This window comes from Lacerta agilis, chromosome 14, assembly GCF_009819535.1.
Source record: "Lacerta agilis isolate rLacAgi1 chromosome 14, rLacAgi1.pri, whole genome shotgun sequence".
Taxonomy (NCBI): domain Eukaryota; kingdom Metazoa; phylum Chordata; class Lepidosauria; order Squamata; family Lacertidae; genus Lacerta; species Lacerta agilis.
Genome location: NC_046325.1, coordinates 11279906 through 11349634, shown reverse-complemented (window position 1 = coordinate 11349634; position 69729 = coordinate 11279906). Strand labels below are relative to the sequence as shown.

Sequence of the window (69729 nt, the reverse complement as noted above, 5' to 3'; positions counted from 1 at the left end):
GTTTAAAGTGGTTTGCTATTGCTTTAAATGTGTACTTCAGTGGTATAATACTGCTTTAAATGATGGGTCCTGAGACTGAAGAGGAAGAAGCTGACAGCCAAGTCCATCTACTTAGTTGGTTGTAGGTAAGAAAGAAAGCAGGTGAGGGCTAGCTGAAAGCAGACTAAGGTTGGTAGGTCAATGCCCCATTCAGTCTGATGGACCAGCCATAACTGCTCAGCATGTCATTGGACTCTAGCTCCCATCATCCCCAGTCAGTATGGTCAACTGTGAAGGGAAATGGGAGCTGTTGTCCAAGAACATCTGGAGACCACCAGGTTGGGGGAGCCTGGTCTACTGTTTCAAGACCAGTCAACCAGCAGAGAATTCCAAGGGCCGAATAGCAAGGCCTTGGGGCCACATTCAGTCCCCAAGCCTGAGGCTTTCCACCCCTGTTTTAGTTAAATTCAAAGTAAATCCCTCAAGTCTGCACCTTCTCCTCTCTAGCGGATCCAGTTTTTAGAAGCTGCTTCATGTTGGTGATTTCCGATTCGTGTAGGGCTTGCAATCCTTCCAGTGTGAGGGTGTGTGTGAGTGTTTGTTGCAGGAGGCAACCCTGAGAGGATGGAGCGGGGCAACCACACCACGATGGTGAAGGAGTTTGTGCTGCTGGGTCTCTCTCAGAGAAGGGAGGTCCAGCTCTTTCTCTTTGTCCTCTTCCTCTTCTTTGACACCCTCATCTTGCCTGTGAACATCCTCATCATTGTAACCATCTTGAGCAACCCCCGCCTCAACTCCCCCATGTTCTTCTTCCTGGGCAACCTAGCCTTCCTAGACCTCTGCTACTGCTCGGTCACCCCGCCCAAGATGTTGTCTGACCTGTACTCGCAGCGGAAAGCCATCTCATATTGGGGCTGCATGTCCCAGATCTTCTTCCTCCACTGGCTGGGGGCTGCTGAATTCCTCCTCCTCATCGGCATGGCCTTTGACCGGTACGTGGCCATCTGCCACCCTCTGCGTTATGGCAACGTGGTGAGCAAAGCTGTCTGCTGGGGGCTGGTTGCAACCGTGTGGCTCCTTGGCTTGATGCATTCCCTCATCCAGTTCATTCCCATCATCCAGCTCCCCTTCTGCGGCCCAAACAAGCTGGACAACTTCTTCTGCGACATCAACCAGATCATCAAGCTGGCCTGCACTGACACGTACAACCTGGAGTTTGTCATGTTCTTCAACAGCGGCTTGGCCACTTTGATATGTTTCATTCTCCTCCTCATCTCCTATGGGGCCCTTCTGTCCAAGGTGAGGTCCAGCTCCACCAAAGGGAAGGGCAAGACAGCCTCCACGTGCGTCACCCACATCATCATCGTCTTCATCATGTTCGCTCCCGCAGTCTACATGTACTGCCGCCCCTTCCAGGCCTTTGCTCTCGACAAGTTGGTCGCCATCTTCCACACCGTGGTCTTCCCCTTAATGAACCCCATGATCTACACCCTGAGGAACAACGAAATCAAAGTTGCCATATGGAAGATGGTCACCAAAACCAAGGTCTGGGGTGGGAAGTGACACCGCAGGAGAAAGGCATGGTTTGCCACCTGTATTAACTCTCTACCTTTCGTTGTCTTGTCAGGGCCAGTCATGTGCATGTTCTGTCAGAAGTTTAGGGATGGGGAAGGAACTCGATTCAGTTCACATTGAAAAGTGAATCTACCGGGGAACCTTCTATCATATGTGGTGGAATTGTAGAACAATAAAGGAATTCTGGGAAATGATATACTGTATAATGAACTTTTAAAAAATGTTTAGAATAAATTTTGTTTAAAAAACAGAAGCCTTTTTGTTAGAAATTGTAGGTGCAGAGATACCGAAGGAATTAAAAAAGACTGTTTATGTACAGCTGCAAAGATGCTGCTTGCCCAGGGTTGGAAAGATGATAAGATACCTACGAAAGCGGACTGGCAGATGAAAATACTAGACTATGAAAAGATGGCAAGACTGACCAGGAAAATCAGAAATTAGGAGGATTGAAACTTCAATAGAGAATAGAACGAATATAGACTGTATCTAAAAGAACACTGTAAACACTTGAACTCTTTGACAGGCTTTAAATAACTCTTGCAATGTCACAAAGACTTCGGATATAATGAAGGACTGTAATTTGGATAAGTTTATCATATGCAGTTGACAAGGGTATTTAAAGAACCCACGGAGAGGAGAAGGAAGTCCTAAGGTTCAGAAGGATCTTGTTCTAATTTTAATACCTGCAAGAATTTTATTTGTGTGAATGAACTTGTAAAAGCAAATAAAACTTTATGAAAAAATAAAAGTAAATAAAAGTGAACCTGCCGGATTTACATCTTCTGAAGCAATATGGTAACCGGAACACAGCCATCCTTTGAAATTCACACTTCTCTGAACTTTTGCAGTGCAGTTCTCCGACAGACCAGGGTTTGCAAAAATGCATACACCAGGGTGAATGATGCCTACGAATGAGTACACTAGTGAAAACGGCATACAAAAAATTCATTATGTTAGGGAAAGTTGCTTGCAAAAATGTGTTCTTTAGTCAAAACTACATAGGGAAGTGTGTTTATTATGAGAAATTAGCACCAAAATGCTGGTGAATTTTCATGAGGATCCCCCCCACACACACACACCCAAACACAAACACACACTGATCTGCAGAACTGGCACATTTACAGGTACCCCTTAATACTCATTCTGCATTTGTAAGACATCAATCATTCAGTGTGGCACCACCTACACTGTGGAACTCCCTGCCTGTTGACAACAAGCAGGTGCCTTCACTGTACTCTGTTCAGTCCCTGTTAAAAACACTGTTGTTTAGACAAGCCTACCCAGACATGTAGTTTTAATCCATTTTTGTTTACTGCTTATTTTGCCTTTTGAATGCTCTAAAGGGTTGTTTTTACTGATATTTCTATTGTTTTTATTCTCTTTCTAAGCGGCTTTGAGGGGTTTTATTTACAACCAAGCCGTCTGTGGATTTTATGAAACAAATATAATATTGGGAGGGGGGTTGTTCTTGTCCCAGTTTCATTGTGCTTTAGCACAACAGTGCCCTCCAGTGGTTACACTGTAGAAGCATCACAGAACAACTAATAAAGCAGAATTATTGTGGAAGGACAGCCTTCTATTACTTGTGCAATATTATTGCATCAATGACATGGTGCAAAACACACCCCAGGGAGTGGAGTGGGGAGATAGCAGACAGGAGGAGCTCCAGTAGCACCTGGGAGTTTGGGAAAGAGGGCAGGACATAACTGCCAGTCCCTAGCATTTCCCCTTTGTTGCTGCCAGCATCTTTTTGGAGGAATAACAAGCATCATGCTGCAGGTAGGGGCTGGAGCTCAGGTATAAAGCCCAGAGCCCTGCAGTCAGGGGCAGGGGCAAATTACCAGCAAGAGAGCAGCTGTTGATGGGGACTAGGAATGAGAGAGGCCTGAGGTTCAGTTAGCATTTAAAAGCAGGCTTATCTAATTCACATGATGAGCTCAGAAATGTATATATTAGGTTAGGGGTCAGCAAACTTTTTCAGCAGGGGGCCAGTCCACTGTCCCTCAGACCTTGTGGGGGGCCGGACTATATTTTGAAGAAAAATAAATGAATGAATTCCTATGCCCCACAAATAACCCAGAAACGCATTTTAAATAAAAGCACACATTCTATTTATGTAAAAATACGCTGATTCCCGAACCGTCTGTGGGCCGGATTTGGAAGGTGATTGGGCCGGATCCGGCCCCCAATCCTTAGTTTTCCTTTAAAATGTGCTTTAAAATGCCTGTGTGGATGAAAATAGCATACCAAAATGCATTAGATCATGAAGAAAGTGTATGTATGTTTGAGAAAATTGCATTAAAAATGGGTATTTTCAGGGGGGGGGAATTGCACCTAGATGCTTAGTTCATTTTTATGAGGATATTTTTTTTATTAAAAAATTATTAATTTTTATTTTAAAAATATTTTAAAAAACATGGCAAACTGATGTGGAAATGAGGAGAAATGAACTTAATATGGAAAAAATGAGAAACTGAAATTGATAGATTTGCCTGCCCTTAATGGAGCAAACAGCCTTCTCAATCTTCCTTCCAAGCAGGCAAAAATCATTTTTGGGAGTCCAAGGACACGTAACAGCTAGGAAGAAACATTCAGGGTGCAAAGTTGAGGGGAGCAGTGAGGCGTTTGTCCTGGGGAGAGTTCTGAGGGCCAGATGGAGAGGGCTGGAGGGCCATATTCAGTGCTCATGCCTCAGGTTCCTCATCTCTGGTTCAAAATGTTTGAAGGAAGGAGAGATTCCAACAAAGGAAGATTGGCTTTTGAAAATGATGGAGGATGCAGAACTGGCAAGATTAACAGCAAAGATTGGAGACCAAAATGATGAAAAGTTCCTTGAGGACTGGAGACTTTTAATTGAGACTTTTTACTATAGCAAGATGAAAACACGAGCACGACTTGGAATATTAACGGAGTTAATTATAAAGATCAATAGGTTAACATGGATATTGGATATTATATGTGAAATTTACAGCATTTAAGGGTAAATATAAAAACCATGGAAGGGGGGACGGGAAGTCAATGGATAAAGTAATTTATGGTCCATGCTGAAATCTGCAAAGTTTTTTTGTCAGTAATCAATAAATAATAATTTTTATTTTAAAAAATGTCACCAAATACTGAGCAAGAATATATTTGTATTTAACAATCCAGTCCTAAGGACTATTAAAGACAGACAGAAACTTGCTTTCAAGTCCACTTGCTCTACTGGGACTCATGTTCTGTAGATTTCTGAGCAGAAACCTTAGCAGAAAAAAAGAAAAGAAATGGAGAAGACAGTGGTGTTGCTGGGGATAAGGAGGCTGTGAAACAGGAATTTATCGAAAATGACTGAGGTTGCCAAATTTCTGCTTTGAAGCAAAACGGAAGCCAACAGAAAGACTTCAGGATTCAAAACAGACTCGACACAAATTGATCTTGATCTCTGCAATATTTCAAAGGCGCAGGGATCGATTCGCAGTTGGTATAAAAAGATACACTTTAGCAACCATTATGGTAACAACAGCAACAGTAGCGAAGGAAATGGGGGGGGATGTAAGCAGCAATGGCATATTATGGACACCAGAGGGCAGCAAAATTCTGATTTCGGGACATTAACATTGCATGCTGAATGTTCAGAAAACTTTCCTGGTTCACAAACACAAACACACACAAACACGTGCACACAAACACACACACAACTCCACCATGGGAATAGCCAGGATTTTTGTTGGGGAGGGGCAGGACATTTGTTAGGGGGCAGAACCAAAATAATTGGTCAGTTAGTTAAGTATTTCTATTGTGCTACTTCATTTAGGGGTGGCAACTGCCCCCCGCTGCCTACGTCCATGAGCTACCTCTCCCTATTTAGGCATTTACATGCATGTTTATTTTATTCAAGCTACTAATGTTGTTATTTATCTATATATAAGTTAGCGAGGAGTGCCTGGCACTGCCCAAGTATTTTTAGAAATAAAAAATATATATCGTGTATTATTATTTTTTTACGGATAGTGTAATTTGTGTGTCACCAAAAACTGGGCGACATCACACCAGAGTCACATTTTGGTCTGCCATCTTGATTCAAAATGGTGCCTGTCTTCCAAACATCAAGGAAGACCCCACCCCACCCCAATGTTGGGAACCAATGGCAACGATATCTCGAGAGGTGGCTAAACTGGTGCCAAAAAAGGGGGCAAAGTCATGCCAAAGTTATATATTTTCCCCCTGCCACCTTGAATCAAAATAACACCCGGTGTCCAAACACCGATGGAGAACTCTAACAAAAGCACTGTGGTGCCAAAGTTGGCAACAAGATCTCAAGAGGCAGCTGGACCTATGCCAGAAAACAGAAAACAGGCAAAGTCATGGCAAAGTTTTGTTTCGATCTGACATCCTGCTTCAAAATGGTGGAACCCGAGGAACTCTTGTGCCGAGTTTAGTGACAATATCTTGAGACAAAACGGGCAAACCATTTCCCAACATATATAATGCAATTTTAAGGCCTTTTGTGGAAATAGGCTGTTGGAAGAGACTACAGAAGCTTTGATGCAGTTTGAAATGTGCTGCACTCGAACAGCATATTTCAAATATCCGAAGTGCTTCATATACCGTACTTAATTCTAAGCCATCATCAAATATATAAAAGGATGTCATATAGAGGAGGGAGAAAGGTTGTTTTCTGCTGCTCCAGAGAAGCAGACACGGGGCGATGGATTCAAACTACAAGAAAGAAGATTCCACCTAAACATTAGGAAGAACTTCCTGACAGTAAGAGCTGTTTGGCAGTGGAATTTGCTACCAAGGAGTGTGGTGGAGTCTCCTTCTTTGGAGGTCTTTAAGCAGAGGCTTGACAGCCATCTGTCAGGAATGCTTTGATGGTGTTTCCTGCTTGGCAGGGGTTGGACTGGATGGCTCTTGTGGTCTCTTCCAACTCTATGATTCTATGATTCTAGAACACCTCTCTAAAACTGACTGGCATTATGAGCCACTGTATTGCATTCTGGTGTTCCCAGTGAGAGCTCTCCTCTCCTGGGAGGAAAAAGATCATTTTCGCTAGCCACCTAAGATTTTCAAGCGTTTGTCTGCATGCCAATGACAAATATCTGCAGGGCTGTCACAAGGAAGATGGGGCAAGCTTTTTTCCTCCTCCATCGGTGGGTAGGGCCTTAGCCAACAGCTTCAAGTTCCAAGAAAGGAGATTCCGACTAAACATCAGGAAGAACTTTCTGACAGTAAGAGCCGTTCGACAGTGGAGCAGACCCCCTCGGGAGGTTGTGGACCCTCCATCCTTGGAGGTTTTTAAGCAGAGGTTGGATGGCTGTCTGTTACAGATGCTTCAGTTGAGATTCCTGCATTGCGGGGGGCGGGGTTTGGACTAGATGACCCTCGGGGTCCCTTCCAACTCTACAATTCTATGATGTTGTGATTCTAGAACTCCTAAACAGCAGAAGTATATGGGGAAAGATGTGAGTGCAATTCCTGAAGATCTTCTGGTGCGTGATATTAGAAAAATCTGCAATATTGCTACATTTAAGTGCATCATCGGCCTCACCCAGATATATTAAAATCGGTGCTTTTTTTCTTTAAAAAAAAATGTTTAGGTGTACTCTCATTTTGACTCAAGAAAATCACCATTTTATAGTTCAAATCGGGAAAAAATACTGTAAATGGACAAAAATAGAGTGGTACCTCTAGTTATGAACTTAATTCATTCCGGAGGTCCATTCTTAACCTGAAACTGAAACTACTTTCAGTAATGGGGCCTCTTGCTGCCACTGCACCGCCAGCACACGGTTTCCGTTCTCATCCTGGGGCAAATTTCTCAACTCGAGGTAACTCTTCCAGGTTAGTGGAGTTTGTAACCTGAAGTGTTTGTAACCTGAGGCGTTTGTAACTCGAGGTACCATTGTACAAAGATTCACAGAATGTCTAGGGGTATGCATACCCCTGCGTACCCCCCAGAAAAAAGCACTGTGTGAAATCATAGAATTGTAGCATTGGAAAGGACCCAAATGGTCATCTAGTCCAACCCCCCAGCAATTTCATTCCTGGTGAAACTATAAATTTGTGGAACAAGACTCAACTTTCTGGCTCAGTCCAGAGGCCCATCAATTCCGCCATGCTACTTCCAACAGTACCCAGGCAGGTGTCTTTAGAAAACTCACGTGTCCTCAGCAACAAACATTCTAAAGGTACACTGCTTCTGAACATGGAGGGACAACTTTGTTATAATGGTTAATAATAATTGGGAGTCCACACCCCTTCCTCGAAGCCACTCGTGGTTGGTGGTGCCAGTTAGGGCTGGTAGGGCAGAAGGAAGGGAGACCAGCAGTATGTAGATGAACCCCACACCAATGGCAGGGAGAGCCACCTCCAGTCCTGATTGGTTGTAAGGATGAAGGCAGCGCAACAGGGGCTGGGGGCTGAGGTTGGTGGGGCAGTCTGCCACTCACCTCTATGGGGAAACTTCCGCCACTCGAAGCACCCAAAGCATTTCTGGGTGGCTGTCAGAACTGCCTGGGCCTTGAAAGATGTACAGTAGATAGATTCGTGCCAAATGCACAGGACGGATATTCTTCCAAGGTTCCCTGGCTCCAGCCTCCGCCCGAGGGCAGCCAAGGTGATCCCTCTGCTGTAACCCAAGCCTCTGGGGTGATCGTGCTCACCTCAGCCCCGGGCTGCAAGCAGTCCCCAGGCCCAGCACTCTGTTTATCAGAGTACCCAGCAAAGCCAAAGATAGATGTGGTGAGGGTCAAAGAAGGACAGGTGCACAGGAAAACCAGGAGAGTGGATTTCTCCCAGGCGGGCCCAGGATTCTTCTGAGGCCCAGAGCCAGGAATAAATATGACACTGCTGCTGACATCTTCTCTTGTGGCTGGTTATACTCTCAGATGCCTTCCAGAGAGAGAGAGAGGCTGCATAGCACACTATGCAGTTAAAGCACACACACACACACCCAGCTAAGAATCCTGGGAACTGTAGTTTGTTAATCCACAAGTCATGAGAGTTGGAAGGGGTTCCCCAAAGGTCATCTAGCGCAGTGTTTTTCAACCACTGTTCCGTGGCACACTAGTGTGCCGCGAGATGTTGCCTGGTGTGCCGTGGGAAAAATTGAAAAATTCAAGAGAATTACTTTATATATAGTCAATATAGGCACAGAGTTAATTTTTTTAACATTTTCTAATGGTGGTGTGCCTCGTGATTTTTTTCATGAAACAAGTGTGCCTTTGCCCAAAAAAGGTTGAAAAACACTGATCTAGCGCAACCCACTGCAATGCTGGAATCACAACTAAAGAATCCTTATCCATCCAAATGTGGTGCAATGAATAAGGGTGGGTTGTTCTTGGTTTTTTTGGTATGAGGGAACCCATGCACCAGTGCCCACTCCCATCCTTATCTATTTGCTCTTCCTCCAAAGAGATTAGGGTTTCCTCCCATCGCATTCCATCTTCACAACAACCCTGAGAGGTCGGTTTGGTTGGGGGGCGAGTAACCAGCCTAGGACGATAGCTGAGGGGGAGATGTCAGCTCGAATCCAAAGGTGCTTCCAGACTGTCGCCATTTTCAAGTGTGATTCAGGTTGCGCAGTTAAAGCCTATTACCTCAGTTTCCCCACTGGCAATATATGTATCCACCACAGTGAATCTTACTGGGATAAACCGGCTGACGTGAAGGGTTGAAGATAAGGATGACTTCTACCTTAGTCCTGGGTATCACCCAGCAGGAAAAACCGGTCGGGCGGGTCAGTAGGAGCCAAAGTCCAACTGTGGAGTCATTTTCCTGCCCTGCCATTCCTCCGCCCTTGGTGCTTGTTTCCAAGCCCGAGACTTAGGCTTGGAACCTGTCGAGAACCCCAATAACAAACAGATCCTCTGAGCATGCACAGAGAGCCCTTGCTTTTATGCTAAGCGCGCCACGTTTCCAGGATTTCCCCCTTGCGTTTTGAGATTCTCTGTATAGCATCTGCTTAGAAAGCTGCTTTTCCTGTTTGAGGGAAGACATCTGACATATTGAGGCTATTAGCCGGACAATAGTTTTTAAATTACCGGCAATTTATGTCTGTGGGATGGTGCGTTGCACGTGCCGTACATTGCTTTAAAAAAAACAAAAAATAGGATACGCTTAATTATGTCCCTTGAGCCTCTGGCGACAGAGTATTATGGAAGCTGAGTTGAAGGAAGGAGCTTTTATTTATGATACTAAACCCTGTGACTAGGCAAGGGATGCGGCTTCAGTGAGGAATACGGCTATTTACCTCTCCGAAGTACCACACAGCACAGTTTCTACCATGTTTCTGTGGCAAGGGGGGGGGGGAATCCGGCCTCAACATTTGGCAGCCACCAAGATGACGAAGGCTGTAGAAGACCATTCCGGCAAGGTATCACATACAGGGGTCCATAGGCGCTTGTGGCCAGGGGCGTAGCAAGGTAAATTGGTACCTGGGGGCAAAAAAAAATTTGTCAACCCCCCCCCCCAGGTATGGGAAGGTCAGGTGGTACCCGGTGCAGAAAATTTCTTGTCAACCCCCCATTGATTCCCCGCCCCCCGCAAAAATGGTTTTACGTTATTTCATATTTTCTTACAAAGGAATAATAACAAGTAATAATAATTTTTAAAAAACCTTTTATTTATATCCCACCCTCCCCAGCCAAAGTCGGGTTCAGGGTGGCTAACATCAGATACATAACATTGGTATAAAATCAAACAATAATTAAATTACCTCCTAAAAACATCTCAAAATCAAATTAAAGTCTAATTAGATGGCTTTCCACAGGGTTAGGGTTGGGAACAACAGTAAGTGTTCTCTGAACTGAAATTTCAGCCTTCATGACATAGGAAAACAGCCAAGTGAACAGCTATTTTGGTGGAGGAGGGTCAAGATATTAACCGATGTGCATGAAATTTCATATATAGCTATATAATCCCTAGTATAGTAAGATAAGACCTTCGGAGCAGGCATTTTCAAAAAAATTTTTTTTAAAAAATTCACTTTTTTCCAAAAAAAAATGTTCCATGATAATTTGTCACCCCCTCCATTATGGAACACGGGGCGGTCCACCCCCTCGCCCCCCCCTTGTTACACCCCTGCTTGTGGCATACGCTGTTAAAAGCATTGCAAAGTCACCATATCTCACTAGTAGCTTGGCCTGTTGCTCAAGATTCAACAAGTACTAAATAACTCCTCTGCAGCGCCACAAATCCAACTCAATGGTGTAACGTTGGAAAATGTCCATCACTTCTTCTACCTGGGTGGTTATCTTTCCAAAAGGGCAGCCACTGATGCTGAAATCCAGCATCGCCTGAGCTCTGTGAGTGCGGCTTTCTCCCGATTGAAGTGCAGAGTGTTTGAAGTGCAGGGAAACCCAAATGCTTGTTTACAAGGTTATTGTACTACCAACCTTACTGTATGCTTGTGAAACGTGGACCACTTATAAACGCCATCTCCAACTCCTCGAAAGATTCCATCAACGGTGTCTCTGAAAAAAAAAATTACACATCACTTGGGAAGACAGGGTAACTTGAGAAAAGTGCTAAGAGGAAGCCACGCTTGGCAAATCCACACCGTGATCAACTCCCGCCCAGAAACCAATGTCCCCACTGTGGAAGGACGTATGGGTCCAGAATTGGCCTCCACAGTCACTTACGGACTCATTGTTAAAACCGTGTTTATGGAAGACAATCTTACTCAGCTATGAGTGATCGCGGAAGAAGAAGAAGAAGAAGAAGAAGAAGAAGAAGAAGAAGAAGAAGAAGAAGAAGAAGAGATGCTTTCACAGGATCATAGCATGGGAAGCCAACCTCAAAGGTCCTCTAGTCCAGCCCCCCCCCCCAGTGCAGGAAATCTGCTGCTCCAGCACCCATGATCTGTAGCTGCTGTTTCTTTGTTGGACAGCATCCGTACTATACATTGAAAGCACATTGCTCCCCCCACAAAAAGAGTCCTAGGAACTACTGTTGGAGCTACAGTTCCCAGCACCTTTAACATACTACAATTCCCAGGAGAATTTTGGTGGTGGTGCACTCAATGTGCTTTCAAAGTTTGGTGTGGGTGGTGTTGACAATACTGAGCCGGTCTGACTCGGAGTACGGCAGCTTCCTCTAGGGATCTTCTGGAAGCTCTTTCTTAGGTTTAATTGAAACCTCCTTTATTGAAATTTGAACTCCACCCCCATTGTCCAGCCCAGACACTGGGATCCAGCTCCAAGGACCTTCTGGTGGTTCCCTCATTGTGAGGTTACAGGGAAACCAGGCAGAGGGCCTTCTCGGTGGTGGCACCCGGCCTGTGGAACACCCTCCCATCAGGTGTCAAGGAAATAAACAACTATCTGACTTTTAGAAGACAAATGAAGGCAGCCCTGGTTAGGGAAGTTTTTAATGTTTGATATTTAACTGTGGTTTCAAAATTGTTGGAAGCTGCCCAGCAAAGAAGCCAACTCCTAGGGGCTGTAGGGACTTCAACCTCCACAATAAAATATTTGAAGGGGCCAGACCCCGCAAAGTTGTTTCAAATGGTGTGTGTGCACTGCATCATGTGATCAATTATGTGGGGTGGGGCTTACCTTGGGCCCCCACAATATTTTATTCAAGTTGGCACCCCTTCTGCTGGGAAATCCTGTCAGATGGGTGGCATAGAATTATTATTATTATTATTATTATTATTATGCTTCTTCAGAGCCACAGAAAACACTTTTCCTCCATCATCTATCTGGCAGCCCTTCGGATATTTGAAGGCAGCTATCGAATTGTTTCTAAATCAGTGTTCCCTCAACCTCTAGTCATTTATGTTGTTGGACTACAACTCCCATTCTCCCTGACCATTGGGCAAATCTGCCATGGGTGATGGGATTTGTGGTTCAACAGCATCTTGGGACCCAGAGTTGAACAACGCTGCACTAATTCATCTCTTCGTCAGGCTGAACATACCCAACTCACAATTTGACACTTAAGGTCCTTTGCCATTTCTGAACACGTTCCAGTTTGCTAACATCCTTCATAAATGACGCATCCAGACGCAGTGAGAGGTCTGACCAAAGCAGGATAGAGCAGACCCATTACTTCTTGTGGGCCCCGATACTTCCGCTGATGCATCCTAGAACTGCATTGGCCTCTCTCTCTCTTTTTTGCAAATGCATCGCACAGCTGAGTCACGTTGCTTGAGCTTGTGGTCTGCTAAAACTCCTCAGGTCCTGTCCACATGCACGGCTGCCAAGTCAGATTTCACCAGTCCTGTACTCTGTGCCTCCAGTTCTTCCTGCCTAAATGCAGAAATTCATATTTATCTCTGCTGAAATTCAGGGTGTGGGGGGGGAGGGGAAGGGGCGTTTCACTCTTGTCCCAGCTCCTCATGCTGTCTGGGTTATCTCAAATCCGATTTCTGTCATGGGAACCCAGGAGCATATATAACAGGGGCGTTTACGTGGCAATTAATGAGCCTGAGTTACTCGTGTCCATTTATTTTAATGGGTCTGTTCTGAGTATGAGTATGCTGGAAACATAATGACTGATCTCCAGGGTTTCAGGCAGGAAATATTTCTCAGCCATACCTGGAAACAGACCTGGCAAAGCACGGGCTCTGTCACTGACTTACAGTCATTTTCCTATTATTATTATTATTATTATTATTATTATTATTCCATCCCAGTTTGGTGGCACCTGCAGGCTTGATGAATTTCCCCTCTAATCCTCTGCCCAAGTCATTTCAGCCCCTGCTAATAGCATTCCTAAAAGCCTACACAGATGCTTAGAAAGTTAGAACAATTTCAATCCTTTTTTGTATTTTAATTTTTGTACGATTCAAAATAGGGTTGTACATTTTTCTTGATTTTTACTGTTTTGAGGGGTTTTTTTTTTGCAGTGTATAAATTTTATGAAATAATTAAATTCCGGGGTTCTATTTCAGGTGTCCCATAATCTGGTAGCAGGTGATATGAAAGACAAATGGGACCTTAGGCCCCATCTGTACTACACATTTAAAGCAGTATCGTCCCACTTTAATCAGTCATGGCTTCTTCCCCCAAAGCATCTTGGGAGCTGTAGTTTGCTGAGGGTGCTGAGAGTTGTTAGGGGGTCCTCTATTCCCCTCACAGAGCTACAATTCCTCAACAATCAATCTCTCATTCCAGAGAACGCTCCAATTCAATTGGTGCTTGCCAAGTTTGCTATGACAGAAGAAGTAACAGTACAAGGGAGGGTGTTCCAGATCCTAAGAGTGTCCCTATCTTCCAGGGACATCCCTGATTTAGAGAAGCAGTCCCGGTTTCTGATTTGATCCCAGAATCTCACACTTTTCCTTAGGATGTTTCTATTTTCACTGGAGAAATATTTGAGGGTAGGAAGTTATCCAACCCCCCAAGCTGTCTGAACGCAATCCTGTATAAGAGGAAGAAGAGTTTGGATTTGATATCCCGCTTTATCACTACCCGAAGGAGTCTCAAAGCGGCTAACATTCTCCTTTCCCTGCTTCCCCCACAACAAACACTCTGTGAGGTGAGTGGGGCTGAGAGACTTCAAAGAAGTGTGACTAGCCCAAGGTCACCCAGCAGCTGCATGTGGAGGAGCGGAGACGCGAACCCGGTTCACCAGATTACGAGTCTACTGCTCTTAACCACTATACCACACTGGGAAGGGTTTTATGTTTAATGTTTTATTGTGTTTTTATATATGTTGGAAGCTGCCCAGAGTGGCTGGGGCAACCCAGTAAGGTGTGTGGGGTATAAATATTGCAAAATTATCATCATGGAATGGGGCATCACTATTTTCATCAGAGACATACAGTGGTACCTCTAGTTACGAACCTAATTCATTCTGCAGGTCCGTTCTTAACCTGAAACTGTTCTTAACCTGAGGTACTTTAGCTAATGGGGCCTCCCACTGCTGCCGCACCGCTGCTGCGTGATTTCTGTTCTCATCCTGAAGCTAAGTTCTTAACCCGAGGTACTATTTCTGGGTTAGCGGAGTCTGCAACCTGAAGCGTCTGTAACCCGAGGTACTATTTCTGGGTTAGCGGAGTCTGCAACCTGAAGCGTCTGTAACCCGAGGTACCACTGCAGCTGGTCAAAGGAGCCATGGACTCAATAAGGTTGAAAACCTCTGGCTTAGACTGAACAGTGTTACATTTTTGTTTGGTCCTTGTTACTGGCTGTTTTGCTTTGCTTTTTAAAGGCTTATTTATTAGCGCTTCCTCCAGGAACCTCAAAGTGGTTTCCCATCAGCCTCTGGCACTTACCAGCCTGTGGATCCTCTAAGTGTTAACGCATCAACGGCAACGCATCCCCTCAGCGGGCCCTTTTTACTGTTTTATTGATTGTACTACGCTCTCAGATCTGCAGGAGCAATGCATTATTATGGTGCCTTATGGCCTGGTGCCTGGGACTATATATTTCTCAGATCGTCATATGGAAGATGTGATCTACATATGCAGCAGAGTCTGCATGTGAGGCCTGCTGGATCAGGCCCAAGGCCCATCTAGTCCGGCATCTTGTTCTCACAGTGGCCAACCAGATGCCTTTGGGAAGCAGGACATGAGCACAGCACCACCCTCCTCACCTGTGATTCCTGGCAAGTGGTATTCAGCGGCAGACTGGCAAATATTTGGGGTCGTTTTTGGAAATCACACCCCTTTGCCCTGAAAGTCTAATCCCTGGGTGAGTAAAGAAGGCTGTGGGCACTTAATACTGGCCGAAATTCACTCTGTGCATGCTCAGAGACATTTCATTTAAGCTGCTAGACAGGTTGCCCCCTCGGGTTGAGTACAGTCGTACCTTGGTTCTCGGACGGAATCCGTTCCGGAAGTCCGTTCGACTTCCGAAGGCGTTCGAAAATCAAGACACGGCTTCCAATTGGCTGCAGGAGCTTCCTGAACTCAACCGGAAGCCGTGCTGGGTGTTCGGCTTCCAAAAAACGTTCACAAACTGGAACACTCACTTCCAGATTTGCAGAGTTCGAGAGCCAAAGCGTTCGAGTAGCAAGGCATTCGAAGTACGACAGTATTGGTATTGAAAACCAGCTTCGGCTCCTTCACTTTCCCTGGGCCACCAGGGTTGGTAAAGCCAAGAATTTGCCCCCATCTTGGGGAGAAGGAGAGGGCTGGAGAGCCTGGCATTACGCTCTGTGTAGACTGCAAGGGATCGGCTATAGGCATGAGGATCACAGGTCCAGCATCTTAGAATTTAGCCATTAATTAATCATGCATCTTCATTTCCTCCCCTGTGCTTCTGGGACTGTGGGTAAGGCTGCCATATGTCTGTAATTTCCTGGATATAGCTGGGATTTGTCTGTCGAAAATGGCACCTGGGCATAATTTTAGAAAAGCAGGGGGGGGGGAAATGTCCAAGAAACCCTGGGTGTATGGCAGCCCATATCAGAAGTATTTATTTTTGGCAATTTGGTTTAAAACTTCAATTTTTTGGGAGGAGATTTTGCAGAAACTTTTGTTTCAGGATTTTCACTTTTTGAAATACGGCGACCTTAGCTGTGGGTGAAAAAGACGAAGTGGGCAGTAGCAGCAACTACCGGAGAGAAGACTCAACTGCCTACACTGCAGGGTTGTTGTGCAGCAGTTGGGAAAGGAAGGAGGTGTGAGAAGTTCTCCTGAGCATGCGTGCACACAATGCACCTTTGTCACAGTGACAAAGGCGATGGCCTGTGTAGAAGAAGGAAAGTCAGGTTTAATTTGCATGGCAAGCTACACCTGTTGAATCTTCCCTCTTCTGCACAACTATTAAAGGTTCAGATCGTCAGGCATGCAGGAAGGAGAAAAGCAGGTGGAATGAGGAACAAACCACCAGACCTTTAGGGTGGACGAAGGGTGTGAACGAAGAGCAGGATGTAATTCAGGAGCAAAGATCATTAGGTCTTTCCCAAGAAACCTGTTTGAACGCTGGGACATTCAGCCAAGGCACATGTGATGATTTGCATGAGCATGTGCTGAACAACATTTACCTTCCTGCTGCCCATATAGCACCTCAAGACAAAAGAGATCAGGGTTTCTTCGACTGTGTAAAGGACTCAAGTCCAACAGCAAGTTGCCATTTGCTGGAACGATTTAAAAGTGCAGGATGACTGGTTCCAGTAACGACTGGTTCCAGAAGATTTTAAGTTATGGAAAAAAATATTATCTAAAATCTGCGTCTAATACAGTCTACTTCCATAAGTAATGGGGTTGTTTCCAGATGTTTTAATTGTGTTCTTGTTTGCTACTCTAGGCCATTTCGGCAGGAAAGGCAAGCAAGCACCTTCATTACATTCAAGACCAGGTCCTAAAACAGCCGCTCGAAATAAAACCCAGATTTATTCAAGACACACACAAAAACTACTTTATGTAATTTTAAACAGTATCGGTCCAGTATACCTGAAGGAGCGTCTCCACCCCTATCGCTCTGCCCGGACACTGAGGTCCAGCGCCGAGGACCTTCTGGCAGTTCCCTCGCTGCAAGAAGCCAAGTTACAGGGAACCGGGCAGAGGGCCTTCTCGGTAGTGGCACCCGCCCTGTGGAACGCCCTCCCACCAGATGTCAAAGAGAAAAACAACTACCAGACTTTTAGAACAGTGTTTTTCAACCTTTTTTGGGCAAAGGCACACTTGTTTCATGAAAAAAATCACGAGGCACACCACCATTAGAAAATGTTAAAAAAATTAACTCTGTGCCTATATTGACTATATATAAAGTAATTCTCTTGAATTTTTCAATTTTTCCCACGGCACACCAGGCAACATCTCGCGGCACACTAGTGTGCCACGGAACAGTGGTTGAAAAACACTGTTTTAGAAGACATCTGAAGGCAGCCCTGCTTAGGGAAGCTTTTCATGCTTAACCGACTATTGTATTCTAATATTTTGTTGGAAGCCGCCCAGAGTAGCTGAGGAAACCCAGCCAGATGGGCGGGGTATAAATATATCATCATTATTATGATTATGATTATTAGCCAACACTGAATCTCATCAGAATGCCTCAGCCTGAGATACCTCACCTGTAAAATAGGGGTTTATAATTGGGGCTATCAGTGAAATTTTGGGGAAGGTGGACGAACAGTTCAGCACTTGTAAAGCTTTTGGGACAACTGCCAGTCAGTCACAGAGTGTGCTTCCTCACAGGTGCTTAGTGTGGGAGTGGGTGTCGCTCTCACACACAAAGTGCTTCTTCCCCCCCCCCCAACTCCAGAGTCCATATGACAACATAGCAACAAAACTACAATCCTCCTCCCACATTACCCTTTCTGGAGGTGGATCCAGTAATTTATTTATTTTTTTAAAAAGGAAATTAAAAAAGGAAAACACCTGATGCCAGCAAACAATTGCAATATTTAAATGGTCTGTTTGTAATATTAACACACACACGCTCAGTTCCGAAGCACCCACATTCTTCCCCCATTGCCCTCCTGTTATTTTGCTATCTCCCTTGTGTCACTGCCCAGAATAGATTGTAAGCCCCTTGCGGGCAGGGACCTGCTCTCTCATTCTCTGCAAATAATAATGATATAACGCAGCGGCGGGGGGGGGGGACCTATATAGCCCTACAGTCATTGCTAGATTCCAGTTCCCAACAGCCCCAGCTAGAAGAGCCATTGACCCGATCCAGCAGCCTCTTCCTACGCCCTTGTGTAATTGCAGCCCACGGGCTGCTTGCATCTTTTATTGACTGAAGAACCGTATTATACTTGTTGACGCTGCTCTGTGCATAACAACCTCGTTTCCCTGCCCTTCCTGGTGCCAACCTCGTTTCCCTGCCCTTCCCGGTGCCAACAAAAAGCGCCTCTGCTCATTGCTACCTTGCAGGGCTGTGTGGCAAGGATCAGCAGATAGCTGCAATTAAAATTCCGGCTTGTAAGAAGAAGCATAGTAATCAGTTTCGGTGACACAGCACTCGCAATGGGCACTGAGCAGCCTTCCGAAATGTCATGTCTCCCAAACATATACAAAGCATTACACCTCCCAAAGTAGAAAGAAGAAAGTAGAGAGAGAGAGGAAAAGGAGGGAAATAGCGGAGAGGGGGGGGCATGGAGAAGAGGTGCAGGGGGGGCCTGTATGATTTTTTCTGTGGAGGGGGGGAGGCAATGCAAAACATTAAAGTGGGGGGGGGGAGCAGGCTACCTACTTTCTCACATACACACAAATTGAGGAAAAATAGTGGCTGTACAGAGGGCCGGATTTAGGTTTGATGAGGCCCTAAGGCTAAGCTACTGAAGGTAATGGGGCCCTGTATATGTCCAGCTGTCCTTTGTCAACAACAAATTGCCACTGTTTTTTGTGTTGAATATATGCTATATGGTAATTTATGGACCTAATTGGTATCGAAAGCCATATATCTACACACACACACACACACACACACACACACACACATATATATATATATATATATATATATATCCCTTTAAATTTTGGGGGGCCCCCAAAGAGAGTGGGGCCCTAAGCTTTAGTTTGTTTAGCTTACAGTATAGGTAAACCCAGCACTGGCTGAACATATTGTTCCATGGGGAAAGGAATGGGTCTATTTGGGGGCGGGGGATCTGTATTGGTTTGTTACATAAAATCAGTTCGATCTAGATATATAATAGCGCGTGTGCATTCTGCCTCATTTTTTGAGGTTCTGCAAATGCTAGAACTATATATATATGGGAATCTGAGGTTTATCGTTGCGGCGGGGTTGGGGATTGCAGCAGGGCCAGGGCACACTGCTCCGTAGGAGCCCAACTTTTAGGGGGCGAGGTCCCGTCGCCTCCCTCCTCCCCAATAAGATATTTGAGGGGGCCGCCCCAAAGTTGATGGGCACTGTCATTCAAATAGTGTGCGTGTGCTTGTGGTCGATTATGCGGGGTGGGGGCGGCTTACCTTGCCGCCCCCCCAATATGTTATACAAGTGAGCACCCCTGCACTGCTCAGACGTCTCTGAGAAGGAGCCAATCGCCAGATGCTTCTCCCTTGCTTAAAACCCATCTTTTCTTCCTAGTGGGAAGATGCAGGTGCTAGAGAGAGGAAGAGGGAGGGACGGTGAGGGTCTGAGGATGGAGAGATGGAGAGATGCCGGAGCCTGGGCGCTCTGTCTCCCTCCTTCCCTCCCTTCTCCATCCGGCCCCTCCAAAGCGAAAGTCCGTCCCCCAGCGGCGGTGTCGCCGTGACGACCGCGCCGTGGCCCCGCCTTCCCGCTCGCCTCGCATCCTGGCTCCCTCCTGCCGTGGTCCGGTGCCAGGGCGTCCGTCCAGCCGCCCGCCGGTCCCATCCATCCATCCCTCCATCCTCCCCCCCCCCATCCTTTCCTCCCTGCCCAGGGCCCCGGGCTCCGGCCGCGGGGACAGCTCCCAGGCTGGAAGAAGGGCAGCCTGGAAGGGGGGTACGGCCATGGAGGAGGGGTCCTCGAGCCGGGCAGCCCCGGAGGAGGACGAGGCTGCCGCCGCCCCCAACCCCTTCGTCCACGAGCTGCAGTTGACCCGCCTGCAGAAAGTCAAGGTGAGCTGCGGCGGCGGCGGCGGGCGAGGGAGGCTCCCCGCACCCAACGCGCGTTTTTCCGACGGGGCGGGCGGAGCGCAAGGGCGCGCCCGGGGGAAGGGAACAGCGGGGAGATGTTGCTGGACGTCGAGTGGGGGGGGGGACATATGGGGCCGCGGTGGTCGGTCGGTTCTCTCTGGAAATGTGGGGTGCCGGGGGGGTGGCGTCGTCTAGGAAAGAACGGTCTCCTGTTGGGGAACGGGTTGCTGTGTGGGGTGTTTGTGTTTTCCCCTACGAGTGGAGGCAGCGCGCCGCGGGTCGAAGATGTGGGGCTTTCTCTGAAGTAGCCTTGCTCGGCTGTGGGTCTCCTGGAAGTGAAGGGCGCTTGGAGGGGAGGCCCAAAGGGCCATCCAAGGAGACCTCTGGAGGGGGCGTTTTGGTGGAGTTTTAGTGGTCTTGGCAGGGTTGTTGTTTTAAGACTGCGGGCGATCTGTTCGTGCCTCTGTGGGCTGTCCTGTAGGAACTGCAGCGCGTATGGCGGCTGGTGCGATTTCCGTAGGGTTTCTTGATGGGTCTCGCAGGGAGTCTTCTCGCCCCCACCCCCAGTTAGCTTTTTATTTTATTTTATGGAGCTTGACTTATCTTTTTTGCGGGGGGGCGGGAGGTAATTCTGTTGCTATGGTGTTCCCTTAGAAATAAATGGAAGAGAGTTTTGCAAAGCTGTGGGTTGCCTTATATAGGTCTTCTGGAGTTGCGATGCCCTTGGTGGAGCGAGGGGGGCATGATGGGGGGGTACTATAGGGCTTTAAAAGTGATGATCAGTTGTATAAAAGGGTTTAGTGCAGAGGACAAGGCATTTCTGGGTGGGTGGATGTGTCCGCAAGGTTTGCACCCCAGATTTTTGCAGTTTTGGGGGGTTCCAGCAAGGAGTTTACTTTGAGCTGTGTGTGACACTGGGAGCCATAGATTGCCAGAGCGGTTTTTTTGGTTTTTTTTAAAGGGGGGCTACTATAGGCCTGTCATGATGATGGATGGGATTCCTCAAGGGACTGGAGTTTTAGCAGGTCGAGACGGCATGGAAGGGGTGTCCCTTATAAGAGGGCCATATCGGGTTTATGGGACTGGAATAGGTCCAGAAGAAGCACCGAGAGGATCCAGAAGATCCTAGGGATTCCTCACTAGCAGGATCTCTGCAGAGGCTCTAAGCTGTTGGACAGGCACTGTTTTGTTTCAGAGAGGCGGCAGCAGATTCGGGAGTGTTTTATAGGGTCAGCAAAGGGCAAGAGCTTTGTAGGGGCCGCTGCAGTGCATTGTGGGTGATTATGCAGTCCTTAGCGAGCGGCAAGGTTGCTGTAGGGTCTGCCCCCTCTCCCCAAACAAGCAGGGCAAGTTTCACACATGCAAAAATGACCCGCCCCCAAACCACTGGGGACAAAAAAGTGGTAGAATAGAGGATTTCTGTATAGACCAAGTGCATGATGCCTCCGTATGAGGGTCACTGGGGGGGGGGGCGGTTCCCCTCTTGGCTTTTGGAGAAAGGAAATGGGGAAGAACTAAAGTCAAAGTGATGACTCTCTGCTGTTCCCCCCTTTTATTGCTTTAGCCATGCGGCATTGTTGAATGGGGGGCGGGGGGGCAGAGGAGAAAAGGGAGGCAGTGGAGAATGGCCGAGAGGCCTATCAAAGCAGGAGTGCCGTGCCTCTTTCCAGGGGTTGCTGCACCTGGCTCGGATCTTGGTGCAGCCCCATAGCGGTGGGGCGGGGGTGGGGGGGGAAAGAAGCCCAGTGGTTGGATTACACCAGTGGTGTGGGCCAAAAAAAGCAATACCACAGAGCGAGGACAGCAGCAGCAACTGATCTCTTCTTCCACCCCCACCACAAGCAGCCCTTGCCGTTTGCTGTCTTCCTAGTTCTGCTTCCCTGACTCTGTATTAGCTCTCGCAGTTGTTAAGACTCTCCTTGGCAACAACAACAGGGGCTGTTTGGAGGGGGAGGGCAGGTGCCCCTCTTCCCCACATCCAGCCTTGCTGCCCTTTACTGTATTCTTCTCGGCCTTGGCATGAAATCTCCCTGGCCCCTTCTCCCCTCCCCGCGGTCCTATGCCCACCCACCAGTATGCAAGCTCCCCCTGCCATCCTGCCCTGCAATAACTCTTTTATTCTTCTATTGCTGAGTCCTCCTCCTCCTCCTCCTCCTCCTCCTCTCCTCCCCCCACCACCCGCCTGCCGCCTGGTGCTAAATATTCCCATTTGTGCTTGTCAGCTGGACAGATTCAAACTGAATTTTTCAGTTCCCATAGCGCTGAGAGTGCAGAGACACGATTCCCAAATTATATGTATAAACACACACACACACATCTATATATAAACCACAAAACATACATAAACAAACACACACACTTCCATTTCTTTCGCTGTAGCTTGGAATCGTAGAGTTGGAGGGGGCCCCGAGAGTCATCTAGTCCAACCCCCTGCAATGCAGGAATCTTTTGCCCAACATGGGGCTCAAACCCACGACCCTGAGGTTAAGAGCCTCATGCTCTACTGAAAGAGCTATCCCAGCTTAAGGCAGGGGAGGGGAACCTGAGGCCCCTGTGAGTCGAATGTAGCCCTTGGGAGATCTGTGGCCCCAGCTTCACACCCTGAGGGTTTATGTCAGGGCAGAACAAGTCCTTGATCTCTGTTAATGCCACTTGCTTGTCTGGATGGGAGATAAGAGAAGGGCATGTTTGTAGAAATCTGCCTAAGGAAAGGCAGTAATATTTACACTTGTCGCCCCCCACTCACTTTTGCTTCTGTGCCTGCGTGCGTGCCCAGTGGCATGGGTCCTTCACATTGAAAAGAGGTTCCCCCACCCAGCTTAAGGGCTTTGGGGTGCAGAAGAAAAAGAGAGCCTTGCTGTAGGACAGGGGTCAGCAAACTTTTTGAGCAGGGGGCCAGACCACTGTCCCTCAGACATTGAGGGGGGTGCAGACTATATTTTGAAAAAATAATAATGAACTAATTCCTATGCCCCACAAGTAACCCAGAGATGCATTTTAAATAAAAGCACACATTCTACTCATGTAAAAACTTCAGGCAGGCCCCACAAATAACCCAGAGATGCATTTTAAATAAAAGGACACATTCTACTCATGTAAAAACATGCTGATTCCTGGACCGTCCACGGGCTGGATTTAGAAGGTGATTTGGACCAGATCCGGCCCCTGGTTTGCCTACCTATGCTGTAGGAAGAGCTGGTAGCCCAGTGGCGGAGAATATGGTTACATGCAGAAGGCAACAGGGTCAACCTTTGGCATCTTCAGGTTAGATGGGGGTGGGGAGGGGGGGACTCCCAGTCTGAAACCGAAGAGCCACTGCCAGTCAGTGTTGGCTGAATGGAGTTTGATGGACCAACGTCCTGACTCAGTGTAATCATGTTTCCTGCGTCGTTCTTATGCACCTATCTTCTATGTGTTTACAAAGTTTGCAAAGAGGTAGGAAGGCAGATCCCTGCCCTAAGGCCAGCAATGCAGAGCTGCCATTTCTAGCTAGATGTTTTGGACCATTGGTCTTCAGCTGTCGTGTTGGAACCAGCTTTCGAAATTTGACAGGTGCATTTTGCACCCGGCTATTGGCCACTTGAGACCAAGTGAAGGATGCCCCGGTCGGCCAGGGTGTCTTCTGACATCTCCACGATCTGAGATCCTTGGGTCTTGGCTGTTTCCGGACACTAGCAACGCATCCTGTAGAATTCTATCTGTTATATTTTATCTGCGCCATCAAAATGAATTTCAGAAACCAAAAAGTCGCATTGAAAAATACAACCTTTGAACAGTCTGGCACAAAAATAGCAACTGGGCAATCCATGTTGGCGGCCGTAATCCTGGTTTAAGGAGCCATTTGGCACCTAGCTTATATATCTGAATTTCTAACACTGGTTGGGACCCACTACTGGGGTCAGCTCAAGGCCTGATTTAAGGTGAGCTCCAAAAAAGGAGAAATTGGTTCCCAAATGCATGTTTGGGTTAAATCGGGGTCTTTGGCCTGAACATGCTGGAAACTACTGTTTTTGGACCCCACAACCTTGACCATTAGACATGCTGCTCAGGGTCTGATAGGAATTGTAGTCCCAAACGTTTTGAGTGGGGGCAAGTTGGGGAAGGCTGATGTGAGGTGCGGCAGACAGAAAACAGCCGAAGAAGGGACCGGAAATGGAGGGACAATGTGGCATTATTTCAGTTCCCAGTTATTTGGCTTAAATTACAGTTGGGTATGAGGATTAGGAGGGTGTGAGAAAAGCTTCATGGGAAAAGTGGAATTTTTGAGGTGGAATTTGATGGAATATAGAGTCCAAAATTCTCTCTCCTCCTCCGCAATGGAAACATAACTGAAATGGCAGGTGTGTAAGGAATGCACACTGTAGTTCATGGCTAATCTCAACCAGATCAGACCCCATTAGTGCATATGGGGCGGGAAACCACCTTCCCAACTTCATAACTGCACATTGGTGGGGTCTGAGCAACCCTCTAAGAAAGTGATTTTGGGGTCATGGAGATCGGGCAATGAACTCAGCAGCGAAAAGGGCAAATTCCCTGCTCGGGGATTATTAGAGAAAAAGATCTGAAAATAAAACAGGCGGTACTGTAATGCGTTTATACAAGCCAGCCACATTTGGAACACTGCTGGAACAAGGGGACAGAAATTATCAAAGCTGGGTGGGGGAGAGATGGACAGAAAGACAGACAGACAGAGAGTGAGCACATTGTTCCATACAGAAAGGGTAAAGCATTGGGGCTTTTGCATTTGAAAAAAAAATGACTCAGGGGAAGGGAAATGGCAATGTTAAGATTTCTAAGAGAGATAGAGTGGCCTGGTTTTCAGAGAGCCTTCCTCTAGCTCAGCCTTCCCCAGCTAACACCTACCGGAAGTTGTGGGATTTCCAACTCCCATCAGCCCCAGCTAACGTGGCCGGTGAACAGGGATGGTAGGAGCTGCAGTAGATCAATACCTGGAGGGCACCAGGTTTGGGGCAGGCTGCTCTCTTTGCAATAGGTCTCACGCTGAAGAGCAATCTGGTCCGAGTCTGGATTTAAGATCCTTCAAGAAGTGAGAGCAGGAGAAGCCTTGGCACTGCCCATCAGCAGCTAGCACCTGACAGCAGACTCATGCAGGTCACGTGGCCCTAGGGTTTTTCCCTTCCTCTTTCAAAATACTAGAACTAAGAGTCACACCCAACAAAGTTAATGGGCAGCAGAATTGGGACAGACACCTTGCACAACACCTGAATTGTTTTTGTGGGACACCCTGCTGTTCTGGAACCGCCTCAAAAGGGGAGGATGCAAATTTGTTGAGGAGGGTTGGTCAACCAAAAGCTGCTAGCCAGGATGGCTAAATGGAGACTTCATGTTCGAAAGCAGTCTACCTCCGAATACCTATTCCAGGGGAGACAAACAACAGGATGGGAATCATTGCCTTCCATGTCCTGACTGGGAGTCACTGGTTTGGATCCAGATTTAGTTGTGTTCAGAGTAGACCCATTGAAATCAGTTGCCCTCTCCGACTATAGGTGCAGTACCATGGCATGACGAGGACCATGGCTCAGTGGCGGAGAATCTGCTTTGTATTACTACGTTCCCAGGTTCGATCCGTGGCATCCCTGGCTGAGGGAGAGCGCTGTCTAAAATCCTGGCCAGCTGCTACCAGCCAGTGTAGACAGTACTGAGCTAGATACACCAGTGGTTGAAAGAAAGCTTCATTTAATTTCAGCGGGTTGACACTAAATATGCAAAGATGTGGGTCCACCCCACTGTTGGAAGAGGATGCTGGACTGGATCCTCGGCCTGATCCAGCCAGTCTCTCCTTCTGGCCTTCACTTCTCGCCTGCTTCATCCTGGGAGTTTTGATTTAATTTCTAAAATGAACAGCTGCTGGGATGCCGATCTGCCTGGAAGCCATTTATTGTGTGACCTGGAAGGTCCTGTTTCGTTCTAAATCCTCAATCTGTTAGGCCTTCCTGTGGACGCTGCTCAGCACTGAAGGGTAGCGGGGGGGACAGGACTGAATTAAATCGGCGATTTAGATCATGATTCAAATCACTAAATGAGGGAGAAGCCAGCTTAAATCAAGTTTTCCAACGGTAATCCATATATATCCTGAATTTTTTTATATATAAAAAAGATGCATATTGATTGGTTAATCTAATCCCTAAAACCCATTGACAGTTAAATATGCAGGTGCAATTGCAAGGAGAAAGTGCATTGACAGAGAGCAGACTTCCTCTTTCATTCCTCCCATATTGAGTCACACTCTTGCTATGTAAACCAAAATGCAGAGTAGCTAAACCATCAAAAAAATCCCCTGTATCTTTTGTCTGTTTCGAGACAAAGGGCCCAGAATCAAGGGGAGAGCGGCTTGTTTTATGCTTTCAGAAAACATAAAGGAGACATCCTTGTTTACTTAACAGAGAGTGAATATTCACAATTTGAGAACTGAGCAAATTGCAGGATTCTGGTTGAAGGACATTTTTTTTAAAAAACGGGAGCATGCAAGTGCCGCCCGGGCAGGAAATATCTCCCATTGCCGGAAGGTGCAATGATTTGTGAGTCCCCAGTATCAAACCCATGATAACAAAGCCCTATGTGATCAGTTCCTGCCCTATTTAGAGTGCTTGATCTCAAGCCTGGGCAGTGTGCTCACACCCACACTATGTAATTAAAGCACATGGCTTCCCACAAACGAACCCTGGGAACTGTAGTTTGTTAGGGGGCACCGGGAAGTGCGGCTTTGTGGGTGCATACTATAGTTCCCAGGATTGCTTGAGAGAAGCCGTGGCTGTTAATAAATGCGCCTTAAATGGTGTGGGTGGTTAGTTAAAGGAGTTCAGGGAGGAAAAGTCATTTTACTGTACATCTTCTTTCTAACAGTAAGAGCTGTTCGACAGCAGAACTGTCTCCCTCTGGAGCTTGTGGATTTTCCTTCTTTGGTGGCTTTGAAGAAGAGGTTGGATGGCCATCTGTCATGGGTGCTTTAGCTGAGATTCCTGCATTGCAGGACTAGATGACTAGTTGATCCTTGGGGTCCCTTCCAACCCTGCAATTCTACCGTATTTTTTGCTCCATAAGACGCACTTTTTCCTCCTAAAAATTAAGGGGAAATATCTGTGTGTCTTATGGAGTGAATGGTGGTCCCTGGAGCCCAATTGCCCAGGGGCCAAAAGCAGATAGTGCTTTTTATTTTACAAAGAGAAAAAGGGGTGTTGAAAGTACCGGCTCAGCCGCTGATCAGCAAGAGATCGGAAGAGAGATAAGAGTCCCGGCTCCCTTTCAGCCCTGCCCTCCATTGTTGAATGTGCTGCAGAGGGAGGTTGTTTGTTTCCCCAGCAACATGTGACTGGCTGATTAGACTATCTGTCTGGAAACTGTAAAAATGGCTCCCTTTCCTTCAGAAGCTGCAGAAATGTGAGTTAAACCCCATATAAATGGGGCTTTTCCTCTTTGCTTTTTCCCCTTTGCAAAAGGAGATTTGCTTTTCTCCCTTTGCAAAAAAGCTGCAAAACTTTTATCTGATCCTCAAAAAAAACCAGGGCTTTTCCCTTTGCAGAAAAAGCTGCAAAACTTTTAGCTGATCCTCAGAAAAACAGTGCTTTGTAAAAAAAAGCTGCAAAACTTTTAGCTGATCCTCAAAAAAAACAAAAAAAACCCAGGGCTTTTCCCTTTGCAAAAAAAGCTGTAAAACTTTTAGCTGATCCTCAAAAAAACAGGGCTTTTAGAGGAGGAAAACCAGAAAAATATTTTTTCCCTTGTTTCCTCCTCTAAAAACGAGGTGCGCCCTATGGAGCGAAAAATATGGTAAGTCTATTATTCCTGCAGCCCTGAAAAGCCATTTGGGAGGGTCTGGGGAGCTCCTGAATTGAGTGGGTTCGGGGAAAGATCAGAAACCCGGAAGACCAAGTATTCTTAAAAGACTGGAATAACCTTTTAATTTATTTGAGAGACCACTGTAAACAGTTGAAATAATTGGCAGGAATACAATGACACTTGTAAAGTAACATGAATTTTGGATACTATGATCATATAATAGATAGTTACAGTAAAAGATGCAGGAATAAAATTTAGACATGGAACCCACAGAGGGAAGGAAAGAGGTCTGAAGGTTCAAAAGAACCCTTTTTAAAATTTTGGAATAGTTACGTTTGTTGTGCACAACTTTTATGTAAAACTAATTTTAAAAATGAATTGGGTGGGGTGGGGATTAGGGTCTATGGGGCGGGGCAGGGTCAGTGGAGGCAGGGAATTTTCCTTCCTTGAACTTCCTTAAATTATTTTACCACCCAAGCCTGATTTTGGAGCAATTTCTCCCTAAGCAGCAATCCCCATGCCACATTGTTCAGGAGGGCCCAGCCCTATAGTGGGCTGGAAGGGAGGGGAAACTTATTTAATTTAATGTCTCTTAGGATCCAAGCCATTTCCCCCCATGACTCATTATCGCACCCTTTGGCCCAGTGGCCTGATTTGGACATGCATTTCTTAGCTTGCTAAGCCATTGTTGACAGGGCCGTCTTAAGCCTATCCTGCGCTGTGGTGCAGGGATCTCTCCGGCGCCCCCACGCCCCCCCCATCCTTTGACAAACAGCGCCCGCTCGGGACCCCTCGTATTCCTTCTCCCGCCCCGCGCCCTACTCCAGTCCTGCGCAGCGGCAGGCTGGAGAAGCGCTCAAAGGAGCGGCGGCTGCTGGGGATCGTCGTGCCTAGCCCAGGACTTCCCGGCTGCCCCACGCCCTACTCCAGTCTTGCGCAGCGGCAGAAGCGCCCCGACGACCAATTGCGGCGCTGAGAGAAGGGGCGGCCGCCGGGGATCACGCCTGCCTCCCAAGCGCACACCAGCCGCAGAGGGGCGGACAGAGGGAGGGAGGGCTGCTCACTGCACGCCCGGCTCGCCGCCACCGATCGCCTCCTCCTGCCTTCAGCCTTCTCCCTGGTGGCGGGCGAGCGGGGGATAAGGGGCGTGGCGATGGAGCAGCGCGGGGCTCTGCACGCCCTTCCAGTGCTCCCGGGACGGGATGCGAGGGTGGCCAGCTCGCAGCCCGCCCGGGAGTGGCATGGGCGGCAGAGGCTGTGCTGTCGGCGCGCAAGCGCCCGGCCGCCAGGCCGCCCGTGGGGGCGGGTGCGGGTTGGGGAGGGGGGCGCCCGGTATGCTGGCAGGCTCGCGGGGGTGCCCCTGGGGGGCCCGGCGCCCTGGCGCGCCGCGCCACTAGCCCCTATGGGTGAGATGGCTCTGATTGTTGAGCACCTCCTCTGTGGTGGCAGGATGATCCTCCTACAGTTTCCTCTTACGTCCAAAATGGGGAACTGGGGTTTAGGTTGTGATTCTTATTTTCACTTACCTGGAATAAGTCCCATCGGTCTTGCATCTCAGCAGACGTACATAGGATTGGGCTGTGAATGCATGTTTACAGCTCGTCCAGGTGAGCATTCCTCCTGGTTTGCTCACTCAAAGTTGACACGGAGGTTAGATTATATTCCCTCTTTGCTGATTAGTTTGCAGGGCGGTTATACAACAGAGAACACTGGTTCTGGGTTGTCCTCATTTGCTTGTGGGGTGCTATTCCCTTTCGTCATTCATGGACCCCCCACACACACTTTTCCATGCATTTCGCTGTCACTTTCCAAACACCACAGAGTCTGGTTCATTTTTTTCAAAAAGTGAATTTGTTGCGCTAAGGCGACAGGGCCCTTTAACCCACTTTCATTACTTTGACCTAAATTTTCAGTTTGCATTTGAATCCCTCCCACAAAATAGTAACAGTCCAAAGGGACTCATAGTCTCTGGTATGAGAACATCGCCTGTGCTCCTGCTGCCTTCGATCTTGGCCCATGCGTGGTTTTGACTATGCATCTGCCCTTGGCCCATAGACAGAAATGCAACTGCTCCTACCTGTTTACTGCCTAGCTGCCTGGACTCTTGCTAAGGCCTGAGGGAGGTTTTGCCATTGCTTGCTTCTCTCATCTTGTGGCAGTGAGTTCCATCTATGAACTCTGTGATGTGTTGGGAAATATGTCCTTTCTTCTGTCTCAGAGCTCCCGCTAGTGAGTTTCATTGGATGGTTTTTGATTGGTTGGTTTATTTAGACAATTTATACAGGTATACACAACCATCTCTCAGCAGCATACAGGGAGTGCCATACAATGCAAATAAAAACCTGTCAAATCTATAAAATCATAATTTGGTTTAACATGCCCCTGGACTGGGGGTGGGTGGGTATTGAGGTTTCGTTTGCTTTTGTTTATTTCTTAATTAATGGGTGTGATTATTGCTTTGTTTATTATTTGAGTATGGAGTTTTCATTTTAAATTGATGTTAAAAGGTAAAGGGACCCCTGACAATTAAGTCCAGTCGCGAACGACTCTGGGGTTGTGGCGCTCATCTCGCTTTAAAGGCCGAGGGAGCCGGCGTTTGTCCGCAGACAGTTTTTCCCTGGTCACGTGGCCAGCATGACTAAGCCGCTTCTGGCGAAACCAGGGCAGCGCACGGAAACGCTATTTACCTTCCTGCCAGAGCAGTACCTATTTATCTACTTGCACTGGTGTGCTTTTGAACTGCTTGGTTGGCAGGAGCAGGGACCGAATAACAGGAGCTCACCCCGTCGCGGGGATTTGAACCGCCAACCTTTTGATCGGCAAGCCCAAGCAGCACAGTGGTTTAACCCACAGCGCCACCCGTGGCCTAAATTGATGTTATGTTATATGAAACATTAATGTGTTATATGATTCCCACACACACACACTCCCACCCCCCCAAGATATTATGTACTGTATGTCTTTTTGCTTTTTGCTTTATCTTCTTAGTTGCCTTCGGGTTACAAGCAACTAATAAGTCAAATGAATGAATTAATGAACGGGATTTCTCAAAAAGTTTTCAGTAGATGCTGGAAGTTCAGCGGGCCTGCCATGGAAGTCAATGCTGAATGTTCATTCTAGCATTATGAAGGAGAGAGAAAATGCCCAGTTCTCTTCTTGTTTCCCATTCCTGCCTTGCACATGTAGGGTGGAGGGAAAAGAAAACCACTTCAGAACAAAGGAATGTAGTAGCTTAAACCTGCTTGACTCACATCCTATTCTCCCTCCCCTTCTTGACCTCTCTGCAATCCAAAAAGAAACGGGATCCCTGAGTCATTGTCCCTACCCACATTCACAGTTTACTGCTGCCTTTAAAAAAAAATCCTTCTTTGGGATCTGTTCAGTGCCGGAAGAAATGAAATGATACCTTATTTACCACCGGGGAGAAGCTGTGCATGCCAATGTTTTCAGGCGGTTTGGAGAGCTCTGGTTTAGAAATCCATCTCAAATCAAGGTCATTCCTGATGCCTTTCTGTCCATATACGGGACTATGAAAGAGTGGTGCACATTTGAACAGGCGTTTCTGTGTCCCGCAAGCTTCCTTCAGGTGGTCTGAGGAGTGTCTGTGGATTCGTGGCTGAAGGCAGGAGAGAGAGCGCACCTATTGCATTTAATAGACATGCTGATTTTTGATTGATTCTTTTATTTATTTTGTTGCATTGAAATCTGAATTCTGTGGAATTCAACAAAATGCAATACAGTGGTGTCTCTGGTTCTCGGGTTAAGAACTTAATTAGTTCTGGAGGTCCGTTCTTTAACCTGAAACTGTTCTTAACCTGAGGTACCACTTTAGCTAATGGAGCCTGCCGCCGCGCGATTTCTGTTCTCATGCTGAGGTAAAGTTCTTAAACTGAGGTACTATTTCTGGGTTAGCGGAGTCTGTAACCCGAGGTACCACGGTATATAAAAGACAATAAAAAACACAATTCATCTCTACCCATTCAGGGGGCCTCACTCAGGACGCATACAGAAGCACGGCTCCACTGAGAACGGCAAATTCTTCCTTTTCATGCTCTAAAAGTAAACCCTTTTTGGGGGGGGGGGTTAAGCGTTCCTCTCCTTTTATTAAATAACGATTTCTGCGTGTTGTCTGACATTTGGAAAAGCATGGCTTAATTTATCCTCCGCCCGTGCTGTTTCTGCCTTGCTGAATGCTTATTTGCCACCTGCTCCTTTCCAAAGATTGCTCTTCCATTGAACACACGTTGTAGATTTTACCGAGCTCCTCCTCTTCCACACACACAAACACACCTGTCTCCTGCCAGATTTGCTGCTGCAGTTTTGCCCGCTATCCTGAAGAAGCCCTGGTGCCATTCCACACCTGCTTCTCCCGCATGCCTTCCCGTTGCCCCCTCCAAGCTTCCCCTCATTTCCCCCTTCCCATCCTTCAGCCCTTGCAGGCTCCTTCTTCCCTCCTTCCCGTAAACAGTGCAGGCCTTTCCCAGGGGAAAGGTTACTAGCGGTCAGTGCAGCACAAGTTCTTTGGGGTATTTATGTCCAGAGAGGCCCGAGAGGGGAGTCCAGAGTGGGACCAGCTTCTCTGCAAGCCAGGAATTCCAGAGCAATGGCCACTGGGACACGGAGCAGGGTTGTTTCCTCCTGAGGCTGGTTTGTGAGAACAGCCGCCGGTGTGATCACACAATATTAGCCTGATTCTTTTAATAGTGGGCTGGCCAGCCTATGCTGGTTAATGAATGGGCACATTTTAATTTGAAGACTCACAAATTAAGGCTGCTCCTTTATTTATTTATTTTGATTTTTGGGTTTCCCCGCCCTCTCGCTGATTATCGTAATAGGGAAAGGAAAAGGCAATTCTAAAATAATATAGACTCCACAGGGAAGCTATTTCATGTTCCATTACAAACCCTCCCCGAGGTCCTGTTATCAGGAGGTTAAAAGGGACGCAGGTGGCGCTGTGGTCTAAACCACGGAGCCTCTTGGGCTTGCCGATCAGAAGGTTCGAATCCCCTTGACAGAGTGAGCTCCCATTGCTCTGTCCCAGATTCTGTCAACCTTGTAGCTTGAAAGAACGCCGGTGGAAGTAGATAAATAGGTACCACTGTGGCGGGAAGGTAAACGGCGTTTCCGTGCGCTCTGGTCTCCATCACGGTGTCCGTTGTCTGTTGTGGCAGTTTAGTCATCCTGGCCACATGACCCGGAAAGCTGTCTGTGGACAAACGCCGGCTGCCTCGACCTGAAAGCGAGATGAGCACCGCAACCCCGTAGTCGCCTTTGACAGGACTTAACTGTCCAGGGGTCCTTTACCTTTACCTTATAAGGGGGTTACTGTAATCTTTGCAGCTGGTTGATTTTTTAAAAAGAGAATTGAATAAAGTAGTCCTTGCCAAAAGGGAGGGGTCTTTCCAACCCAAAAGGCACTATAAATGGGCCGCTCAGTGTACTCCCAATTCCCAAAACCAGCATGACCAGGGGTGAAGAGGAGTTACCGGTAATCTGTTTATTGTTGCTGGAATAGCTCAGTCAGTAGAGCATTAGAGTCTTAATCTCAGGATTGTGAGTTTGAGCCCCATGTTGGGCAAAAGTCTCCTGCATTGCAAGGGGTTGAGCTCAAAGACCCTCGGGGTCCTTTCCAACTCAGCGATTCTATGGTTCCATTGCATTTCTACCCCATCTTTTTCTCCAAAGAGCTCACAGTGGCATAAATGGTCCTTCCTCTTCCTCATTTAATTCCCACAACAACCCTATGAGGTAGTTGAAACAAAATAAAATAAAATTCCTTCCAGTCGCACCTTAGAGACCAACTAAGTGAGGTAGGTTAGGGTGAACAGAAGTCAACCAGTGAGCTTCATGGCTGAGTGGAGATTTGAATCCGGGTCTCCCAGGTCCTAGTCTGCCACTCTAACCACCGCACTACACTGGCTTTCTTCAACTGTTCCAGACCTAGACCCACCTCTGACTCCCAAGTTGCAACTGGGGCCCACTTCCATGTTTTCACTTTTGATTTATACTTAATAGTGCACGCCATTAATCCCAAAACGGCAGTTCACTGAGCAACGTACATAGTGTTACTTCAGCATTACTGCTAAATGAAAACTAGTCCTGCAGTGTGTCAGTGCCCAATTCGCCCTAAATGTTTTGGTGTTTTCCCACCCTTCGTCCTGGCAGAATGAGGTGGTAAAGCAGAGCTTTCCAAACTGTGTGTCACGACATGTTAGTGTTTCAGCTGCAGTGGGCAGGTGTGTCGTGCGAAGGCTCCCTGTGCTCCTCCTGGAGTTGGAAAGGGGTTCGTTTAAGCTCCGGTTTGCTAGTAAAACTGAATTGCTGTATTGCAAAATGATGTGTGTCTTTAAAAAGTGTACAAAAAAGTATCCGGTGTTACAACGTCAACGATACAACAAAACCAAAGCACCAAACCGGCTTGCAAATATAAAGGACAATTTTACTTAGCTAAGCAAACCAAAGTGCAAATATAAAGGACAATTTTACTTACCGTATTTTTTGCTCCATAAGATGCACTTTTTCCCTCCTAAAAAGTAAGGGGAAATATCTGTGCGTCTTATGGAGCGAATGGTGGTCCCTGGAGCTGAATTGCCCAGGGGCCAAAAGAGGGTCATGCTTTTTATTTTACAAAGAGAAAAGGGGGTGTTGAAAGGACCTTGATCAGCAAGAGATCGGGAGAGAGATAAGAGTCCGGGCTCCCTTTCAGCCCCGCCCTCTTGCCCAGGCCTCCATTGTTGAATGTGCTGCAGAGGGAGGTTGTTTTCCCCAGCAACATGTGACTGGCTGATTAGATTATCTGTCTGGAAACTGTAGAAAAGGCTCCCTTTCCTTTAGAAGCTGCAGAAATGTGAGTTGAACCCCATAAAAATGGGGCTTTTCCTCTTTGCTTTTCCCCCTTTGCAAAAGGAGCTTTGCTTTTCCCCCTTTGCAAAAAAAAGCTGCAAAACTTTTAGCTGATCCTCAAAAAAACAGGGCTTTTAGAGGAGGAAAACCAGAAAAAAATATTTTTTATCTTGTTTCCTCCTCTAAAAACGAGGTGCGCCCTATGGTCCAGTGCGCCCTATGGAGCGAAAAATACGGTAGTTATACACAGTATTGGCAGAGTTGTGCCACTAGTTGACTGTATGTTTTAAGTACAGTGGAACCCCGGGTTATGTACCCCCCCCCCCGGTGTTGCGGACGTTCGAGTTGCGAATGCCCACAACCCGGAAGTGTTTCCAGAGTTCGCACGACCTGTGCGCAACCCCCGAATGCACAGAAGAATTACGCGCACTTCGTGCATGCGCAGAAGCGCTCAAATTGTGCTGCTTCTGGGTTTTTTTGTGTCCCCCCCATGCGTTCATGATACGCATGCCTGCGTTACGTACCGCGACCCGGAACAGATCGCTTTCGTAACCCGGGGTATCACTGTATCTCCAGGCTTTGATATGCATGTTGCACTTTATTTTGCTTAACTAAGTAAAAATGTCCTTTATATTTGCAAGCCGGTTTGGTGTTTTGGTTTTGTTGTCTAAAAAGTGTGTCACCAACACACACAAAAAAAGTTTGGAAAGTTCTGTGGTAAAGTTTCAAGGTTATAGAGTGAACTGTACCCCTTTGGCCTTCAGGTGGAGAACTGAGTTTAAACATCCCCCCTCCCCCAGTGCTAACCTCCTCAGCAACAATTCCCTGCAAGCTGAAGAGAGAAAAACGCTAGTTCTGTCCTGTGCGGGTTTTCTGCTTACGGGGAGTCTGTGAGCAGCTCAGGGAAGCATTTAAAAATGTAACCTGTCAGCTGCAGTTTCAGTGGTGCAGTCCGTTCTATCATTCTGCTCTGCTGCATCATGTGCTGAGTGAGGGCTGGATCCCACTGCGTTCAGGGGGGGCTTACCCTCAGGTTAGTGGTGCGGAGAACTGCAGCCTCAGGGCCAAAGCTCGACGCGACACCATTCCTGCAGTTAGCAATTGTGTCTTTGTCAGTAGATATATCGGGAGAGACAGACTTGAACGGAAAGGTTCTTCTTGTTTTCAAGCAACATCCTGCCTTTTGCATTTGCCCTCTTCCTTTCTGTTTCATTCTTCACAAGCTTTATACCATTTGGCTGTTGTGGGGCTTGGGTGCATTTGTGCCAGAACTTTTCACGTGTGCCTGGTCACTCGGTTCATGCTCTGTGTCTGTACTGAGTGGGGTTTGTACGGAGAAAATCCAGCCAATTTAGTCTCTGTGGGGGCACGGAAACTGGATGCTACTTTGGCTTTGCCTTGTAAGTATATGTCTTGTCTTGGATCCCCGGAAAGCACAGATTGCCTAAGATAATGACATAGCCATCTTAAGTGCAATGCAGAAAAACACAGTTGCTCCTTTTCCTGGTTGCTCGTCCTGCCTGCTAGCCATGTGTTTTCAGGGAACAAGGGACAACTGCCATGAAAACAAAGAGTGTCTCTGTATAAGTGCATGGAGCTAAAACTATATGTACTGTATATTTTATTTATTATGATGATGATGGTTGTCAGCAATGCATTCCAGAAGCAAGGGCTCCCTCCAGACATTCTTTCCGTTCTGCATTCATGATTATTTGTGCTCACGATAGTATCAGAGTGACCCTGCTTTCAATAGCATTTGGTTCTGCAGAGGTTTCAGGGAGGACGTGACGCTTTGCTTCTAGTCAGTGCATGTCCCCAGAACTCCCTGCTGAATTCCTGTAACTTTTCATACCACAAATGCTCCAGTTTATTTTTATTTTTGTGCCGCTTTTGTTGCGCAGTAGCGCCGCAAGAGTGATCCTCTAGGCCAGGGGTCAGCAAACTTTTTGAGCAGGGGGCCGGTCCACTGTCCCTCAGACCTTGTGGGGGGCCAGACTATATTTTTTTGGGGGGTGAATGAACGAATTCCTATGCCCCACAAATAACCCAGAGATGCATTTTAAATAAAAGGACGCATTCTACTCATGTAAAAACACGCTGGTTCCCGGACCGTCCGCAGGCCGGATTTAGAAGGCGATTGTCTGGATCTGGCCCCCGGGCCTTAGTCTGCCTACCCATGCTCTACAAGAAACAACAGGGAACACTGTGTGGACCCTCCAGTATAAATCCACCCCTAATTCACTACTATTGCATATCGTCCAACACGGCACACAGAAAAATAGGGGTGCTATCTTCCGGGGCTGCACGCTTGTGTGGGATTGCGGCCCCGATAAAAGCACTTTTTCTGGGCACAGTGCCCCCAAAACACACAGTTAGGGGTGCTGCACAAAATTGCAGCCCTGGAAAATCATTTTTTTTGGGGGGGGGAATGAGATTGCATCCCGAAATTGTGCGAGAGCACAGCTCCTAAACTGACTGTTGCGGGGGAAAACAGTATGTTTTGGTTTGCCCGGGACATGTGTGGGGTATGCTGTTGTGCCAATGACATGTTGCAGACTAGGTCTACTTTAAAAGCACCAGTTTAGAGGGGCCCCAAGTCCTATTGGGTTCAAATAAATGTGCATGGGATGGTTGCCTTACCAGTAAATTCTAGAGTGAGCCTACGTTTCCTACTCAAAAGTAAGCTCCACATGGGAGTTCACTTCCTAGTAAGTTTGCAGAGGATCACAGGATTTAAGACCTATTAGGCACAATCAAATATACTTCAAAGTAAACACATATAGGACTGCACGCTAAATCAGTTAAATTTGTTTACATTAACATATGAATGGAATAAGCATTTCGTTTCCCCCCACTTTTTAAATAAAGGATGTATGTATGTGTCACAGTGGGAGCCATCTTAGAAGATGCATGCCATCCTGTGTGAAATAGGATTTTTTGGGGGGAGGGGGGTTGCCTTTGCAGTGATGGAGCCTGCCACCTACATATTTTTAAAGTTCTTTTATTAGAAACAATTATATTAAAAAATGTGTTGCCCTTTTAATCAAGAATGCTTTTATCAGAGTTAATTGAAAGGGTTTTCATCTAGCCAATTAATTAGCTAAACATTCCACCCTGCACTGAAGTCTGGAGTTCTTGCAGAAATTCTAAATCTAGTTTTGCAGTGTTACTTTATAGCATTACAACAATCACTAGGGACTCTACAGACACTCTCTCTCTCTCTCTCTCTCTCTCTCTCTCTCTCTCTCTCTCTCTCTCTCTCAGAAACACACACACACACACACACACACACACCAACACACAAATCATTAGTTCCATGATTGTGCCCCGGAAGTGTGGAATTTGTTGTTGTGCATAACAAATTCAACGTCTTGGGAATCTCTGCTTCAAGTTTTGTTGCTGTTTTGTTAAACAGAAGTAAGTCTCCAGACCTTAAGACTTCAGAAAAACACTTTGGAGTATGTGGCTGAGCTCTGTCTCACAAGCTGGCAGCGGGAGGGCGGGTTAAGAAAGCAGATGCAGAATACATTTTTATGCTAAGCAAATATCCTGGAAACTCTTCTTAAATTGAACAACTAAGACCGGATTCCAGAATTCATCTTCTCTGGGCGCAAAATGCGGAATCGCTCTCTCAGACAGACAGTTTTCATGAGGCTCTGTGGATTGTCCTTTTGTCAGCAACCATGGAATCAGGCCAAAGAGGAGGAAGGATTGAAATCCAGTCATTACCGAGTTCCAAAGGGGCGGATGAAAAAAAGCCGGGCTGGCAGTATGGCTCACCATCAGGACAGTGAATAAATCTAGCATGTGCCCTGGCAGATGCCACCGTTTTGCCGGGGCTGTAATCCGTGCAAATCGGGGCTGGTGGTCCCTGCAGAGTACACGTGATTAGCCTAACTCGATGCCAACCGCCGAGCCTGCCTGGAAGTCGGAGCACGAGATATTATTAGAAATAATTTCCTATGACACGCTGAGCGCAGAGGGCTCGCAAATTGAAACAAGGATGGTTTTGTTAACGAGAGGTCAGATGCTTGAACTGGGCTGGCGGCAGCACCCAGCGCCCTTGGGTGGCTGCTAGGGGCCAAGTGCCCTGGCAGCTGCCCACCAACACTGGCACTGGTTTGAACCTGCCTGCCTGCCCCTTGGCTGTGAGCTCCTCTGGTATCAGCTAGCTGGGTCAGCCACTTGCCATTGTAAGGCCCGAGTTGTGTGTAATGCAAAGCCAAACCATAGTTTAGTGTGAGCTGGCTGGTTCCAGGAGAGGAGATTGCAGCCAATTTGTTTCTCCCTCCACTGGTCTAAGCCATGGTTTGGCTTCACATGTCGACTGATCCTGGGCTCATGGTTCAGCTTTTTCACCAGTTACCGTACTTCAGCTGTCTTGTAAAGATGTCTCTTTTCCGCCCAGGCTTTCCCTGGACTTGCAAGATTTGACTCTGTTGTTAATGAATTCCTGTTGTTATAATGCTGTTTTCCTTTTTCCTTTTTGGTATCTCAGTGTTACTATACAGTTGCCTTGTTTTATGTTGTATTTAAACAGATTTTCAAAATATTAAGCGGTGTGGAAATGATTCTTAATAATAATAATAATAACAATAATAATAATAACAACAACAATAACTGAGAGCCCTCTTGGGGAAATGCCTTGTTTCAAAACACCAAGGAAAAAAAGTATCAAATACTCAGCCGTGACTAAATCCCTAAAACGAGGGACAGGTATAATAGTATAATAAAGAAATAACTCAAACTTAACTGAAAAATGGGGTGAAGGTCCCCCAACAACCTGGTGAACTTAGACATATATTATATATATATTATTATATATATATTATTATATATATTATTCAAATATATATTATATATATTATTCAAATATATATTATTTGAATATATTATAATAATATTATAATATAATATTATATATTATAAATATAATATATTCAAATAATATATTATATATATTATTCAAATGAAAACCCTCAAAACTGAAACCCTAACGAGCTGCCGGCTCTCCCTCGTTTCACTGGATACTCCATCAGTTTCCTCAGAGGGAAATTAGAAAGTTATCAAGATTAAATCAAAAGAATAACGAGCAGTAGGGGGAGAGTCCTCCCAAAAAATTCAGTGTAATTTAAACTCAGGTTAGCTAACCTAAATAGTTGTATTAACAAAAAACATAGTTTTGAAGATGAAGCCGCACGGGCTCCTGTGACCAAATACTACAAGCACATGATAGAGACTGCTGCTGATGTTGCCTATTTCCTGGTTTATATACTGTTTCAAAACGCGGCATTGAAATTCTTGAGTAAAATAAATTCAGAAGTCTTTTTGAGGGTTTCTCCTGCAGTTTGCTTTCAGCACCCTCTGCATCCCAGAGGGTTTTACAGTTTCTAATTCCTTTTTTCTTCTGTTTACTTTTTCAAGTGTATTTCACAATGTTGTGTATTTTCATCCTTTTCGTGTACATAATCAACAAGCAGCAGAGCAAAGAAAGGGAAGGCTCCTTCCCCCATAATTATTCCATTTTACAATTTTAGATCTGGAGATTTTAATAAACATATTAATATTACATACACCCCCCACGCCCACCCAATCTTTCTCCCAGACTTGGCTATCCCTGAGGCAGGTTCCTCATGCAGGGAGAGAGGCTGACCTGAGGCTGGTCTTTAGGACCTCTTGGTACTCCCTCCGGTCTTACGGTTTTCTTATATTCTCCTAAAAACAGCCCGACACAAGGGACTTGACCTGGGCTGCCTCCTTACGGCGTGTGCCTCCCTCTGACTTTGCCTCTTTGCAGTTCTATGTGCTGGGAGCTGTGCTGGCCCCGATCCGTGTCGCTCTGGCCTTCGTGGTCCTGTTCCTCATCTGGCCCTTTGCCCTGCTCCAGGTGGTGGGATTACCGGAAGAGACCCTCCAGGAGCCCTTCTCCGGTTGGAGAAAGTAAGTAGTGACGGGCCCCGCTCCGTGGGTCGCCTGACCCTTTGGACCCTGCTGTGCTCGGCTCTCCTAATGCCCCTTCCTTTTGTTTCCCGCCTCCCCATTTCTCCCCCCCCCTTTTCAGCACAGTTTCTCACGGTTCTGTCTACTTCCTGAGCCGCCTGATGTTCTTCTTGCTGGGCTTCATGAGGATACGGGTCCGGGGTCAAAGGGCTTCGCGGCTGGAAGCTCCCATCCTGGTGGCGGCCCCTCACTCGACCTTCTTTGACCCGATCATCCTTCTGCCCTGCGACCTCCCTAAGGTGGTCTCTCGCACCGAGAATCTCCACGTGCCCGTCATTGGAGGTGAGCGACTCCAGCACAACAGACCAGGGCCGTGGGGAGGGAAGGGAACGGGGCGGCCTTGCAAGCAGGAAACCATAGGCGGGAAGAGGTTGCTCTGCGGCCCTCTCGGAGCGATGCCTTTGAAAGGAGGACCCCATCTGAACTCAACATTTGAAGCTGTACTATGCCATTGTCGATAGCCACGACTTCCCCCGCAAAGAATTCTGGGAACTGTAGTTTGTTAAGGATGCTGAGAGTCATTGGAGCAAACTCCTAGTGACTGAGGTCCCTTTGCCCACCCCCCCAATAAAATATTTGAGGAGGCCGCCTGCCCCCAAGTTGCCATTCAAATGGTGTATGTGTGCTGTGTCATGTGATCAATTATGTGGGGTGACAGCGATTTCAGATTTAGGTTACAGCTGGGTAGCCGTGTTGGTCTGCCATAGTCGAAACAAAATAGAAAATTCTTTCCAGTAGCACCTTAGAGACCAACTGAGTTTGTTCTTGGTATGAGCTTTTGTGTTGGTCTCTAAACTCAGTTGGTCTCTAAGGTGCTACTGGAAAGAATTTTCTATTTTGTTCCGATTTAGGGAAAGCCTTAGGCACGTTACCGGGATTGAGGTGTCTGGCGACAACCCAGGGATGCCCCTAAGTCCACCCCGCTCTTCTGAATCCCATTTTTCCTTCTCTTCCACCCCCACCAGCCCTGCTGAGGTTTAACCAGGCCATCCTGGTCTCCCGTCACGACCCGGCTTCTCGCAAGAAGGTAGTGGAGGAAGTGAAGAAACGGGCAACTTCCCGAGGGAAATGGCCGCAAGTAAGGTTTTTACAGGAGCTGCTGTTTGCCTTCCTGAGTTTCCGGTTTGGGTCCCTGAGTAAGATAATCCACTTTATTTCCCCTTCTCTTGTTTGCAGGTGCTTTTTTACCCAGAGGGAACCTGCTCAAACAAGAAAGCCTTACTGAAGTTTAAACCAGGTGAGAGGCTGTGGGGAGTTGGGCAGGTGTACCTGTGCTCAGAAGTGGGTGTAGGGCATTTTAGCTGAGGTAGGAACTACTCATCTCATTCACGCTGGGCAGGCGGACAGCAAAAATGGGGGCACAGCCTGGGTTTACCTTCAGCCACCCATAGGATGACTTGCTGTTATTTTCATTGATTATAGCAGGCTTCCTCAAACTCGGCCCTCCAGGTGTTTTTGGCCTACAACTCCCATGATCCCTAGCTAGCAGGACCAGTGGTCAGGGATGATGGGAATTGTAGTCTCAAAACATCTGGAGGGCCGGGTTTGAGGAAGCCTGGAATATAGTTTAGCAATTCTCTATTGTACAGTCGTACCTTGGAAGTTACCACTTCCAAAACGTTCGGAAACCAAAGCGCAGCTTCTGAAAAGGTTGCAGGAAGATCCTGCAGCCAATCGGAAGCCGCGCCGGCCGTTCGGCTTGCGAAAACCGTTTGAAAACCGGAACGCTCACTCCCGGGTTTCAGTCGTTCGGGAGCCGATTTGTTCGGGAGCCAAGACGTTTGAGATCCAAGGTACGACTGTAATCGTTAAGTGCAAACTGCTTAAATTTTTATTTGTGGACATTTAAGTTTTCTGTTTATTATGATAGTCCGATGGATTATTTAATATTGCTTTATTTGATATAAGTTGTTTATTTTAAAGTTATGTTTCTATTATATATCTTTTCCCGGTATTGGATCAGATTGCTATTAGGTGTGTGGCCTCTGCTATCTATTTTGTTGTTTCTTCAGCTCGCCAAATACCGCCTTGTATATAGCAATACGGAAAGGCAGCACACAAATTAAAAGTGACATGAAAAAAATGAAACGAAGGACACAAGAGCAAGTCTTGAGGGTGTGTTTTCTCAATCCTCAGGTGCCTTCATATCTGGTGTCCCCATCCAGCCGGTCCTCATTCGATACCCAAACTCTCTGGTGAGTCTACAAGAACATTAGGGAAGGGCAGATAGAGCATCCGATTGGCTTGAGGAATAATAATAATAATAATAATAATAATAATAATAATAATAATAAATTTATTATTTATACCCTGCCCATCTGGCTGGGTTTCCCCAGCCACTCCGGGTGGCTCCCAACAGAATATTAAAAACATGATAAAACATTAAACAGCTCCCACCCCTGGCATCTCCAGGTAGGGCTAGGGAATATTCCCTGCCTGAAACCCTGGAGAACCACTGTCAGTTGGTGCCAAGCTAGACAGACCCCATGTTTTGGCTTTGCATCGTTCCATTTCTGATGTCCCTAAGGGTGCTGATGTTGAGCCAGCTGAAGAGAGGCTATATTTCAGTTCCTCCGCACATCTGTACAGCTTTGCACCTGAATCCGATGCCATGACAAGCCTCCCTAAATATTATTTTAAAAGTGCTTCTTTTCTTTATAGGATTCGACAACATGGGCATGGAGAGGACCTGGAGTGTGAGTAATTGACATGGGGGCATCAAAACTGGAACATTGTGTGCATTGATGTGTGGGGTGGGGTGTGCTTGTTCTGTAGGCTGATGGGGGCTCGGTTTGGAGCCAAGCGTCACCTTCCATTTTTGTCCTTTCAGGTTAAAAGTCATCTGGTTAACAGCATCTCAGCTCTGCACAACAGTGGAAGTAGAGGTAAGGAAATGTCTCTTTTTCCTTTCCTTTTTTGCACTGCAGCGCCCCCTACTGTGCCACGCTTCCTATTGCAAAGTCCCAGATTGCCCAAACTCTTTAGGATTCAGTCAGAATCCATAAATTCAGATTCAGTTAGCTACCCGCTCCACTTTTTGAAGAGAGTAGTTTTTTTCAACACCCCTCATCTCCACCACTCACATGGCATAACTCTTTTATCATACACAATTACGGGAATTTCTGGAAATTTTGAAGCCGTAGAGAGGGAGGGATGTTTTGCTGCTGTTTTTCTCTAGGGAAAACAGGGTGGAACTTTTATGGGGAATTGAAATATATGCAATACTTATTTGCCAAAGGTGAACTCATTTTACTACTTTAACTGCATAGAATGCATTATTTAGTTGGGGGGGGGGGCGGCGGCATGCAACGTGCAGAGCAATCGTAAGGACGTTTACTCAGAAACAGGGCCCACTTTTCAGTGAAGCTCACTCCTAGGTAAAGGCTCCCTGAAATTTCTCTCCTACTGGAAAAATGGGAGTGGGAAGTCCTAGCAGAGTGGGGAAAGAAAGTAGGGGATTTTTTGTGGACCATCACAACTCTTAATCTCATATCAGACCCACAGCAAGCCATCTCTCCCAGATCATGCTCATAATTCTTCCTGTCATTTTCAGTTCCTCCCAGTTTATCAGCCCAGCGCTGAGGAGGCTGTGAACCCTACACTGTACGCTAATAATGTCCAGAAAGTGATGGCCAAGTAAGTATGGAGAGGGAGCGGGTCTTCGTAGGTTGGGGGAGTGAGGGACTTTGGTAGGCTGGGCATCATGGGGCGGAATTCTGTTTAAAGTCCTTGCTTCCCCTCAAAGAATACTGGGAAGTGAAGTTGACCCTTCAACAATTCCTAGCACCCTTAACAGTTCCCAGAAATCTTTGGAATTACAGTTGCCAGGAATCTTTGAGGGGAAGCGATGTGCTTTCTGTGTATGGCACGGATACGACCTAAGAGGGCCAGAAGTGAGGAGGAGAGGCAGTGGCAGTGTGGAAGAGATGGGGTGAAAAAGCTGGACCCAGGCCCCAAATCAAGGGCACTCTCCCCCACCCCCCTACTACAGCCCCACACGGTCACGATCAAAAGTCCTCCATTCCACTTTTTCTTTTTTTCTTTTTTTAAATTTTATTTACTTTATTACATCTATACAAAAGAAAAAAAGAACATTGAATAAAAAACAAACGATAACCAAAGAATAACAATGTTAAAAGATTACAAGATTTCACAGTGTGTGGAAACTTCTGCTGCTTGAAAGGTGTCAGAAGCAGCCGCAGGGACTGTGAGCATTTAAACCTGAGGGAAATGGGGAACGTGGTAGCTGTAGTCAGAACAAGAAGCAGCAGCAGGTAAAATAAAGAGAAAGAGAGAGGCTTTTCTTCTAAGCAAGAAAAAACCCACACATCGACCTTAGGCAGCTGGTTCAGGTCGCCGGTGGTTCATATCTGGGGGAGATGATCAGGATGTTTGTGGGCAGGAAGTCTGACTGCAGCAAGCTGACGGGAAATCCCTCCCCTTATCAGGCGAGGCCTCAATTTGCTGCTTAGACCTTTCCCCCCCCCTCCTTTCCTTTGCCTCTTGCCCCTTCTCCCTTTTTTTGGCCAGAGCCCTGGGAATCCCGGCTACAGACTGCGAGTTTGTGGGCAACCTTCCAGTCACCGTCGTGGGGCGCTTGAGAGTGGCCCTGGAACCACGCATCTGGGAGTTGGGCAAAGCACTCCGGAAGGCCAGGTGAGAGGCCACATTTGTCTGCAGGAAGGTTGCAGGTTCAGCCCCAAGCATCTCCAGTCAGAAGGATCAGGAAGCAGGGGCTGGGACGGATCTTGGCTTGAGATCCCGGGAAGCCACTCTGAGCCAAAGAACACTGGGCTAGATGAGTCTGTTCTCTAAAAAAAAAACAACACAAAAGAGGAACGGTGGGGCTGGGAACACACAGGAAGCAAAGGAAGATGCCTCATATCAGACCCTTGGTCCATCTATCTCAGTGTTGTTTACACTGACTGGCAGCAGCTCCCCAGTCTCTCCCAGCCCTGTCTGCAGATGCTGGGAATTGAACCAGCGACCTTCTAGGTGCAAAGCAGGTGTTCTGGCACGGAGCAAGGGGCGTACGTCACTGGCAGGAGAAAGCCACTAGTTCAAAAGTGCATGAGAAGGTCCCAGCCACAGCATGATGGTCGAAGTAGCAGTAGTGCCCAGGATGCCATGTTGCCATTTTCTGATGGCAGCTAAGTTTCCCTTCAGTCTCCTCTCGTGATGGGCGGACATGCCCCCTCATCATCCATGAAAGAGTGAAGCATGTGGGGAAATCCAAAAGAAGGGTACTTGTTATGGTAAATGTGAAAACCTTGCTTTCCTTATCGGTCCCCCCCCCTTCCTGCAGGTGCCCGACAGGTGGAGTCAAGGGCCAGTTGGATTCCTTGCATGCAGGTGCATCAGGGCAGCTAGGGCCGAAGGAGCTGGGTCACTGGCTGGGGCTGGCCTGCCCCGAGGATGTCGAAGGGCTCTGCACCTATTTCCAGCAGGTAAGTGGGAGCAGGGGGGGAAGCACAGAAGCGGCTTGTGCCATCGTAAGCCAGCATTTTAAACGTGAAATGTCCTTGAGGGTTTTGGCAGGACGGCGGTACCCAAATGTATCAAGTAAACGCGTTGGGGTTATTGTTATTTGTTTGGTTACTACGGTGTTTATTTTTTTGTGTTTTAATATTGTAAGCCACCCTGTGATCTTTGGGTGAAGGGCGGCATAGAAATTTAATAAAGAGTAATGATGAAGATTCCACCTAAACATTAGGAAGAACTTCCTGACAGTAAGAGCTGTTCGGCAGTGGAATTTGCTGCCAAGGAGTGTGGTGGAGTCTCCTTCTTTGGAGGTCTTTAAGCGGAGGCTTGACAGCCATCTGTCAGGAATGCTTTGATGGTGTTTCCTGCTTGGCAGGGGGTTGGACTGGATGGCCCTTGAGGTCTCTTCCAACTCTATGATTCTATGATGCGTTTTATTCATTGCATTTATATCCCGCTTTCCCCCCATGGAGATCAAAGCGGTTCTCCGCCTCCGTATATAATCCCCACAACAGCCCTGTGAGATAGGTTAGGCTAAGAGGCCATGACTGGCCCAGCGTCAGCTTCACGGCCAAGTGGGGATTTGAACCCAGGTCCTAGTCCTAGTCCGATGCTCTAACCATTGTACCGCACTGGCTTTCCAAAAAATAGAAAGGACATGGAAAGATGTGGTATTAAATGAATACCCTGAAACGAGGGGAGATGTTTTGTGAAAATGGCTGCAAAAATTCCAAATCACTGTTAACGTGCCCCCTGATTGGCTAAGATCGTCCATTGTGATCAGCATGGGAAATGCCGCCATTGTCTTAGCTATGTACAGTAGGCCTAACTCGCCCTCCGTTTTGCCCGCACATAGCCAAAACCTGATGGGAAACAGAATGGGGGAAATAACAATGAAACATGGGTGAGCTATGGCTGTGAACAGCTTTGGAAAAAAAGGTGATTTTAAGGCAATCCACCCCCCCTGCCCAATGAGTCGCTACTTTTAGAGGTTAAAATTGAGCCAGGAGAACATCTGGTTCAGTGTGCAATGCAATCAGTCCTCTCCTTCTTACATCTCTTCCCAGGACGCCGATGGCAACATGGACTCCCGGGAAGTGGCCCTGGCCCTGGAGGCATTGGAAGGAGAGCACAACCCACAGGCACTGACGTTTCGTGCTTTTAAGGTAACCACTGTGGTTGATTTCAAAGGAGAGAGAGAGAGAGAAAGTCAAGCTAACGATTCGATGGGAGGCAGAGAAACCCAATTCTCTGCTAAACATCTAAATGATGAGTTGGACGGTGTTGGCTGGAGGGTATGGGGTGATGCCTAGCCCTTCTGGCTTGCTGCTTCCCCCCTGCATTGCACTCCCCCCATCCATTTTTCTCCTAGTAGTGGGGGGAAATGCATCGCATGGGGCCTTTGACAAGGTGCCCCACGGTATTCTTGTAAAGAAGCTGGTAAAATGTGGGCTAGACAATGCTACCATTCAGTGGATTTGTAACTGGCTGACTGACCAAACCCAAAGGGTGCTCATCAATGGCTCCTCTTCATCCTGGAGAGAAGTGACTAGTGGGGTGCCACAGGGTTCTGTCTTGGGCCCAGTCTTATTCAACATCTTCATCAATGACTTGGATGATGGGCTTGAGGGCATCCTGATCAAGTTTGCAGATGACACCAAATTAGGAGGGGTGGCTAATACCCCAGAGGACAGGATCACACTTCAAAATGACCTTAACAGATTAGAGAACTGGGCCAGAGCAAACAAGATGAATTTTAACAGGGAGAAATGCAAAGTACTACACTTGGGCAAAAAAATGAAAGGCACAAATACAGGATGGGTGACACCTGGCTTGAGAGCAGTACATGTGAAAAGGATCTAGGAGTCTTGGTAGACCACAAACTTGACATGAGTCAACAGTGTGATGCAGCAGCTAAAAAGGCCAATGCAATTCTGGACTGCATCAATAGGAGTATAGCGTCTAGATCAAGGGAGGTAATAGTACCACTGTATTCTGCTCTGGTCAGACCTCACCTGGAATACTGTGTCCAGTTCTGGGCACCACATTTCAAGAAGGATACTGACAAGCTGGAACGTGTCCAGAAGAGGACAACCAAAATGGTCAAAGGCCTGGAAACGATGCCTTACGAGGAACGGCTTAGGGAGCTGGGTATGTTTAGCCTGGAGAAGAGAAGGTTAAGGGGTGATATGATAGCCATGTTCAAATATATAAAAGGATGTCATATAGAGGCGGGAGAAAGGTTGTTTTCTGCTGCTCCAGAGAAGCGGAATCTTGGTTGGGGAGAAGCATCCAGGGAGGGGAGTTCTAGGGTGGTCACTACAGGACTTCTGTCCGCGTGAAGCACAAGTGGGATTGTGAGTTTAGAAAGGGGTTAATCCGAGCGATGGAATACACGGCTGCATGTCTCTGTGCCAGTCTGGGTGGGCTATAGAACGAAAGGGCCGGGGATCGGGGCAAAGTGGATGGAAGCAAAGGTTTAAAGGGGAGGAGCCTCTGCTGTGGCGGGGAAGAGGGCATTATATGCAACGTTGCGTTCAGAGTTCATGTCTCTGTTCCTGACACACACACACACCCCTCTCCACAACGCCAGCTCTTCAAGGAGACAGACGGCGAGGCAGAGAACGGCCGGCTTCGCCTGGATGGATTCTGCGCCATTTTGCGCCTCCTGCTGGGCACACCAGGTGCAGATGGGGCCGAACTCTATAGTCGGCTTTGTGGGGACCACAGCCAAGATGGACTGACCCTCGGTGAGATCCCTCATAAAAAGCAGGGCATGGAAGGGAAAGGGGAAGCGTGGCGGGTGTCCTTGTATGTCGAGTAAATGACGGCCACGTTAACATCAAGTTTTGAGGAAGAAGGGCGTTGGGTTTTGAAGACTCCTAGGAAGTGGGTGCAGACCCAGGGTCTCATCCACACCATATATTTAAAGCATATGGCTTCCCCTAAAGAATTCTGGGAACTGTGGTTTGTTTAAGGGTGCTTGGAATTGCAACTCTCTTGAGTAGGCGAACAACAGTTGCCAGGAGTCTTTGGGGGAAGCCATGTGCGTTAAATATATATTCAGGAAGGAAAGAGGTTGCTGATTGGGTAGAAATGAAATGAGAAGTGTGACGTGTTGATTTTGGTCAGCTCAGCTAGGAAAAATGACAAGGAGGCCCCTCTGGAAATGGGGAGGTTGAGGGTTATGGGAATGATTATGGAAGAGGACTGGGGATAGCTATGGTAAGGGGCAAAAAGTCAGGAGGTTGATAAAAGTTGCAGGAAGAAATGTCAACACCCGGGGTGTCCAACATGGCATTTGTTGCTGGCGCCCACAGAGTCATCTCCTCCCTCCCTGCTGAAATTTGCATTCTGCTGTAGCCCGAAGAATAGCTGCAATGTTTGTCAGATTGCCCAGGCTGGTGAGCCCACAACAGTTTCTCAGGTTTGCAAATGGGCCCATGGGTCCCAAAAGGGTGGCAGCGCCTGGTCCACACTGACACAACTTCTGATGCCAGGGGATTCTTCCTAGGGCTACCCACACACCACTTCCTTATTTGTGCTTTTTATCTCATGGTTTTTATGTTGTGAACTGCCCCGAGATCTTTTGATGAAGGGTGGTATGTAAAGCTAATCAATGAAGTGAAATATTCAACCTGCTTTCCTTTTTCTCTCTTACCCAGATGAGTTCCAAGACTTCTCTCTCCGCCACCCTGACTATGCCCGCCTCTTCAGCACGTACCTGCGCCCCCCCGTGGCGTGTACTCTGTCCAAGCCCAGCCTCCCGCCCACCTATGCTAATGGCGTTCCTGCCTCCCCTCCCAAGAGCAAGGCAGACTGAACCCCCCGAAAACTCTTTAGCCATGTGTATACAACGAAACACACACACACACACACACACACACACACACACAGCCATGCCACATCCTTGGCCACGCAGACCCCGCCCCTCCTGCTCGCTTGCTCGCTCTCTGCCGCCACGGTGGTTAGGCAAAGGGGGGCGGAGACACCCCCATCTCAGGGCAACCGTAACCGGGGAATCACAGCCGCAAGTTCTTTGGGGATTGGGGCTTCTCTCCGTTTATTTTAAAAAGTTTTATTTTTGTTATGTTTCGATTATATCATTTTATCTTTCGTTGTTGATATTTTGTTTTATTCGTTTGTCAATGGGAAGGGAAGGATGGAAGGAAGGGTGAGATACTGTTGCTTTTCCTTTTATTTTCTGTTTTGTAAAATATAAAAAAGTGCTATTTTATATATAAAATAAATATCTATATCTCTATAATAAAAAAGATATATGTATTAAGTTTTAAAACAAAGGTGGATCCTGATTTTGTTTGTTTGCTAAGACAACTTATGGAAGACTGGGGGAAGGAGTTTGGGCTGTGGGTGCAGGAGATGGAGGCCACACCTTGAGTTTCAACCTTGAGTTTTCAGTTCAAGGTTTTAAGGTTTTTGGTTCAAACATTGGAAGTTGTTCCATTTGGGCAAGTGGAACACTGACCCAGCACTCTCTCGGCTTTCAGCCACCAACCATCTGCCTGCCTTCTTACTTACAACCAATCCAGGGGGTGGCACTGCCAGTCACTGCCTCAACCATTGTCCAGCGGCTGGCATAATGGGACACCATCACTGCTCACCTGATCTCTGGTTGGTCACATCGCTGCTGCATGCTAGGAGGAGGGAGGGCAGCACGGCAGCACTAGCAACCACAGCGCTGCGCAAACACGCTGGCAGAACTAATCTTGGGCTCCTGCTGGCACGTTTGCACTGCACCAACCTCCCCAACCTTCTGCCCTCCTTTACTTCCCAGTAAGCAGCAGTGGTGAGCAGTGGCATCTCACCCTGCTGCCTGCTACTGCTTTAGTCTCGGCGTTGCCTCTGTAGAAATCAACAGGGAGGATGGGGACAAGACTAGAATTAGTCGGCTCTGTCCTATCAATGGGTTTAGCTCCACCTCCTGTGGGTCTCCTTGCCTTCTCCCCTACCAGCCCCAGTGGCCACCAGCCTCCGTTGAACTCAAGTAAGATATGCAGGTTACGTGCCGAGGTTGCATTCAACTTGGCTGTAAGACGAGAGCAGAAGGTTGCGCTGTGTTGCCAGCCTCTTAACAAGAGTGATTCTATCCAGGTTCTCTGTCCAGCCTGAAACTGGAGCATTGTAGCATTATTCAGAGACGGGGAAGGGAACTGGATCTTTGGGGCTGGTTGCCAGCCCTGAACCTGTCATATAGCCAGGAGGTTCAAAACAGTGAGAAAGGGCAGAAGTATCATGTTTTCCTCCCCTTTGCTTCCTGAAGCCTGCCTGTGTAGTTCAAATAGGGGAATTTTTAAAAGCTCATGTCTCCTCCCTTCTCAACCTTAATGCTCGCCTCCAGGATGCTATCAACTGAAGAATGCGAATCCCTATTCCTATTGTTGTTTTTTATAGGCTTGGAAACCACTGAGTGCAGGCCTGTCTCAGGCTGGGGTTGCCCCCCCCCCCCTTTAATTTTTTTATTATTTTTAAACCAAATGTGTATGTTTCCACAAGTATGCAGAAACAAGCACTGCCTTCCTTTTCAATTCCAAAACAGATCGGCGCAGGATAACCTGAGTTCGATATTAGGCCGGCTGGTAGTCTCCGAAGGTGGAGCTTTCAGAGCCATGCTTTCAGCCAAGCAAGTTGGATTCAATATCTCTTTTAATTTGCTAAGAAATTTGAACAAATGCAGGGTGGGGGGGTCTCTGTCAAGTCCCACAGGAAGCGTATCTAGGCAGCTTGTGACTCGGTCAAGGTATTTTGGCGCAGTCTTTTCCCTGTTACCCGTACTATTTTGAGTAATGGCGGGGCTCTGAAATCTCAGCACAGGTGGCAGCTGCCAGAACGGGGACTTTTAAGAGACTTTACCAGGGTTTGCTGGAGTCAGCCTCCATTGAAAGAAAGGAGCTCTGTTACTGGTTGCGAAGGCGCTTGCTCCTCCGCGTACCTGAGCCATTGTTCTTTCTCTTGTGACTGTGCTGGGCGGCTGTGTTGGCTTCCGGACTCCTGTTTGGTCGGGTGGTGGAATTATGGGGCACCTGCGCCCTCGTGGAATGCCTTGTCTTAGCACCTTGCTTCCCAGCATCCGTGGGTGAGGAGGACAGCGTGTCCCCTTGCTCCCTTGTGAGAGGCGCAAGGGCACTGTGAGGGGAGAGGCTGAGCTTGGAGGCAAGCAAGGAGGAGAAGCTAGATAGCTCCTCATCCTCCTCTTCGTCGTCTTCTTTAGCGCCACATTTAAGGATGTCTTCCACGCTTCCTCCGGGGAGTTCTGGAAGCAGGCCTTTTCCCACGGTGACTCTCTCAAGCAAATCTCCCCTTTCCCCCTTACTCAGGTTCTTTGCATTACTCTCTGAACTGATGGCCCCCCTGTGGGCTTTAGAAGGGAGCAGATCACTAGACTCAGATCTCTGACTGGGCTCATCATTTCCATGGCTGCCTCCACTGCTTCCTCCACCTTGTTGTAGTGGAAACGCTGTTCCCCCTTTCCCAGAACTGGCAGTCACAGGAGTGTGAGCTCCACCTGGACTGCAGCTGCCTCCATCAGCTTCCGCTGTGGCAATGTAGCTTGAAGGGTTTGGCGTGGGATCTGGGTTTTGCTTGTCACCTGGAAGGTTTTCCACCCAAGGCGTGACTTTGCACTGATCTGTGAGTGGCCACTGAGACTTTTGGAATATCTCAGGGCACTTCTGGATACTTGGAGATTGAGGCTCCAGTACTGAGAGGGTGAAATATGGCACATGCTCGGAATCTGTGCCTGTGGGCTGCTCTTCAAGCAACCCTATCCGAGTAGAATCGGATAAAGTCAACTTTTGTCTGTTTCCTTGGCTAAGTTCAACATGTGACTTTTTAGTTCCTTCATCTGTTTCCAACACAGGTGAGTCAATGGACTGTTGGCCATCTTGTCTAGTGGAAATTGGTTGTTTTTCTAATGATATATTATCTGCAGGCAACTGTACACTTTTGACTAAGCCATTGTCCTTTACTGATATCGTTGTTGCTAGACTGTCTTGCGCTGCTGAGCTTTTCCCACATGGCTTGATGCCTCCAAACTGAGCTACAGTTACCCCTCTAGAAATGCCTTGGGACTGGAGTTGATCTTTGGCTACTTCTCCTTGACAGCCATTTTGCTTTTCACATTCAACCTGCCGGAGTTCCTGTTTCATCTGGTTGCCTGGGTGAGATGTCATCTCCTTACCTTGACAGTCAAGTTCTCTTCTACTGGAGATATCCTTCGGCCCCCCATTCCTTTGAACTTGGAGTTGACCTCTGGCCTTTTCTGCAGAGTCAACATTTTGTCCCCCATGCCCATTCAAAGTCGTCCTCAGAGTCCTTTCTGCTGCTATGCGATCCCATAATAACATTTTGTTTAGGCCTTGGCTATTATGGTCGGTCCCTTTTGGATCACCTTCCTGTATTTTCCAGACAGCATGAGCCTTCTTTAGACATTTGACCTCCGCTCTTTGGATAACATCTTGTTTTTCACATTTGTTGTGGGGTGCTTCTAGATTATTCCAAACCAGCTCCATCCTATTATGGAGCTGTCCTTTGACAGCAAGGCTGCCTTGCCCTGTAGCATGCTGCTTGACCTTTCCTTCTTGGCCGCCATCTTGCTTTGAATGTTCCAAGGCATGGGGCCTTGCAATACCTTGCTTGGCCTTGTTGTCCACTTCGGAAGTTAAGTTCCCAGTAACACTGGCGTTTCCTGTTATACCAGGAGCAGCTTCCAATGTGACCCACTGGCTATGAGAAGAGCTCCCATGACTTTGAACCTGGCCACCTGGTCCCTGTGAGTTCTGGGTCTCCTCTCCATCTGTGCTCTTCATGGAAAGTAGCAGGTTTGCTTCCTGAGAGTCCTGGGTGCCACATTTGTGAGGAGGAGAACTCTCTGCCTTTGGTGGAAAGCCTGGTTGCTGCGAATGGTGTGCCAGTGGGGAACTGGTGGCTGGCATAGGCAGTTCTGGCTGGTTGCCTCTAATGACTTTGCTGGTCAAAGGCCTCTTCGGGGCATGGCATGCTGCATCTTCTCCTTTTCCATTACCACTGACCTCGTCCTCTTCCTCAGACTGCGAGGGGGTGGAGTCAGAATGGGATGTAGGGTAGACAGAGGGCTCCCTTTCTTCTTCTGACAGCGCCAGGAGTCTCTTCTCTGTCAGCTGTAGATAGAAAGGGGGGGAAAAGATCAATGCACAGTAGTTGTGGGGAAAGCCTTGCCAGTACTGCCTCTCAGCCCAGCCCTGTAGTGGGATAATTCTGTGCCTCCACAGCCATGTGCAGGTTCAGACCCTCCAAGTGTCCCTATTTTTCAGGGACAGTCCGGGATTTACAGAAGCCATCCTGGTTTCTGATTTGACCCCAGAAGGTCCCACTTTTCCTTACGATGTCCCTATTTTCATTGGAGGCCATTAGAAGACATCTTCCCTGTGTAGGGAAGTTTTTAAATGTTTAATTATGTTTTAAATATGTTGAAAGCCGCCCAAAGTGGCTGGACCAGTCAGATGAGCACAGTATCATCATCATCATCATCATGAGATAGGATGTGCCTATTTTGGAAGGAATGAGTTATGGTCTGGCCTTTCAAATGTCACCTTATGGGCACTGATGTGGCAAAAATAGGATTCCATGCATGATGGGAAATATGCCATGTCCCCATTAGTGTTCGAGCCAGTATGGTGTAGTGGTTAAGAGCGGTAGACTCGTAATCTGGTGAACCGGGTTCGCGTCTCTGCTCCTCCATGTGCAGCTGCTGGGTGACCTTGGGCTAGTCACACTTCTCTGAAGTCTCTCAGCCCCACTCACCTCACAGAGTGTTTGTTGTGGGGGAGGAAGGGAAAGGAGAATGTTAGCCGCTTTGAGACTCCTTTGGGTAGTGAAAAGCGGGATATCAAATCCAAACTCTTCTTCTTCTTATAGTCAGTTTCCAGTTGTATGGGTAGAAACCAACACAAAATGGTTGGGACTTGACAGTGGTGAAGGGGAGGAGATAGTCCTCCAATTTGCACCATGGCCATTCTGACCAAACAGCGGCTTTCAAATGGAAACAGGAAACAAGACCTCTTTGTCTTTTCCACATGTTTCACATACCTCTCTCTGTACAAGACTTCCAAACCACAGGCTGCTGTGGCTTGAAGGCACAGTGGCAAAGCTGACATAACCACGGCTGCCGTGGTCTGAACTGGCCACGTGAGCAGGGCCAAGCTGCAGCCTTGAAACTCCAAGCGTGTCCCAATTCCCACCCCATTCTCATTCCATGTGTTACCTGATTTGGTGTTAAGTTTAGCTCCTCCGCCAATTCCTCCATCAGATCCAGAGGATCCTGGCTTTTCTCCGGAGACAGCAAGTCAGCCATAAACTGTGGATGAATGACAGCTTCAACCTGTCGGGGAGAGGAAGGGGAAGCATCATGGCTTGTAGTACTGAGCCTGGCTGAAAAGGAGCAAAAGTCTGCATGCCCAATCCTCACCCGAGAGATAATGTAATAACTCATTAGTTTAAAAATACTGCTAAAGATCCGGGTTAGGGGAGAGATCCCCCCAAAACCTAGGAATGAATAAATGCTAGGATTTTGATTCATTGGGAAATGGATTAAAACATAAACTGCAGGGCTGTGCCAGACAAGGAATTCCTGGGCTGGCTTATGCAAACCAGCCTTGCGAGATGAGATACGGGTAAAGGGCCATTAACTTTTCCCCCCAGTTGTGAACAGAGGGATTGGGGAGGCTGCCAGGGTAACTCTGGGGGAGGGCAAAGGGTATTATGGGAAGCAGAAGGGGAGAAAGGGGCTGAGATTGATCTTGGAGAGAGGTTGCCTGAAGGTTCCCTGCGCTGCTGCCTATGGAAATGTGTATGCAGTAAGATCTGGACTGCCTCCACACAGACTGGAGGTGTACCGGTAAATAGGTGAATAAATCATATTTCTTTAAGCACGACAGTCTCCACTGTGTCTTCTATTCTCTAAAGGGACACAGACCCTGTATGTGTGCCCGGGACCCCATGGGCTCGTCAAAGAGAGGGGTAAGATGCAGGCTTTGGGGAAGTGAGGCTTTGTCAGCAGAGGAGTTTCCAACCTGCCATGGATGGATAAGACCAAAATGGTGGGCAGAGACCAGTGAACTCTAAGAGGGGAAGGGTTAGTGGAGCTAAGGTTCAGATGGTGGAGACATGAAGCAGGGAAAGGAAGTGGCTTGATGAATGGATGAGGAAGACCAACTCAGAATATGGAATGCTGTGGCCCAAGGCACAGGTGTGGATTTAGAACTAGCCTTCCCCAACTTGGTGCCCTCCAGATGTATGGGACTCCAACGTTCATCAGCTTCCGATGAACGTCGGAGATGATAGGAGCTGCAGTCCAAGAATCTCTAGAGGGCACCAGGCTGGAAAAGGACTACAAATATCTGTTTATTTCACTAGATAGACATCAGTAATAAAGGGAGAAGTAAAAAAAAATAAAAAGTTGCATTGGATAACTGTTTAGCAACACTCAGTAGTGCATTAAAGCTGGGCTTCTGCTATTATAGCTGCAAGACACAAAAGTCAAAGTTGGTGCTGGATGCTAACCATGTGTTTGTTGTGTGTTTGGTTGCCACCTTTTTAACATCTAGTAGGATTTACCCTGATGATGATGATGATGATGATGATGATCATATTATGGCCCCCTCCAGGCATCCTTTATTATGGTGCACTCTTGATAATTTGTGCTCATGATGGTATCAAGGCACTTATACATGATTCTGCTATCAATGTTGTTTGTACTTACAAAGGTTTCTGGGTGGACATACTCCTTTATCAGTGCATGGCCCTCCTGAAATCCTGTAACTTTTTTATACTACAAATATTCTGGTTTGTTTGTTCTTCTTCTTTCGTTCCGCTACAGTGCAAGTGGTGCCCCTCTAGACAGTAATGCATTAACACTGGGGAAGGATTGCAGAACAACTAATAAATCAGAATGATGTCCGAACTTAAAAAGGGAAAGCGTAATGCCGGTGGTCAACAAAAGAGTTTTAAAGACCGTTTCAAGGCAAATCTAAAAAACGTAGTATAAACATTGACAGCTGGGAAACACTAGCCTGCGAGCGCTCCAGTTGGAGAACAGCCTTTACCAAAGGTGTCGTGGGCTTTGAAGACACTCGAACTCAGGACGCAAGGGAGAAATGTGCTAAGAGAAAGGCACGCTTGGCAAATCCACACCGTGATCAACTCCCGCCTGGAAACCAATGTCCCCACTGTGGAAGGACGTGTGGGTCCAGAATTGGCCTCCACAGTCACTTACGGACTCATTGTTAAAACCGTGTTTATGGAAGACAATCTTACTTGGCTACGAATGATCGCCAAAGAAGAAGAAGAAGAAGAAGAAGAAGAAGAAGAAGAAGAAGAAGAAGAAGAAGAAGAAGAAGAAGAAGAAGAAGAGGAAGAAGATTGCATTAGTCATTAGTGACTTGTTCAGTGTATACATGCAAAAACAACAACAACAACAACAGCCTGCAGAGGGGCTGAGAGAAGGGCTGCAAGATTTACACTTGCTCCATTCCCACGAAGCAAACGCCACAACTGTTTTACCTTACAAACAAATTCTTCATCATCACATAACTGGTCGATATACTGCAGCAGGGCAGGATCTGGGAAGGCCCCCTCTTCCTGCTCTTGGGGGTTGCTGCACACCCCTTGTTCTTTCTTCTCGTCCTCTTCCTCCTCCCAACTCGTGTCCAGGCCTTCCATGATCTCGGCATACTGGTGCACAGCCTCGGCAGGGATCTCCCTGGGCGCTCCTGGGGTGGAAGTGCTGGGCGGGCGACGCTGGCGACGCCGAGGCTGGCGGCTCTTGGAAGCTGACTTCTTGGGGATGTAGACTTTGGGGGAAAGCAGGGAGATCATGGAGTCAATCCTAGATGAGTACACTGGGCTAGGTGAACTTGAATGGCGTGTGCACAACTCCTTGCTGACCAATCACAGTAGTTCAAAAGGAGTGTAGCCATGTCCTGATGGGTCCAAGTTTACTCCGCTTTCGGGAGGAGATGGGCTGCCACCAGGCCCCGCTTTCCCCACCCACCCTTTTTTGCCTTTGGGTTGGCAGCTGGGAGAACAGCTAGCACTCTGCCAAGAGGGCCTGCAGCAGCTGATCTCTGCCTAGGCCTGGAATGGGGAGAGGGAATGGTCCCCCCAGCATATCCTTACAGACCTAAAATGGTTGGTGACCCCTGCTCTCGGCAGAGGCGGGGCAACCTGCTCCAGTACCCAGAGCAGCGCTCGTCCCAGGGGGCATGGCGCACATCCCAGGGGGTGCGCGATGAGTGCACCCCGGGAGGTGCCACCGATCGGGGGGTAGCATTTTGTCACCCCACCTTTGGAATGGCACCCAGGGCGGCCCGGCCCGCCACCGCCACCGCCTCGGAATGCCCCTGGCTCTCGGTATCTTGTTGCTAAGAGGAAGTGCTCCAAAATATGTTGGCAATGCCAGACGGTGTCTCAGAAGGCAAGGCTCATGGGGAGAACAGGAGCATAAGCAAGAATTTAAGTGGGCTCAGGGCTGCTGCATAGCTCCATTCCATAACTAGAGGAACCGGAATCAATTGCACAGCAAACAGAGTTTAATGTATTTAAATCTGCATATATATATATATGCGCATGCAAATAAAATGTATTGAAATCTGCATAAAGTCAGGTTTTCTTGTAGCAGAATATGGCTCGTCAGAGTTACGATTTTAAAATAAGCACCACACAGTCTCCTGGGCATAGGGAAGAATTAGCACATGGAGACGGTCTGTAAAATGAACCAGGAAGCCAATTCCGTGTGGGGTTTTATGATCAAAGGCATACTAGCTGCCTGGGGTGAAAACATGCCAGACAGGGAAGCAATATAGAGTGGCTGGGGAAACCCGGCCAGGTGGGTAGGCTATAAATAATAAAATTATTATTATTATTATTATTATTATTAGGAGGAGGAGGAAAGTGAGCTCATTAGCCATTTGCGTACCAGTTCCCCATCAGGTCCTCTTCCTATTGGCCTTGGATGCTGGTGCATTAGGGCAAAACGGGGCACTGCCCCACCAAGCTCTGCCTGCCTTCAGTCCAGCCCTCACCTGCCTGCCTTCTGACTTACAATCAATCTGACAATCCAAAAGCAACACGGTAGGCTCATAATATACTTACAATACTTTTATATCACTATTGAATTGTGTCTTAATTTACAATCAGGTAACGTACAATATATACATGGTGACACCAACTAATACGAGTTAAGAAAATGTCGCAGGGTGATGGATTTTTAGGTTAGTATAACATCACGAAGAATCACTCAAGCTTGAGGCAACCAGTGGTGGAGTTAGCTGCATGGGTGCCCGGAGCAGCGGCCATGCCTTGCACCCGGGGGAGGTTGGCAAGAGCTGCGCAGGGGGGTGACGCGATCCACCACATGCGGCAACGGCAGGGAGAGCCCCCGCGGACCGCCCCCCCCCCCGCCCTCCCCTTCCTACGCCCCTGGAGGCAACATGCCTTCCAAGGTTAGTGCCTTATGCAGTGTTTTACAGGGAGTGAGCTGAAGGATGTTGGTGCTCCAAACACGGCAACAGGACAGTCCCTCCAGGACAACCGACTGTTTCAGTGTTCTTCCTCAGCTGATAATAATACCAAATAGAATCAATTACATTCAAATACAATAAATGAGACATTTTCTGAACTCATAGTAGTTGGTGTCACCGTGTATATATTGTACGTTATCTGATTCTAAATTAAGTAGTGATATAAAAGTATTGTAAGTATATTATGAGCCTACCGTGCTGCTTTTGGATTGTCAGATTGTTCTGTTTGCAGCACAGGGGATCTTTTTTGTTTACAATCAATCTAGCGGGTGGCTCCAGCTGCCATCTTCCTTCTCCTTAGCCTCAAGAGTTGCCCCTTGTAGAATCAGCAGGGAGGAGGATGTGGGGAGGAAGACACTAGAATTGGCTGGCTCTGTCTGTCTTTGGTTCTGTCTCCACCTACCGTTGAATTCTCTGCCTTCTGCCCTTCTAGTCCCTACGAGCCACCCCTGTTGGCCAACAGTTGGTCTAGATCAGGCATCCCCAAACTCGGCGCTCCAGGTGTTTTGGGACTACAGCTCCCATCATCCCTAGCTAACAGGACCAGTGGTCAGGGATGGTGGGAATTGTAATCCCAAAACATCTGGAGGGCCGAGTTTGGGGATGCCTGGTCTAGATGGGTAAGAGTTTTGCTCAAAGAGCAGAGGATTGTGGGAGGAAGACACTACCTTGCTGCTGCCCAGGCTCAGGGGCAGGGGACGGAGGTGGCTTGTTGGGTTTGGGAGCTGGGGCCTGGAACTGAGAGCAACTGGCCAAGAGCTTCATCTTCTGGATCTGTTGTTCCTCTTCTGCTTCAAACTCCATGAACCTGAGAAAAGGAAGGAGGGCAAAGTCGAAATGAGGGGCCCCTCTTCACCCGCCAGCCACCCGTAAGCCCATGTGTGGGTGGGGAACTCTTACTTTTCTGCCATTTCGTAGAAGATCATGCGCTCAAAGTTGCTGCTGTGCTCCCATTCTTGCACGGCACGGGGGACCCCATCCTCCAGGGTCATGTCGGGGCGCAGGCGTGCCAGTGAGCGGAGGACGGGGCTGCAGGGGCAGGACGATGATGTCACATCAGTAAGAAGCAAAGCTTCTAAAATGTGAACAGCAATCCCTGCCTCTATGGTCACACCCACACCAAACATTTAAAGCACATTTGACACACGTGGCTGTGGGATAACCGGCCTCATATAACCAGCTTGCTTAGGTCTAATTCATGAAGGGGTTAAGACCATAGAGTAAGATGTGCTGTCAAGCTTATCTAGGTCACTCCCACTCAGCCTGGGGATGGGTTATTAAGCTCAGATCGCATGGCTCAAGCAAGCCATCTTTGTGTTTCTATGCAAATAAATTAAGAATCATTCACTACTTTGGAAACTAAGTTTGATAGCCTGTGTTTTCTTACTGCTGTATGGGAAAGCACATGAATCTGACTTTTCAATAAGTAAACTTTTTTAAACTTACCATACACGTGGTCTCTTTCTATGATAGAAGGGGATGCTGGAAGCAACTTAGAAGAGGATATTTTAAAGCAACCTACAGGTGAAACTCAAAAAATTAGAATATCATGGAAAGGTTCATTTCTTTCAGTAACTCAACTTAAAAGTTACAGGTGGGTAGCCGTGTTGGTCTGCCATAGTCAAAACAAAATTTAAAAAAAATTATTTCCAGTAGCACCTTAGAGACCAACTAAGTTTGTTCTTGGTATGAGCTTTCGTGTGCATGCACACTTCTTCAGATACCTTAAAAGGTGAAACTAATATATGAGATAGACTCATGACATGCAAAGCGAGATATGCCAAGCCTTTGTTTGTTATAATTGTGATGATTATGGCGTACAGCTGATGAGAACCCCAAATTAACAATTTCAACTTTGGGGTTTTCATCAGCTGTGCGCCATAATCATCACGATTATAACAAACAAAGGCTTGACATATCTCACTTTGCATGTCATGAGTCTATCTCATATATTAAACTCCAGTAGCTAATGAAAACAATTGCTTACATAAATGGACTTTTCCACGATATTCTAATTTTTCGAGTTTCACCTGTATATTTCCACACTTTACTTTGCTGCATAATTTGTGGTTTAAAATTTCTCTAAACCTGGATCTAGGCATCCAGGGAATTCTTCTTTTCATTTACCATATCTTTTGCTTCCCAACAAGCAATGACTTTCTCCAAAGAATCCTGGCAACTGTAGCTTAACCCTCGCAGTACTACAATTCCTCACACCCTTAACATACTACAGTTCCCTAGTTCCTTTGGGGGAAGCCATGTGCTTTAAATGCGCTTTCAGTGTGGGTGGAGTTCATAGCCGTTCCCCACCACAACCACCCACAACTTTGACCATCATGACATTTATGGAGCCTTCTCTAACCCCAACTTAGCTCCTTAACATCACTTGACAGTACTGTATAGGCAGTGTAGCCTCATGGTTAAAAGAAGAAGAGGAGGAGACCTTCAAATAGGTGCCAAGGAATGTTGTTGTTGTTTACATGGGTTTGAATACTTTGGAAAGCACCCTTTCTGTCACGGAGGAACTTTGAGCAGTTGTAACAACCCCTGATTGCAATTTGTCAATACTTTTCAGCTTATGAAATGAGCAGAATTAAGTGCTAAAGCTACCTCACCCACCACCCTCTGGTTTTAATTGTACCACTTCAGGTCGCAGGTCCTGGATTGCATGTCTACTCTAATTGAAAATGTGTTTTTCTCAGGGGAATGTGCATGCATATTCAAGTGCAGTGTGGTCAGATGTGGGGGGTACTTCTTGGTTCTGCTGATAAACAGGAAAAACTAGCCCTTAAGATGATGGCTGTGTGAGTTGATATCGCAGTCGAACAATTTCCCCAGGGTATAAAATGGGAATTGCCATGAGGTCCTGGGTTGGCAAAGTTAGAATTAGTGTTCAGTTTTCAACCAGGGCTTCAGGGTTCATAAAGGGAAACATTCAGAACTCCCAAATCCTTATTTTGTGTGCAGAGTTCTGTCACCAAACTCATTTTGCTCGTGACTCAAGGCCTTCCCTCTAACTTCAACCATTCTGTGTGTGTTGGATGCAGTGCCTTTAGAAAACAGTGGGATCCCACATCTCAGTACCAATGCTTTTGCTGTCTCAATCAATAGTAACCCAAAGCTGACCAACCCCCCCCCCTGCCAATCCTCACAGTTTGTTATCTGCTTATTATCCCCACTCTAGGTCACCCTTGTCTCCCAAACCAAATGATCCTTTCCACCAAGACCCTCACATGAAAAAACAGGCGAGAGCTTCGGCATCAGGCGTGGCAGGGAAATGGCGCCTGGCCAAGGCCTTGTAGCGTTGCCAGCGCCGATAATTCTCATAAACCCCCTTGGAGGTACAGGCAAAGGAGGCATCACTGGGAGGGGGCGCTCGGGCAGATGGCATGGCCTCTGGCACTCTCTGTTTCCTACCACCTGGCTCCTCGCCAGCTTTTGCCAGCAACACTGTGCGGATACCGGGGCCTCCTGGCCCATCCCGGCGCTGGGTGGCCCAGCCCAGTGGCATCCCTGTCAGAAAGAAAGTCTGAGTCCGGGGTATTTCCTCGGCGCCCCCCATCATGGGGCCTTCTCTTTTTAACTTGATGATCAGCTTGCTCCCCGGGGCATCGGCTGAGGTCACGAGCAGAGCCGTCCCAGGGAAGGCAGGCAGGAGCAGCGAGGGGGCGCTGGGTGGGCAGGAAGGTGGGGTGTGGGCCTGAGAGGCCATGGCCCTATGGGAGAAGGGATATGGGGCAAAGAGAGCCGTTCAAAGGAGCTGGGGCCCTGTCTCTGTTTGCTCCGCGAAGTCACGTTGTGGGATCGTTGACGGAAACGAATCGGATACAGGTCCTTCTGGGAAGTTCACAATGATGCCATTTGGTTTCCAAGAAGATCCATCATTGTTGACTCAACTCTAGGTGCGAAGGTTGAAGGATAACAATTCCAGAACCTAGACACCTTGAGGGTTCCAATAAGGGGGAGGATGTTAAAAGTTCTAACCTGCAGGCCGGATCTCTATTCTGCATGCTACGTCTGATTTCATCTTCATACTGTTTCCTGAGTATCCGCATGTGCAAGGGCTGTTAATGGATTCCACAAGGAGCAGGTGTTCCACTCGATCTCAGCATTACCTCCAACGTGGGCTGTCAACCTTTCTGCTGGCCCCGGCTCCTGGGTCTTTAACAACAGCAGGATCTGCCGAGATAACAAACAGGTGACAATCTCCATGCTGCAAAACACTTCTCTTGATGATGCCTCCAACCCACCCTATTATTATAAATAAAAATGTTGTTGTTGTTGTTGTTGTTGTAAAGATTGGGCATGATTTCTCCTGATTATCAATTACTCATCCTACCTCTGTCTACAGACATTTGAAAATGAAAAAGCGACAGGGGGGAATCTGACCAGCATTGGCCCACACCAAAGATACACACCTCTCCCAACCCACGTCCCCAGAAATGATGCAAGAGGTGCTACCTGCCCAAATCCAGCCCAAATTAAAACAGCAATACAGTAGTTGTTTGTGAGGTGCCACTTGTCTTGTTTTGTGTCTGCTCTGACATCGGGCAGCAGGTGCAAGTGCAGGGTTATGCCACTTGAGGGCAACAAGCAACAAATCTTGATCAGTAACTGTTTAACTGCCATGGCTTCCCCTGTGGAACTTTGGGAAATAAAAGTTTTGAGAAGGTACTGAGAATCATAGAACTGGAGAATTGGAAGGGACCAGAAGAATTCTCTCTCGGGTGTGATGATTGGACAGAAGTTTCACCTAGGCAGTTTGTGTGTGTGTTTTCTGTCCACCACCACCCCTGCAAACCACGGATTGTATCCAACCAAGTTCTTTCCAGAGCAAACCCTTTGAATTTACCCATAGAGAGGGTGTCACAACTGAAAAGGCTGCCTTCCTGGTTGCCTTGGTAAAAATCTCTGCAGTTTACGGCACAACCAGGAGGCCCTCCCCTAATCAGCTTCGTGATCGGGTAGGCTAATATGGGCAAACAGCCTGGTCCAACATTGGGAGGATTTTATTAAGTCAATGCCAAAACCTTAAACCAGCCCAGCAGCATATTATTATTGGCCAGTGCAGCTGCTTTAAGACTGGAGTAAAGTGGGTGTCATAGGATGCCCTATTCTTCAACCTAGCTGCTGCATCCTGCACTTCTGGATTAGCCTTAAGGGCAGCCTTAGACGGAGCATGTGACAGCAGTCCAGCCTTGACATTACCAACACATGAGTCACAATGACAAGGCTATCCTTGTCTAGGTCTGGAGGTCCTCCTAGGCACTGTGACCTCTTGTGCCTCCAGCAATAAAGATGGATGAAATAGTACTCCCAGTCAGACTACACCTTCTCCTTTTGAAGGAATGCAACCTTGTCCAGTTCTGGAAGATCTTTCCCATTCCCAGACATGTGTGAACTACCTGCCCATAGGACTTCCATTTTGCTGGGATTCAGTTTCAGGTTGTTTACCCCCACTGCATCCAAGAATTGCACAGCCACACCTGACTAAGATGTAAAAGAGAAGCCCAGGCAGGTATCACCAGCAAACAGATGCCACCATGCTCGAAATCCCCAAATGAGAGCTTGATAGGACTTCTTAAATTATCGCCTCCTGTTTTATCTCCGCTCTTGTTTGGTTTAACTCACGGGTAGGCAAACTAAGGCCCGGGGGCTGGATCCGGCCCAATCATCTTCTAAATCCGGACCATGCGCAGTCTGGGAATCAGCATGTTTTTACAGGAGTAGAACATGTGCTTTTATTTAAAATGCATCTCTGAGTTATTTGTGGGGCATAGGAATTCATTCATTCTTTTTTCAAAATATAGTCCGACCCCCCACAAGGTCTGAGGGACAGTGGACCAGCCCCCCTGCTGAAAAAGCTTGCTGACCCCTGGTTTAACTATTCTATATGGCTTGGCTCTGAGGCTTATTAGAGCCCCATTGACATACAGCCATTCCCACAACTAGGCCTATCTCTTGTCCTCTCCTCTGCACATAAAACTTTGTTTGGGCATCCATGGACTCCTGCTTATACCCCATGCTTAATATCTGGTTTGAATGAAAGAAATGCAGAGTTGAATGTGACCACGGGGGTCATCTAGTCCAACCCCCTGCAATGCAGGAATCTTTTACCCAACCTGGGGCTCAAACCCATGACCCTGAGATCCCAGCATTTCAGAAACTCCTCCTTTGCCCTCTCCTGCTGGGATCCTGTGCCAGCCTCTTGACCACTTAGAATCAGGCTACTCAGCTTGCCTTTGGGCCCTTTGAGGTGTTTGTTTGTCATGACAGGGAAATGCAGAGGAAAAGTTGGGAATAGCAATTGCTTGAAGCAACATAATCTAACCTCCTTGCAAACAGATCAGGATGAAGGCTACCAAGGTGCTCCTTGTCTTAGTAGGCCGCACTTGTCCTCGCTTAACACCCTCTTTGTGATTTCACCTGGCAGGTATGTGTCCTTGAACTCTGATGATTACTCCTGCGTACCTGGAGGGAGGATAGAACAGGGTACAAAAAGAAATCCACTTTAAATATGCAAACCTTACGTTTATTATTCTGCACACTTTTGACTCGTGCCCTGACCACTGATGGCATATGGCCCCAGGCACGTGTACCCAGCTTCCCACCCCCTTCTACAGAGGTACAGGTCAGACTTCCAACAGGGAACTCTGATTATGTTTAGCTGGTAGTTGGGTATGTTTAGCCTGGAAAAGAGGAGACTGAGAGGAGAAAGGATAGCTATCTTCAAATGGAAGATGGAGCAAGCTTGTTTTCTCCTGCTCTGGAGGGTAGGACTGGAACCAATGGATTCAAATGACAAGGAAGAAATTTCCAACTAAACCTTAGGATAAAACTTTCTGACAGTAATAGCTGTTTCACAGTGCAGCGGTCTCCCTCGGGAGGATGTGGGCTCTCCTTCCTTGGAGGTTTTTAAACAGAGGTTAGATGGCCATCTGCCATGGATGCTTTCGCTGGAGAGATTCCTGCATTGCTGGGCGTTGGACTAGATGACCCCGGGAGTCCCTTCCAACTGTACAATATAATTCTAGATTTGAGTCTAGTGTGTGTGTGGCTAGAGCAAGATAGACTACAAATCCCAGAGTGCATTGAACCAACAATGACTCCTGGAGCGGAGTACTGTATGAGAACCGGGAATTCTAAAGCCGAAAGACTACAACTCCCAGAATGCTCGGTTTCTTTACGAGCTCGTTCATTGGCAGATCAATGCATCCCGCTGGAGAGGAAGTGGGTGGGGCTAATGCGCACGTGGGTTGTATGGAAGCGCGTGCAGGAGGAAGCTCTTTTAATCCGTCTGCAGGCATATTGCTAACGCTTTCGTAACCCGCAGCAATGTTTCTGCAGTACTACCTCGATGAGCAAGGAAATAGGGTCTACACTCTCAAGGTAAGGATTTTACTTCAATGGCGTTTGTCTCTCTGCCCCCCCCCCAAAAAAAATTCTTAGTCCCTTTCTCCTTCCTGATGCCCCCCAAATGCAGATGCTATTCATATCAATTCTCGTAATGCTCCAGCTAATACTAATACACTAATAATAATTTGATTATTTATATACCCCGCCTATATGGCTCGGTTGCCCTAGCCACCCATATCTGGCTGCAATCAATCTTCTTCTTTCCCTGTTGTTTCTTTTAAAGATCGTCATTGGTTTAAATGTGGAATTATCTGTGCAAAATCTGCGTGCTACTTTGATACCCAGGTCATAATTTAACATTGTAGTAATTGCATTGCTTTCGTTTGTGTACCCCCCCTAAATTAATTAAATACTTGTTTCTAGTCCTTGTGAATGGATTGGGGGGGGGGGAGATTGTATGAGTCTAAGTATTCAGTTGAAATCTTAGGAAAAGAGAGACATGGGTAAGTTCTCCCGATCATGAAAAAGTGTTGTATTTTTATTAACTTTTTTTGTTTATTGGAATATAAGCACATGGGTAGGTAATGCCTTGTTTTGATTTCATGAAAGCTGCTCTGGGAGGGTTGCGAGGCTCAGCTGAGGAAGAGGAGAAGCATGTATGCCCTTTTCAGTACCTTGGAAGAAAAGTTGGACATAAAGAAAATAAAAGTGATTTTAAGTAAAGTAGAAATTAATGGGGATATTATGAAGGCTGACTACGGTTCTCCGACATCAGAGGGAAAACGGTTTATGAGAATGGAAGAAATATTTAGGTATTTGTTAAGATGCGATATTTTTTATATATCTGAAATTGGAATCAGGAAAAGTATAGGTTACAGTATAACAAAGTTAAGTGAAGAGAGGATATAAGAAGTTAAGATGTGGAACCTGATGTTTTATTAGATAAGAATAAGATTTAAAATTTAAGATATTTTGATTATGATTGTTAAATTAAGATTAGATGTAAGAAAGTAGATTCTACAATGTTATAAAGTTACTAAAGAAGATTAGAAATGAACGCAAAAGAGAGGATGCGAGGAAGTCCCAAGTTTAGGATTATAAAGAAGATCAGGATAAGTAAATAATTGTTTTGTTTGTGTCTATTTTGTGTAGTTTATGTAGTGTTTGTATTTGTTTTTTGTGTCTTTTATTGTTAAAACCCAATAAATTCTTTTTTTTTTAAGTGATTTTAAGATGGAATGTGTAGCTTTTGGGGCTGGTTTGGTCTTGCTAGGATTGTAGTTGCTCACATATAGACTGCCAATATTAACGTACACATTTAAGCCAAGATTGGTGGGATATTGTTGTGGTTCTTACTGTCAGCTGACAATGTTTGCGCGCGCGCGCACACACACACACATATATATTTAAAACCCAAGATTTTGTATGCTCACAAATTGCTGTGCCTTCTCTTCCCTGCTTTGCAGAAGGCGGATCCCACTGGCCAGCCAACGTGTTCAGCCCATCCTGCCCGCTTTTCTCCTGATGACAAATATTCCAGACACAGGATCACCATCAAGAAGCGCTTTGGAGTCTTGATGACCCAGCAGCCTCGGCCTGTTGTGTAAACTGTTTGCCAGCCATTCTGGTAGGGACCTCTGCCGCCCATGGAGATGAGACAAGCTTCCAGCTCCAAAGCAGCCTCGAAGATGCAAAAAGCACCAGATCTGCATTTCTTCATTCCACTTTATCACTAGGACTTCTAAGGAGCCGCTAATGATGTGCGAGGAAACTCCTGCAATCTTCAAATGAGCTTGAATTCCTTCAGTTGCACCTGCTTGCCCCCTTGATTCTGGAAATAAAGCAAATGAAATATTTCATTTTATTCCTTTAACATAAGAGTTCTGGTGGTGTTGTCTGAGTAGGAAACCTGGAATGATTTGGTTCTAGCAAAGCCTCTGATATTGGTGGGGTGGGGTTCATTTTGAGTAGTGGATCACAAAGCAGAGGGGGCTTCTAATCTGAAAAGCCAAGAAGCAATTGTATATCTCAGAAGTGGGGAAACTAGTGTCCCAAGAGGAGTGCTCATGTTCAAGGTCTCTCCTAGGAAGGTATTCCACTCCTCTTTCTGTTCCCTCTTCCACTTTTCCAATCTCCTTTCTATAGCCAGCGCTCCTCACTGGGCTCTTTTGGAGAAGATTTTGCCCCCTAGTTTGTTTAAAACAAAATGTGCTTCTGCAAACATCCGGGTTCTCTGAACCACGGCACTAGCTCTGTCTTGCTTCTCGTTAACATTGCTTTTATTACAGCCCTGGCAGCACTCACTAGCTGAGTTTGCTTGGAGAAGGAGCAAACTGATACTGCCTCACAAACAATTCAAATCCATCACAGATGTTCAGTGTAGGATATTAGGGCAGGGGTGCCCAAACTTTTTTCAAAGAGGGCCAGATTTGATGTGGGCCAACCAACGTTGTTGAGCCTTTTTTTAATTGAAGTTGTTGAGCTTTTTTAGGATTTAACCCCACAGTTGTTGAGCTTTTTAGGATTGGAGTTACTGGGCTTTCTTTTTTTAGGATTTTACCCCAGGATGTATACTGCCACGGGATGTATACTGCCACCCCAGGATGTATACTGCCACGGGAGATTAGACCCCCCCCCCCAAATAGACTTTGGACATGCCTGTATTAGGGCAATATTTGCCAA

At 47.1% G+C, this 69729-nt stretch overlaps 4 protein-coding genes across 6 annotated transcripts; 3 read left to right on the top strand and 1 right to left on the bottom strand.

Annotated features, from left to right (window-relative positions):
• Positions 1 to 603: 603 nt before the first annotated feature.
• On the top strand, positions 604 to 1542 carry LOC117057423 (olfactory receptor 4N2-like). Its single transcript, XM_033168264.1, has one exon. The coding sequence runs from the start codon at positions 604 to 606 to the stop codon at positions 1540 to 1542; it is 939 nt and encodes a 312-aa protein (XP_033024155.1).
• Positions 1543 to 19635: 18093 nt separating this feature from the next.
• Positions 19636 to 50232, top strand: LPCAT4 (lysophosphatidylcholine acyltransferase 4). 3 transcript variants are annotated; one of them, XM_033169821.1, is made up of 14 exons: positions 19637 to 19978; positions 40434 to 40576; positions 40698 to 40918; positions 41602 to 41714; positions 41813 to 41873; positions 42773 to 42831; positions 43298 to 43332; positions 43467 to 43521; positions 44190 to 44272; positions 45167 to 45292; positions 45942 to 46083; positions 47185 to 47283; positions 48711 to 48867; positions 49783 to 50232. In XM_033169821.1, exons 1-14 carry the CDS (start codon positions 19871 to 19873, stop codon positions 49938 to 49940), a joined length of 1560 nt encoding a protein of 519 aa, XP_033025712.1. In that variant the 5' UTR covers positions 19637 to 19870; the 3' UTR covers positions 49941 to 50232. The 3 variants fall into 3 exon arrangements, with proteins under 3 accessions (XP_033025714.1, XP_033025712.1, XP_033025713.1); XM_033169822.1 differs by having other exon boundaries at positions 19894 to 19978; positions 40703 to 40918; XM_033169823.1 differs by lacking the exon at positions 45167 to 45292 and having other exon boundaries at positions 19636 to 19978.
• A 1417-nt stretch (positions 50233 to 51649) lies between these two features.
• Positions 51650 to 63403, bottom strand: LOC117057422. The gene is made up of 6 exons (XM_033168262.1): positions 62925 to 63403; positions 60592 to 60720; positions 60360 to 60499; positions 57674 to 57963; positions 55377 to 55493; positions 51650 to 54273 (listed from the first exon to the last, which is right to left on the bottom strand). Exons 1-6 carry the CDS (start codon positions 63401 to 63403, stop codon positions 52033 to 52035), a joined length of 3396 nt encoding a protein of 1131 aa, XP_033024153.1. The 3' UTR covers positions 51650 to 52032.
• Positions 63404 to 66945: 3542 nt separating this feature from the next.
• On the top strand, positions 66946 to 68925 carry NOP10 (NOP10 ribonucleoprotein). The gene is made up of 2 exons (XM_033170867.1): positions 66946 to 67080; positions 68514 to 68925. Exons 1-2 carry the CDS (start codon positions 67027 to 67029, stop codon positions 68652 to 68654), a joined length of 195 nt encoding a protein of 64 aa, XP_033026758.1. The 5' UTR covers positions 66946 to 67026; the 3' UTR covers positions 68655 to 68925.
• The last annotated feature ends 804 nt before the right edge of the window (positions 68926 to 69729 follow it).

Excerpts from the sequence above, each read along its gene's own strand:
- LOC117057423 (XM_033168264.1), top strand. The coding sequence starts at position 604 with ATGGAGCGGGGCAACCACACCACGATGGTGAAGGAGTTTGTGCTGCTG.
- NOP10 (XM_033170867.1), top strand. The coding sequence starts at position 67,027 with ATGTTTCTGCAGTACTACCTCGATGAGCAAGGAAATAGGGTCTACACT. Across the intron at positions 67,081-68,513 it reads ATAGGGTCTACACTCTCAAG|AAGGCGGATCCCACTGGCCA; the intron begins GTAAGGATTTTA and ends CCTGCTTTGCAG.
- LOC117057422 (XM_033168262.1), bottom strand. The coding sequence starts at position 63,403 with ATGGCCTCTCAGGCCCACACCCCACCTTCCTGCCCACCCAGCGCCCCC. Across the intron at positions 60,500-60,591 it reads TTCTACGAAATGGCAGAAAA|GTTCATGGAGTTTGAAGCAG; the intron begins GTAAGAGTTCCC and ends TCCTTTTCTCAG. Across the intron at positions 57,964-60,359 it reads TGAGCCTGGGCAGCAGCAAG|TCTACATCCCCAAGAAGTCA; the intron begins GTAGTGTCTTCC and ends TTTCCCCCAAAG.
- LPCAT4 (XM_033169821.1), top strand. The coding sequence starts at position 19,871 with ATGGAGGAGGGGTCCTCGAGCCGGGCAGCCCCGGAGGAGGACGAGGCT. Across the intron at positions 43,522-44,189 it reads GCACAACAGTGGAAGTAGAG|TTCCTCCCAGTTTATCAGCC; the intron begins GTAAGGAAATGT and ends TGTCATTTTCAG. Across the intron at positions 47,284-48,710 it reads TGACGTTTCGTGCTTTTAAG|CTCTTCAAGGAGACAGACGG; the intron begins GTAACCACTGTG and ends CCACAACGCCAG.